Source organism: Pteropus medius, unplaced genomic scaffold (assembly GCF_902729225.1).
Source record: "Pteropus medius unplaced genomic scaffold, Ma_sr-lr_union100, whole genome shotgun sequence".
Classification (NCBI taxonomy): domain Eukaryota; kingdom Metazoa; phylum Chordata; class Mammalia; order Chiroptera; family Pteropodidae; genus Pteropus; species Pteropus medius.
The window spans coordinates 16,118,281-16,190,369 of NW_024349800.1; the positions used below are offsets into that span (position 1 = coordinate 16,118,281).

General features: G+C 38.8%; 1 protein-coding gene and 1 pseudogene across 1 annotated transcript; both read right to left on the reverse strand.

Moving 5' to 3' along the window:
- Positions 1-6,858: 6,858 nt before the first annotated feature.
- LOC120622368 (uncharacterized) lies at positions 6,859-6,976 on the reverse strand (annotated as a pseudogene).
- Positions 6,977-44,832: 37,856 nt separating this feature from the next.
- KCTD12 (potassium channel tetramerization domain containing 12) lies at positions 44,833-46,215 on the reverse strand. The gene has a single exon (XM_039886897.1). The coding sequence runs from the start codon at positions 46,063-46,065 to the stop codon at positions 45,088-45,090; it is 978 nt and encodes a 325-aa protein (XP_039742831.1). The 5' UTR covers positions 46,066-46,215; the 3' UTR covers positions 44,833-45,087.
- Positions 46,216-72,089: the final 25,874 nt, after the last annotated feature.

A 72,089-nucleotide genomic window follows, 5' to 3' on the forward strand; every position in this document is an offset into this window, starting at 1 on the left:
AACAGTGAAAATACTTGAGTTGGAAGGCTTTTAGGGTAGATATCCACTGATTTTTGTCCCCCCAGCCAGCATCCTTCCCCTTCCTTCAGTAACAGCACTAGTTTCCCTTCATAAAACCAGCTCTTTCCTATTTTCAGTTCATATATTTCAAGAAAAATTGACCATCTCCCCCCAGTTCCAGAGGCAGGCATGTCACCCAAGCCTGACCTACCAGAATACCTCATTCCCCTATCCACGATGAAGCGATCATAGATGACACAATGCTGATAAGAGCATTCTCTAGGACATAGTCTAGCGCTATCAGATAAGGAATAGAGGAAGAAAAGAAGGAAAGGAGGGAAGGAGGGAAGATGGAGGTAGGAAAATTTTTACATCATGGCTACTAAACTGGCAAATGAAATCCTGCAGTCTTGGTAGCCACCTTTATCTTTGAGAGGGAAAGGGATGCCTAATGACATTAGCTGAATCATCCCTGACGTCCACTTCATTCTCCAAAATATCCCATTTATGCGAGCCAATAAATATTCTCTTCTGTTTAAACTAAGTTGCAACTGAAAGAGTGCTGAATAATTCAGACATCAATCTGGGGATTCCCAGGGCTGCTGTGAGGCTCAATTAAGAAGCTCACAGTGTTAATGCTGACTCTACACTTGATAGAGAACTGTGGAGGGATGTTAATGGATGACTGTGCATTGGGAGGTACTGGCAGGACCTGACCACGGACCCACGTGATCTGTGCACAAAGAAGACCTCAGAGACCTCACATAATTTCTTCTACCTGCTACTTGCTTCCTGAAATGCCATTGTGGAGCATCTGTGACATTGGTGGGGAACAGGGAGGGGTGTGGAGAGTGTTGCAGAGCCTTTTGAAAATCTAATGAATCTAATCAATTCTCTGAAAAAATAAGAGATGTTTGCCTGCAGTTTCAAGGGTTTATACACTTCCTGAAGCTCTGAAGGTCTCAGGGATCCCCTGCCTCATTTTAAGCAGAGAGGAATTGCTGGATTTGTTACATGAAAGAACCCAGTCTCTCAAAGCACTGACTAGGGGATTAGGGTGAGGGGAGGAGGGCGGAGAGACATCTCCATTTGCACAAGAAGGGAAAGGAAAATGGCACCGTAATCCACAAAGACTCTGGCATTTACACAAAAAGCATAAATTTGTCTCACTACCTCCCACCCACCCTTAGAGTTTTCCAGCTCATAGGAGTGGGGAGCCAGCATAGCCAAAGCCCCCTTAGTCAGATCTTGAATTAACCTGTGGCCTGTTTGGATTCCTGTAAAAGTGTTCCCAGGAGAGAGAACACTTTGAACTCTTCAGTCATTCACACCTTATCCCGTGTAACATATTTTAATAAGGAGAGCCTAGTGCTTCCGACAAAAGTAGAAGGGGGAGTAGTGATAGCAGGTGTCCTCCGCAGTCTGGCTTTGTCTGGGCTTGCATGGCAGAAGCACTAGTTTCTAAAAAAAGCAGTTGACCCAAACCTTTGGAATATTTTGCTAAATAATTGTCTTAAATGGCTGTGTTCTTCCCAATTATGGGAGGATTTATAAAAATAAAAAAATAAAAACATAGCCAAAGCCTCATCACCCAGGAACTACCTAGTTTACAGTTGGCTGTAAATTTAATAGCAAAGTTAGAGGCTGATGGTTTGCCAAACCTTCACCCATTTTTCTTCTCATCCTTAAACTTTTTCATCAAAACTGGCCTCCGGCGCTGACGCCTAACAGTTCCGTTCCCAACCCCCGCCCCCTCCAGCAAGCCGTGCTGTGATCCTGCCCAGGCCCCAGAGGCCTCCTACACGCCTGAGGGCAAAGGCAGGGAATGAGGTGGCAGCTGCAGCTTAGCCCCAGCCACAGTCCTTCCACCAAATCAAAGTCTTGGATATTTTCTCCTGCCGTAAGAGACGTCAGATCTGGGGTCTCATGTTAGGAGGGCTCAGATGAATCTCTGCGAAAAACTCATTTGACAAGCCGGAGCCTTTTGCCAAGAATAAAAATGGTCTCTCCTGTGCCTATTTCTATCTCAAACTGAGAACAGATAATAATTTATGTTTGTCTTACTCTTTACTCCTCCACAGCAGGGAAAGTGCTTTTTATTATTTTTCTGCCTGTTTATTTGTTATATTTGGGACCCCAGAGGGGAAACAACATGTCAGATCTGACTCCACAGCAACTCTACCCCTCTTATTCCAATAGGGCCCCGGTCATCACCATCACCACACATGCAGATGCAGCTGTAAACTGAGTTGGATTCTCAAGTTTACTTCAAGGGTGTTGATGCTGATAGATGATAATATTTTTAAATGGTTTCCACCATTAGTCTTTGAAAAATAAGAACAACTTATTTCTTATATGAAATAAGATGTTTATGCTTAAAGAGCAAAGAATCGAACGAAGCCATCTAGTTTCACTCTGTTTTGAAAGACTTGTATTGGCACCAAAGTCACTCAGCTTGATGTATTTTAACAGGAAGCTCATTAAAACCTAAGCTACATCTTGGGTGAAGGCCTTACACAATCAGCTTATATTTGATATGAGCACAAGGCAAAAATCTGGACACCAAGATCTGTGTTTTATGAATGACCATATACTGGCACGGCGTTGAGCATTGAGTGTAGACTTTACACTCCTAAGGAGGATGAGAAAGTGTGCAAAGTTTGTATTGGGTGTCTCCGCCTGTTTTAGCATTCTTCTTTCACTTTGTAAAATCCCCTGGAAGCTTCTCTTTGTTCTGTGTCCTCAGACCTGAACTTCATGCTGCCTAGCCGCAGCAAAGGGCTCTGTGCTCTGAACTGCCTACCCAGGATGGCAGTTAGACGACTCTGTGTTGCAAGAACAAGCTCCACCTGTTAAAAACAGTTCCATGCCATGGAGATGCCAGGCACCATCTGCCGGGATACTTCTGCCTCTTCCTAGCAACTGCTCCCACATCCATGTCTCTGGTTACCTTGCCTGCCTCCCTAGTTACCAAAGCCACTGATCCCCAGCACACCTCTCATACCGCCCCTGTCTGTTTGCAGCTTTGCCAGTGACCCAGGACCACTGGGAAGGGGTCCCAGGCACTCTGCCTCTTGGCTCTCAGACTGATTCTGAGCACCAACTCTGGTTTCAACCCTGCCAAGCCCACAGCGTGTCAGTCAAAACCCCAGTTCCAGCACTTTAATTAGGTGTTAGGCAAGCTGACCGGTTAAACCAGTAGGTCTTAATCTTGGACACACATTTGAATCCTCTGGAAGACTTTAAAAATTACTAACCCCCAGGCGCCAGCCCAGAGATTTTGTTGGCGTGGGATTATTTAAGAGCAGTATTATTTAAGCACTACAGGTAGCTCAAAGGTGAGCCCAGGTTTATGATCAAACCCAAAAAAATGTACAGTTCTGAGCATGTAAAAAATAATGTAAAAAATAATTGCTTAATAATGACTGTTTGGATAGACAAATACTAAAAAAGCCATCCCAGTTTGATTTAAACAAGTAATTGCTTCAGGTTTTTAATTTTGCCTAATATTCAGTAAAATTATTTTATAATGATATTTTATAAAAACCAACCCAATTCTCTACCCTCCATGGAACTGCATCATTGCCCGCTGAACATTGATTTTGTCTGTGAGATTCCCTGGTTGGATATTATGTACCTTTGGAAACGATAACTCTTTCACGCCTCCGAAGTGCTATGTAAAACCCTGAAATAGTCGGTTATATAATAGGAATGTCATTAGACATTTTTCCAATTAAATCTTCACAGTTTTTCACCTAGTCCTCCAATCCCTTGTGATTCGAAGTGAGGCCCATGGGTTAGCAGCATGTTAGAAATGTAGAATCTACAGCCCCACCCCAGACCAACTGAATCAGAAACTACATTTTAACTAGATCCTCAGAAGAACTATAGCTACATTCAAGCTTGGGAAGCACTACCCGGTAAACTTGTTTTATCAGTCTTGGTGTTAGAGTAACTTCTTTCAAGGCTTTCCCCGCCTGGTCTTAGCTCTCCATGAATATTCTGCTCCCATCAAACCGGACCACCTCTGCTTTGCTCTTTCAACTCCCCTTTTCTCCACCACCTGCAAAGCTCTCTCCCCTCCATTCTGTCTAAAAGCAGCATCCCCATTTCTCGAAGTCCCAGCCTCTCCTCTCCTCTGCAAAACCTTTGCAGATCCCCCCGGCCGGGAAGTTCTCATCTGCCTCTAATTTTATAGCACTTATCTAGCTGCATATTCCTCCAAGTTGTGGCTACTCTTGTTTTATTATTTAACTGTTATTTCACCCTTAACTTTCTGAGTACTCCTGCCTTGTTTTCCAACACCTACGTGCCTTTGTATCTGCCATGGGGCTTTGCACATAATAAATTCAATAAATATTTGGTATTTGGCTTTGACTTAGATCTCTGATGGCAAACTATATAATAGACAAAACTTATGAATCTGAGTCTTGAAACTGGTAAAAGTTTTACAACATTTAAGCTTTGTCAGTATTAAAACTTCCAATATACTGATATAAACAAAGTTGCAAAATAACATGCTATATAAACAGAAAATGGACTGTATTAAATAACTAGAGAAAATAAATATCAAAAATGAAAGCAAGACAACATGATGCCAGGTATCAACTAAGAATGTAAGTTTCATATCATTGTTACTAAGGACAACTAATCAAATAAAATCCCTTTGCTACCAACAGCTGCCATTACCAAAATGCATTGGCGGCTAACCCCAGGTCTATGATGTACAAATAAAAGCAGATAAGGCTTCTGCATATAGGGTTTCTACCAGGGTATACGCAGTCCCAAAACTCATTACGTACCACTTTTGCATGGAACGACCCCATATATTGCAGTAGGAAAATTTAGGGGTGGTTTTTCTAACCTTCATAAAGTCCACGAATATTATTGAGAATTAACAATGTGCCCTGTAATAGGCCCCAGAAATACAGAGATAACTAAGACATGTCCTTCCAACAAATTGCTCGCAGTCTTAGTGGGAGGAGACATAAACAGATCATTTTAACACAATGTGGAGCATACAGCACTAGAGTCTACATATAGAGGGTATTATTAGAACATAAGGAAGAGCTGCCTAACCCAACCTGAAGCAATCAAGGAGGGCCTTTGGAGGTGGTGATGCCGGAGCTGAGCCTCAGCCTTAGCAAAGGAATTAGCCAAGTGAAAGATGAATATTAATATTCCAGTTAGAGGGAAGCATGTAAGAGAAGAAAATACGTGAAGGGGCTTAGATTGCTCTGCAGAATAAGAGGCAGGAAGGAATGACGTTTCCTCCACAGAGGTACTGGCCTCTCGCTAGTTGATAAGCTTGGGTAGAAAAGACCTTGGACTTTATCTCAAAGGCAAATGGAGAATGTCTAGGCTTGAAAGACTTCCTGCAGCTTCTCCCATCTGATATGCAAAGTAAGAACAGCTTAGATTCTACGCGAATCACAACTATATTAAATGCCATAGAATCCTTGTCAACATGGCTACTTGGATAGAATCAAACATTTCAAGGATCGTCTCCACAGATGGATATAGGAGAAAATGATCTCTGAGATAAATCCCTTCCAGCCAAAATTCTATGTTCTGATTCCAAATAGCCAAGAAAATTATGGACCTATGACATGGATCTGTCCTCCAGAAGGCACTAAATAAACTGTATCACATGACAAATACTACAGTGTTATCAAGACATAGTAATAACATGAAAGAGCATTAAAAGTGCCATAGAATTATAAGCCAACTGGGGACAGGAGCCTGCTTCTTCTCATTCCTCGTTAACTTTTCTTTCCAGAAAACTACAATTTTTCTCCAATTGTAGCTCACGACATTGGGCAAATGTATGTGTTTATTATTTCTGTATTCTTTGTGTTTTATTTTAAAATATTAGGGTTTTTTTTCCATTTGCAAACAACCAGTTTAGTTATTTGCTTTATACTTACACACACACACACACACACACACACACACACACACGCACACTAATTTTTATTCAATTTTGATAGGTGAGAAGCTGGTTGGTTTGAATGTTGCCATTTTGTGAAATTTTGCCTCAGCATAAAAAAATAAATTGTTTAGTCTAGATGTTCAAAACCATTAGCACGGAAGAAAAACACCAGCAGGAAGTAATTCTGTTTGGCTCAGGCAGGTTTTATACCCAAGGTTATATATAAGCTGGAATCATTCAGCTGCCTCCTTTTTAATATGTCATGTCTCCAGCCTGAACCTTGCATGCTGATTTCCCTAATGGTTTCTAATCTGGGCCAGATTTTTCAAAGTGGGTGAAACTAGATTCCCGTCGACTTCCCCTGCCAGCCTCCCTGTATTCAGACGCGCTCTCTCCTTTTTCCGTCTCACTTGCACAGACATTATTTTCCTGGCGGTGCTGTTACTAGTGGGAGATGGGTCATGTGTTCATATTTACATTATTTTTAGTCTTTTTAGGACCACAGAATTACAGATTCTTTAAAAAAAAATAATAACGCGATAAAACATAGAATAATGTCAAAGAGGTAACTGTGCTACTTTCAAAAAAATTTCTTTTAAGCAAATAAAACGGTGGTGAAGCGAATGGGTCCTGGGGCCAGACTGCAACTTGTGACTCTTGGTTTCCCCACCTACTAGCTAGATGACCTTGAACGGGTCACTTAATAGTTCAAAGGTTTCAGTTACCCAATGTGCAAAATGGGGATAATAATACTAGTTTCTATCTCCTAATGTTGTTGATAAGAATTTTTAAAGTAATTAATATACATTAGCATTTATTTATTTATTTTTACTTTTTTTAGGCAAAGGCAACCCTTGGTTCACCTCACGGATTGCAAGGACCTTGTCAGCTGACAATTGCTTTCTTTTTATTTTTTTTATTTTTTATGCCTACAGCACCTGGTCTTCCTAGGTGGTCTCCCATCTAAATACTAACCAGGCCCGACCCTGCTTAGCTTCCGAGATCAGATGGGACTGGCTTGTTCAGGGTAGCATGGCCGTAGACAATATACAGCATTTAAATCAGAGCTTGGCATATTGGAACCTGCGTGTGCTAGCTATTGTTGGCATTATCATAATTATAAGGTACCATAATTCAATAATCTCATTAATTCTCAGAAAGTAGTTTCATGGAATATCACAGGGTATTTCATATTCACACTCACCCCCTCCTTTTCTAGCACTTCTTGAAGTATTTGAAATACAAGAGAATAAAAAACTCTTCTCAAGAAATTGCATTACAAAAGTCAGCAGAAAAGTATGATGTGGTAGACACTGTTGGTTAAATGACCCAACCCCACTTCTAGCCTCTTTCCTAAGTCCTCTTCCAACTTGGAATGTCCACATGACACAGCACAGCAGGAAAAGGCTTCTTCCTTTCCCTTCCTGATGAAATGATGGCTGGGCTGCAAGAGACTTCCCAGGCCGGTGAAGGAAATTTTAGAAGAATCAGAGATGTCAGTACTGACATTGCTGAGCTCTTGAACCAGTGCCAGCAACAACCCATTCACAGATTTTTTTGATCATGTATGAAAATAAACCCCTTTACAATGAAGATATCATCTCAGGTTTTCTAATACACACAGACAAAAGCATTCCTGTCTCAGACATTTACAGACTCTCTCCCTTGCTCTGGAGACTATCCGAGAGATATCAGCCGGCAGCACTCATCTGCACCCAATGCCACTGAGTCTTATTTCTTTTCCTGGGGTAAAAATAGGTCCTCGATGCTTGTGCTTCTATATGTTCAGCCTTTCTTACCATAAGCTGAATCCTGGAAATATCCAGGAAGCCCTTCATGCCAGGTCTTCTCCAGTCCATCTTCTTGATCCCAGGTGCTGATCCCACTTCCAGCTGCTCATGCTGCAGCTTTTCATTTCTCGCCTTCCAGAAAGCCACATTCTGGGTGACCAGTGTACCTGTTACTGATGCCACTCGTTACTCTCAGCACAAACATCACCAGATTTCTCTTCAACTTGAGAATGGGGCCTACATCTTCCCATCACTTGTCTCTCTACCATATCAGTTTTATTATCTTGGCCAGTTTTTCCAGTCCCCAATTGTTTCAAAAGGCCTTTCTACCCAATCAATCCTCAGCCCCTTCCTGTTCTCTAGTGAAGTTTAGTTACAGCTGTATACACAATAAAGCTGATAAAAGCTATATAATGTATGAACAGTGTTACCAAGGAGCATATCCAATTGTCACTTTGTGTTATGAGACAATCTAATTGTTCACTGAAACAAATACATTATTAAACTATTTTTAAATTGACTATGTACTTAAGAGAGTGCTTCTTCAGATCTACAATTATTCAACCCCTTCCATAAAGAAAGAAAAACTGGAACTTTGACTAGGTGATTGATAAATTTTTCTTCATAAAACCAGTTCATATTCTGGAAACAAGGGTTTGTCTGTTTAATATCATATGAAAAATTATAGTCATCTTGGCTAAACAATGTCAGTAAATAGCATCTACATAAGCCTGGAAAAAAAAAAGAAACTATTCCTGTTGCCAGCAGAAAGATAAATTTTATTGGCCTTTGAAAGCCAGAGGATTAACTAGCATTTGTGGGGTTGGGGGGGAGAGATATTGTGAAAGATACAGAACCTGTCATATTTTCTGCTTCATGAACTAAACATAAACACTGGGAAGGCTGTTATGGGTGTATTACAGCTGTCTGCGAACAGATGAGGCTTTTGAGTTTGTGAGCTAAAGGAACAGCAGACACCATTCTGTGTTTAATAAGCCATATACTCTCTAGTACTGAGATTACTCCTGACAGGGAGTTAAAATTTAGAAGGAAAAAAAAAGTTCTTCCAAGTCACAGAGATATAACATAAGAGCCTGTGATTATAAAGAAATCACATAGCTTGTGAAGGAAACAATTGAGAGACATGCCACTTCCTTTAAAATTCCCTATTATTTATAAATGGGAGGGGGTGGAGCTGAAAAATTATTCAAAGTATATAAATTACTATGTGGTAATGATTTAGGCAACAGGGGACACAAAACAATATTTTTGCTTTCTAGCAAAACATGTATGTGTGAATTGAGGTGAATCAGAAACTCTTCCTAGATAAGAAAAACTTTAAATCATCATCATAATGAAGATAAAAGTCATTTTTGGACAATAGTTCCATAATATTCTAAGAATGGAGCCATTACATACATACTTCAAATATAATGTAATCCTCAAGACACACATTTCTAAATTAGAGGCAGACAGCCTGGGTGGGGATTTGGCTCTTGCTGTGCTACTCTGTGCAAGCAACTTAATGTTTCTGGGCCTCAGTATCCACATCTATAAAAAAAAATCTGTAAAACTTGTGGGGTTGTTAAAATAAGTTAATATTTGTACGATATTTAGAACAGCTCCAGATACATAAAAAGTGATTTATAAGAATAAATAACAATCACAGCTGAATAGCTTACCAGATGGAATAAATTTAAACTAATCAGTCAGTGCAAGGAACCATAAAAGCCTCCAATCTAACTTATCTCATACAGGAATCCTCTAAAAACAAGAAACAAAGCCCTCAATACACCATGAGGAAGAGAAAACTGCATCCCTATAATTCTCACTTTGAATTCTAAAGCTGAAACAATAATAGATCCAACTCAGCATCCATATGGCAACCCATCATACTTTTTAAGGAACCATCACTACTTTCTCTTCTTCAAGCTAAGCATCATCTATGTCTTCATCCTTAATGACTTTGATGGGCCCCAGCTCCTTCATCATTCCCACCACCTGCCTCTATAGGTACTGAGCTTGTCAGGTTCCCCAGCAAAGTGGGGCAGAAAGTACTAGGATGTGATGTGTCTAGCACTGTCATTCTGGACCTTGATTTCTATTAACTGAGGCTTTGTTTGTATTTCCATTTGGGGACATCTGTGTCACCCTGTCACCTTACATGTACATCTCAGTTAATAAAGAAAGCTAGCCTCTTGATCTGCTGAAAAGCCAGAGCACTCAGCTCCATCCTTACATTGACATCGTTAAGCCTAAATTCAAAACTGTATACTGATCCCTATTAATAAATCCCATTTGATTTTAATCAAGATAAGTATGTGTAAACGGAATCTCAGTACACCAAATTAGATTTTAAATGCCTTAAAGGAAATTGGGTTTTTTTTTTACAGAAATCTTACGATGAAAATTTTGTAAAGCAAATAATTATCCACCAATTGATTTTTTATGTAACTATCTATTATCGTATTATAGTTGTCTAAAGCAGGATACAAATATGTTAAGCTTTGAGTTATACCATATTATGTTATTGCAGCAGGCCTGCCTTCCTGTACTTTGATTAGGCTAATACTAAAATTAGTTTATTTTCCCTAAATATATTGAAACTAGAAGATAAGTGTGTAGAAGAGAGAGCCAGGAGACCACAGACCCAAAAAACTACACTCAGGTCTAACATGTCCTTAAAGTGCACAATCCTCACATGGCAAACCAAGAGTTTACTATTTGGTTTAAAACTTACCTCCCATTCCTTTTATATGAATGCAATACTATTATTGAAAAAAAAACCATTATAACTGATCTTTACTTATTTAAACAGTTTCCATTTAATTTGATTCCACAGTTGGGTCACTCTCTTCCAGGACTCTCTCTCAGGTAAGGCCCTGAGGCAAAGCTTTCTACAGGCTGACCTTAGTTTACCTCTCTTGCTTCATCTCTGCTGACACTCCACCACCACTGTCACCCCTAGAGTTTCATCAGCTTCATCTACCTATACACACCTCCACCCATTTCTTGAAACCATTCCTAACAAAGGAGCCAGTGGGTAAATTCACAAATCAATCCTGTGGCAAAAAAAAAACAATATCTAGTATGCTTGGACACTTAGGAATGGAATGACATCCCAAGGCAACTGGTTGGTGGTACCAGGGGGGCTACAAGTGATAATAGCAAAAGGTAAAGTTCTGTTGGTCCTGATTCCTTTGGTAAATAATTAAGTAATAATGAAATTGGAAGGCTAATTTCAGTGTAAAAATTCCAACTTGTTCATATGAAAGTCCACTGTCAAAAAACCGCAAAGTAAATGACATCGCTTTGAGGCCCCAGCACTTGATTCAAGAAAAAAAAAAGCCTTTCGCAGTTTTGGTTAAAGTAAAACCTTCTCAACAAATAATCTACAAGCATTTCTCTGATTATTACTTCTACACTAAGTTTGCAAAAACTTGGAAATAGACTATTTATTAGGTTGAGAAAAAAGAGATTGAACAAACTATGACTGACTCCTGAGCATTTAATTTCTTCTACAAAGTAAAATTCTACTCATCTTGCTTATTCATATTTCAGACCACCTAACATTCTAAAGTTCTACACCATGTAACATCCAGCTGAGAATATAGGAGAACAGTAACTGTGGTTATCCACTTCCTCTGCTAAGGACAGAACACCATCAGAATCAGCTAATTTACTTCACTGCATGGCTCAAGAATTAATTCAATGTTTTTAAATTTTTCCATGAAAGATTATCTTTTCACTTTAAAATGAGAAAGCTGAGCATAAGCAAAACTGTATTTATTCCACGTTTTATTCTCTGAAGTAAACATGAACCTACTTTCCAGCACGACACAGTAATAGTTCCGCCATCACCGACAAGGATTCCATAACCTCTCTGTCTTAATTAGGCAACTTAATCTCCAAGATTTGGTTTGCAACACTTGCTGACCAAAATTTTTTGACTATTTCTGGAATTGTTTTGTTTTTTTTTTTTAAATGAAACATTATCATATTGAGTAATTTTTATTTTGGAAAACCAGAGTAAAATCTCGCAAAGATATGACTGAACAGCACTGTCCCTCTGGAGATAAATTTAGCAAAGATGACTAGGCCAGGAAAATCTTTTTCTGGCAAGATATGCAAGAAGAAGTACAAAGCAATAGGTATTTATTTGTCCTTTTCTTCCCTACAGTGACCATGTAAGATGGTTTTATCTACCTTCATTCTTGATGGCAGCATAAATTTAAGATAAGCTATTCCCCTTGTAGACAATCTACTTGTAGATGCTTCGGTCCTGGCACCTCTGTTCCTTCAAGTTTTTGCTCTAAAAAGAAATTCTCCATACTCAGAGAAAATCTGTCACAAAATAATGCATGCATGGAAAGTGCAAATATGACTTGGCATTTAAAATTAGTCACTCCAATAATCATGGGGATGTGAAGTACAGCATAGGGAATATAGTCAAAAATAACATAATAACTATTTATAGTGGCAGGTGGGTACTGGACTAATCAGAGGGATCACTCTATAAATTATATAAATATCTAACTACTATGCTGTATACCTGGAACTAATATAAAATAATATTGAATGTCAACTGTAATTGAAAAATAAACATTTTTTTAAATATGTGAATGAAGTGAAAAAATTAGTCACTCCGGAAGAAGAAAGATTTTTAAAACTTACCCTAAATATCAAGGGTCTCATTTCAGCAAACTATTTTGAGATCGATGAGTGACTCAAAGTAGATAATATTAGAGTTTAAATTAAAAGGACTATAAAGCATTAGCCAAAATGCTGGAGACCACAGAAGAGAGTTGACTAGATAATACCAGCAAAACTACTACTCACAAACGAGTTTTTTACTTTTATGAAAGCTTCAGATATTGTGTCATACAAATTCATTTTTCAATTAAAATGATAGTTCCTCTACATGTCAGAGTAAAAATAATCAAATAGTTTTGGCTTTAAACGTCTTATATGCTGTCAAGAGAATATCAATTTATCCTTTTAGTCTTGGAACAAGATTAGATTTTTCAACCCAAAAGTGACTAGAATAATTACAAAAATTGAGGAGAAAGGGATATTTACCCTGAAAATATACTGCTCCATATTTGCCAGATTCCCTACCTTACCTTTGTTCTCGTATCACCAAAGCATTTTAATCTTGTCTGACTTCTTCCAACAAAACCAAGGAAACATACATGTATCGACCAGCAAGAATTATTCTTTAGAAACATGAGGCTTTGGTGCCCATCTTAGCCAGAAAGTATGTGCCTACGGACAGGCAGAAATCTATGGTCAGCTGGGTAGAATCTTTCTTCTGCAACAGCACTTGCCTTTTTTCCCACATACAGAGCAAAGATCTTTTTGAAAGAAGTCGCTGAATAAAGAGGTTCAGGATAAAGCACAAACACAAACTGTTTTTATAGAACTGACCTGTCTTTCTTTCTGCTAGAAATAAACTAATTTAGAATTTGAATGTAGGAATCAAAGAGCTTTCTTTTTTCTTTTCTTTTCTTTTCTTTCTTTCTTTCTTCCTTTCTTTTTCTTTCTTTTTCTTAACTTCTTTTTTTAATGTGCTTTTTACCTAAATTTTGAAGAAAATATTGCTGGAATAAGACCTGTGAACTTAACATATTGAATTAGGTAAAATCTGAAGAAAAAAAAAATCTTTAGTACAATTTGTTTATATTTTCCTTGTATTACTTTCTCTCATTTTTCCACCTCACTCTTAATTTTCTATTCTTGTCTCTTTTTTTCCATTTATCCCTATCCTTAGTTTGGAGATGTTTCCATGATTCCAACTTCATCCAATTTCTTTTCTCTCTTCACTTGATATTTTTTAGTAGGATCATGTTAGTAGAGCACTTCATACATTTTACAACAGTTATCACATTTGATTGTCGTAGTCATTTTATGGCATAATCCTGAAAGGTATTTTTACCTTTAAATCTACATCTACCTGAAATCACACACCTATTAAGTGGTAACATAGAAATACAAGAATTTCCCAATTGCCTTTATCTCTTCCAAAGAGACCACACAGACAGGAAAATCTCTCTTCTTCATCAATGTGGCTCCAGAAATTAGCATAGTCTGTAGCACATAATTATACATATTGAGCAGTGTGATAAGCTCAAAATATTGAATAAATAAATGAATAAAAGCTAGCTTTACTTCTTATATGTATGAGGTCTTCCACTTTTCAAAGTGCTTTTTTTTAAAAAAAATATGAACTCTTGTTCATAAAAGGAACACGACACTTTGTGAATTTGAAAGATCAACTGCTTTGGTCTCCTTTTTTACTGATGAAGAAATTATGGCTCAGAAAAACTAAAGAATTTATTCATAAATTGCCAATATAAGTTTCAAACTTAAAGCCTAAAAAATATCAACTTGAGAAGGATTTTGAATCCCATATGAACCTGTGGACTATACTATAAGGTTACAGTTAGAAGAAGTGAATTATAAGTATGAGTTATTTTCATCATTCTGCACAGTCAAATAGTATGTATGCATATGTGTGTGTTTATGTCACATGCTAGGTTATTGGGATATGGGGGAAATTCTTATATATTTTTACTGATTGCCTCTAAGCAGTATATTGAATTAAACCAAGTTATTCAGTTCCTTATAAATTTTAAAATAAATAATTAAAAGATCAAAACTGTCTAATGTTATTTAAACTAAGAGTCCCATGTCACTGTTCTGGATTGATGCCTCTAAATAAAAAAAAAAAAAAATTAAAAAAAGAAACATTTATGACTTGAAATATTCCTAATATGTATGTTCACACACGTGTGATGCACACACTGCTTCTTGAAATATTCATCACGATTCACCGTCTTGCCTTTTGGCCCTCCAGATGGCCCACTGGTTCTGTTCAAACTAAACTCCAAGATTCCTTTTTCCTAATTACTGAATGCCAGAAGGAGCTGTTTGTGGCAGCTGTTCTTTCATGGCCAATTGTAGCATTCCGTTGCTTGGGCCTAAGTTTTAATATAATTATCCAGCTCTTCCTTTGCCTACATAGTTAATATTCATACAGTTCTTAATTATCTAGGAAGGGGAAAAGGGCAACAATAATTTAAAATGTCACCATCAAAAGAAAATTATTTGAAAGAATAAGAATTATTGTACTGGATGAGATTTGTGATCTCAGTTTATTTTTGGTCTCTGTAGGTAGTAACTAGACTTTAGAAGAATTTAGTTATCAAGATAAAATGTATATTTATTAGTCATTCATTCACTCCTTGATTCAATAATTTTAATAAAGAATATAAGATATACAAGACCTCAATTAAGTGGCTGAGGGCTGGATGAAATTGGGGAGGAGGGAGAATGAAAGGAGGGAAGGAGGAAGAAAGAAATATGTAATTATTTCAAGGAACTTAAATCTAGACTTCTAGCTAACATTTCAGTGATGTGCTCTCTTCTCTCAGGCTGCGCGCTTTCTTATCTGCTGGTCCCTTTGCCTTCAGTATCCCTTCACCCCGTATCCTTCCTCATACCATTCTCTGCTCTCTCCTAACTAGTTAGTGCTGAGTCATCCTTCAGATCCGACATCCAGTGATGCTGGTGGGAACCTTCCCGAAACCCACCTTCCAGCCACAGTAGTTGCTCCTCCTCGTTGCACCTTCCACTCTCATCTATCGTTATATTAGATCTGATTTTATATTTTAATTATATTTAAAATATATTGAATATATGTGTTATGTGATATTGTATTTAATCATATTTGATTATTATATTTAATAAGTATATTATTATATATTTTAATTATTACTTTCTGTTGCCCCAGAACCTAATATCATGCCAATCATTTAGGAGGTCCCCAATAAATGTTCCTGAATAAAGAAATGAATTAATAAATGATAGATACATGACAAGATGATCTAAAGTCTTAGTAGTTAGAAATGCAAGTTTTGAGTCAGATTGTTGGCTCAAAACCTTCTTCAACACTTACTAGCCAAAAACATTTGAGAAAAGTACAGAGATTAAAGTTGCCTCATGCAACTGCCAGCTTGGACAGGCTGTGGCATACAACCGTTTGGTGGAACTCCAGTCTAGGTATTGCCATGAGGTATTTTTTCAGTAGTGATTAACATTTAAATCAACAGAAGAAGAGCTGGACAACTATATTAAAACTTAGGCCCAAGCAATGGAATCCTGCAATTGGCCATACCATAATGGGGTGTGTCTCATCCAATCAAGTGAAGGGCTTAAGAGAAAAGACTGAGCTTTCCCAAAGAGGTAGAAATTTTCCTCAAAACTGCAACATAGAAATCCTGTCTGGGTTTCTGAATTGCTGCCCTGCAGAATTCAGACACAAGACTGCAGCATTAATTCTTACCTGCAAATTTTAGACGTTCCAGTCCACACAATCATGTGAACCAATTCCTAATAATAAATCCTTCTCTCTCTCCTCTCCACAATCAATCTTTCTCTCTCTCTCTCCCTCTTTCTCTCTCTCTCTCCACTTACATATGACATATAACAGTATGTAATAATATATAAATATATAATTATAACATACTATATATATAATTGATTCTGTTTCTCTAGAAAATTCTGCCTAATACAGATCCATAGTAGGGAACCCAGGAGAAGGCATTGGCCCTGCCTCCATAGGATCAGACTCATGAAGGCCGCCAGGGCCCTTTAGATGCCCAGTCACTGAGGGCGTCAGCAGTAGGAATTGGTACTTCTTGTTCTCGGGCTTTGCCATCAATGTGGCTGTTCTACACCATTGGTACCCCTCATGTCTACACCATTTCCAGTAGCTAGAGTGATTCCTCGTTTGCTAACCTGTTTATCTCTTCCTACCTGTATCTTCTGCTTACTCATAAATTATGCCTTTATACCTACCGTCCTTATGCTTCCTCATGACTTTGATTTGTTGATCCTCGTGGCACAAACACTACTCCATGGCTTTTCTCTAAGCAATCTTTTAGTTTCAGCTCCCATGGCTGACTTCTCCCCTATCATTACAATTCACAAATCACGTTCCTGACAGAGAAAGTTGAGTTGGCACAGCTCATCTTGTTGGGCCAGATTATGGTATAGGCCTCTGAACAACCTATGGGTTGGCTGCCTTTAGAACAGGTACCCATCTCTGGGACAATGAACCACAGTTGGAGACAAGAGTCATGTGAGGCCTAGCAGGGCCATCTAAGACTATTTCATCATGGGGAACTATAAAACTGTTTCCTTTGGAAGGAGCTGTGAGTGCATGACGACATTTCTAGGAAAGAAGAAAAAGGCATTGGCAGGAAAAGGAGCAGCCACAGGATAATGACTAGAGTAGGAGCTCTCTCTGCCCACCCTTGCGGAAGGAGCAACTGGCACCATCAATAGCTATAGCATAGACCACTTCTGACCTGTACTCAGTCACTATCGGGGACAGAGAAGACTTGGAAGTTCTATTGGTTACAATAATGAGAGAGACTGAGTCAGAGATGATGACAGATTTCATGGTGTTGTTACGAATAGTATAAACATAGTATTCACAGTGTTAAGAGTCAGGAGCTCTATTTTACTCTTACCTTACACTGAGGAGCCTTCAGAAATGTTTACAATTTTTTCAGGAGAAGGGGTTTGACCAAGAGGAGTCCCAATTCCAGTGCAATGTTCATCTACACCATAGACTATCTGTCCCGCCCCTGAATTCAGCTTCTTGATGTTGTGGAAATTTTCAGCAAAACTTTTAAATCACCTTAGTGGATCTGATGTGGGCCCTTACAAGTCATTCCTAGCTGGGGAAATATTGCTGAACTGAACTGTGCAAGGGTATCACTGACAAGGCAGATTATACAGCCACTGGGTTGGTGCGGAGTTGACCCATCTAACATAGTTGCTGCTTGCTGTACATGGCTATTTGCGTTTAAGTAAACTTAAATTAAATTAAATTGAAAATTTACTTCTCAGTCATATTAGCCAAATTTCAAGCGCTCAATAGCCACGTGTGACAAATGCTATTATGCTGGACAGCACAGAGAGAGGACATTTCCATCATCACAAAAAGATCTATTGGACAGTGCCTGAATGGCATGCTCGCTGTGAAGTTCAGGATGAAGGAGATTCCCGCTACTAGAGCTTTCCTTCCAGAAGGATGACCTTAACATTTCTAGAATGATACTTATAGAGAGAGTTCCAGGAAAAAGAATTTTGAGTCCCTTTTCTCAAATACTAAATTTTTAAATAAGTTGAGCCATTTCCTACAAAATAAAATGAATATACCACAAAATATGGTCAAAGTACCACAGCATAAATTCACCCTTGCAGTCCCAAGCCCCATTATATCATGAGAGAGGTATGCCCAGATTTGGGGGCACACATGGGGTACATAATTCAGCAAGTCCCTTACAGAAGCTGCAAAATTTAAAAATTGGTGATTTTCCAGTATGAAATTCTGTATGCGTCTCTGATAAAGATTTTTGACAGCTGGCTAGAACATACATATAAGATGAAGAATGGAAAGTTTGCAGAAGGAAAACCATGGAATTCGATAGTTTGCCCTGCTCTCAAAGGCAGCCATGTTCTCACATGGTACTGAGGAGTCCTACCCAGGTGTTGAGAGATATGAGAAACTTAACCACTTAAGCAGGACGAAATAAAAAGAAGTATTACAGGAAACAGTTTTAAAAAGACTTCATAAGTAACTGAAGCTGGAGAGTTTCTGGGCCTATAATTTCCAGTGTTGACAGTTACAAGAACAGTTAGCCCAGGACCCCACCAAGGTCAGGAGGAATGAGAGGCAGAAGGGGCTCCAGGATCGTGCTATGATGACTTGAGACCAGGTCTTCACATATTTTTTGTTGTTTAGTCAACAATAGTATGAATCACTTCCTTTTATTTTTTTAAGCTTCTCATAATTGGAAAACATCTAATTACATATAATTATAAGCAAAAAAAAAATCTTTTTTTAATCTTGTCATTGTAATATTTGTCAGTCAAGTTCTTTTAACCTATTGGATTGGAAACTGGGTGGCCAACAGTATAGCCTATAATCACTGGGTACACATATTCTGGTTTGCCTCAGTGGTTCTGGTTTATGTCATTGTTCAGCGGTAATTATTAATAGAGCCCTCTTTCATTGACAAAAGTCCTAGTTGTACAATAAATATATCGTTACCTACCCAGAATGCAATTCTCTAAATGTATTCCAAAATGCCAGGACAAAATGTGTTGTTTTTCAGAGGCTGGTGGTTTTAGTGCCACTTTCCATCTCAGCAAATGTCACCTTGGAAAGACATTACTTCACCAAGTTGGCATTGTTGACCATCTTCAAAACTATTTCATTTTGGTGACTTTTTTAAAACTTCTCTGTACTTCTCAAGTTCAATTTTAGTGTCGAGTTTTGCTTAGCAGTCTTCTTCCTGTCCTTCATTCTTCAAGATTTTTTTCTTTTGGCTTTCTATTTTCTTATCTCTGTTATCTATTTTTTACATTTACTGTAATGTGTGCCTCCTATTTGGTTTCCTTTCTTCCCACATTCAATTTGTCTGTCATGTCCTAAATGACTATTTTTGAGTAAATAATAGCATTTCACAAAAAGACACTGGTACAATGTACAATACTCGATAACTAACCTTTTTATTCTACCTCAAATATGTATGCTGAATTTTAGTCTGATAGGTTAAACTTTCTAATGCCTTTAAAACTATCTGAAAATCAGTGGTCTCCAGGTAAATATTTACTAACCAGCCTGGAGGGGTGACGCACGGAGGAGGAAACTACCTCATGTACTGTTTGCTGATTTCTATGGCATAAATATTTATCTCTACCATGGGCAATTTCAAGCTACCAAGATGACCTTAACCAATTTATAAAAATAATAATTGGCTCTAATAAGCCGATGCGAGCCAGATCCAGCAGAATACTACAAAACCCTTTGCAGAGATACAGAAATTAAAGTTCTGAAAAACAAATGACATAATAAATAATTAGTCTAATTATTTTAATTTTATGATCTATCAAAAAAGGAAAATCAGCTTATATTAAAAAATATATTAAAATAAGCTTATACGTGAAGCTTATTAAATAATAAAATAAGCTTATATTGAAAATAAGCTTATATATGATAAAAATGTAACATCTAAGGTTCTATTTGGTAAATTAAAATTCAGAAGGGGCTCTTTCTGGTACATAAAAGTACCAGGTGAAAAAACTTGGTTCTGTTCCTCCAAAGATTATTCTCAAATTCCAAGAACACTATTATGTGAGGTTAGGACTTCATATTTTATGACTGACACACTAAAGCAAATACATGAGCCAGAAAACTTCCATGAGCTAGAACTGAGCCTCAGGGCAGAAAGTGAAAAAGTCAGACAATATCAGAGCTTTAGAGCACTTTATTAGCTAATGAAAATCCTTTGGCATTCAGCAAATTTATAAGATTGCCTTTTCTTTGTTCTGAGAGATTCCAGAAGACATAAAGTTTACATTTGAGATCAGTGATTTTTTTTCACAGATCTAAGCATTATTTTTATTCAAAGTCAATTGATAGCTTTGTTTAGTCCTAGTGGCTTAATATATTATAGAAACTAAAGTAGATTAGGAGTGAGGAAATCCCTTTGAGGAGTAGCTTAAGCGCTACTCACATCCATTCAAATGCTTTAATCAAACGGAAGAGATTCTACACAGAATGTGCCAGCTAGAGACACCCAGTGAATATTTTCTAGAGAGCGTTCTGCAGCCAACAAAATGTTACCTCTGAACTTGATATATTTGGCCTGAGGGAAAACACCTAAAGGCTAAAGATGTACTGACCCCCAAATTTATTTAGATAAGTATCTTTGAACACATCAGTCATATTTTATTGTAGATTTTTTAAAACCCATATGCTAAACTTTATAGATAGATTAATAATAAAATAGACTTTACTTACAGACTTATAAATTGATGCATCATTTCTAGAAATAGCTCATATTTGTTCGGCACTGTAATAAAAGCTCTTCATAAATTATTTTATTTAACTTATTAGGAACCTTATGAAGTAGGTATGACATCCACCCACATTTACAGATCAGGAAACTGAGACTCAAATCAGTTACTTATGCAAAGTCACACATCTAGAAAATGGCAGAATCTGAGTTGGAACCAAGCACAACCCAGAATGCCTGCATCAGCCAAATTGCTGCCCTGCCAAAAACCTTAAAATTGTTTTATATCCTTTGACCCACTCGTCCCACAGCTACAAACCTATCCTAAGATAATATGTCATAGAAAGACATAAATGTAGCAATAAAAAAATTAGAAACAATGTAAATGTTCAACAACTAAAGAATTTTAAATGATTTATTGATACAATAGAGTATTTTTCAGTCAAAAAATTGTGTTGATTAAGGATGTTTTATGAGATTAGAAACTTGTCATATAATATCAAGAAAAAAGCAGGTCATAAAAAACAATATACAGTATTTCACTATATAAAATAAATATATATGTGGATGAGGGAAAAAGCTAAAAGAGAAACAGCAATATCTTCTCTCTCATTTCTGTGGACTAGGATCATACATATTTTTTACTTTTCCTTTTGCATCTTTCTATTTTTTGTGTTTTTGCGATGAATAGATGTATCATTTTTATAATGAAAAAGTCATTTTAAATTCAACAAAAGCATATATATAGTTCTTATTCCCACATCTCATGAAGAAAATGTTGGAACAAAGAAGGCTCAGAGAAAATAACCAGAATGGTCAGAATAATGAGAAATAAGCTAACATTATCAGATCTGGGAATTATTCAAAAAGTTCTGAACTACACAGGCAGGCAATGTCACAGCTGACACCATCCAGGCTGAGGAACAAAGTGCATAGGATTTCCAACTGGGAACATGATAGAGGCCCAAGCCAGCTCCATCATCGCTCATCTCCCTCATAGCTAAGACCCTTGAACAAGCTGCCTTCCCTCCCTAGCTTCAACTCCCCTCCCCAGCCCCATTTACTCTTTAACTCACCAATTAGGATCTGTCCCTGCTAATTTCCTCCCCAACTCCACAAAAATTGCTTTTACTATGGCCACCCATGTTTTCTTTGTTGTCTAACCCAATAGTCACATGTACTCTCTGTCTTATATGAATCATCACTCAGCTACAATTGGCCCGACTGACTCCTTCCTTGAGCATCTCTTCCCTTGAGTTCTCTGACAGATACGCTGTTGGTTGTGTCTCCAGAAGGCATTGCGCCTCACTCACATGCATTCACAGCAACTTCCTTGCTAACACAGTGCCAGCTGTGTTCAGCTGTGGAACAGTAAGATGCTCAAGGGAAGGCGGCCTTTCCCCTAGCCCGAGGAGATGGACTGTGTTGCCCTAAACCCATCAAGGAAATCTCATTCCCCTTTGCTGTAGCTGCTTTGGGAGTTGATACTGGTCAATGGGACCTGAGGATAAGTTTTTCCCAAGCACAATTCCTGTCTTTGACCCAGTTTTTGATTTTTAGTGCTGTGACAGCCTTTTTGTGACAATGGGAGGCCAGCCAGGAGAATCACCAAAAACTAATATAAAGCCCCAACATGAAAGAAATACTGAACTAACTAACCCTGAGACTACCTACCCCCAAGCTGTTATGCGAAATAATAAAAGCCTATTGTTTAAATCACTCTTAGTTAGAAGTTCAGTTCCTTGTAGCCGAAGATAGATATCCTAGTTGATGGTGATAGACTCTCCTTTCTGGACTCCCATCTACATCCTGCCTACTCTTCAGGCCCTCTCCTGCACTCTAGAATGCCTTCATGTTAGTGTTCTGGAGAGTTTGACCTTTGGCCTCCTTCTCTTATTATTCCATTCATTTTCTCTTCGTGCTTTTTCTTTTCCATTTGAATGATTTCAACTATGCATATTTATTTATAGTTTACATAAATATTTACTGAAAATCAACTATTTTCCAGATCCTCTTTTATTTTTTATGCTCTGGGAATATGCCAAAGAATGAGACCACTGAGGTCTTTAGATAAAGGGGTGGCGGGGGAGGGGGGGAGACAAAGGAGAAGAGGAGAGGGGAGGAGAGGGTTTGGATCTTTTCGTGAGAGCTACTGTACAACTTAGTGCCTATAGTTAATGATTCGGTATTGTACATTTAAAAATCTGTGAAGAAAATAGATCTCATGCAGTGTTCTTACCACAAAAAAAAGGAGGAGATGGGGGAGCAGGACGAAACTTTTAGAGATGATGGATATTTTATAACCTTGATTGTGGTGATGATCTCACAGGTGTATGCATATTTCCAAACTCATCAAATTGTATTCATTAAATATGTTCAATTTTTTCTGTATATCAATGATACGTCAATAAAGTCTTTTTAAAAAATATAAAAATAAGAAAGAAAAGTTCGCTTTTGTGAAATGTTCAAGTCTTTTGCCTCTTTTTCCATGGGATTATCTTTTCCATATTGATTCTAAAGAGTTGTTTATTCTAGACACTATTCCTCTTTAAGTTTGCATAGTATTGGATAGTTTTCTAAAAAACATTTTAATAAAACTTCTGGCAAAATTATCTGGACTTGGAATGTTCTTTGGAGAAGGGCTTTCTATTCTTCTAAGTTAATTTTGGGGAGTATGTTTTTCTAGGAATTCATCTATATTGCCAAATGTATTAGCTTAAAGTTTTATGAAATATAAATTTAAGTCTAAAAATTCCTGTCTCTGTACAGCTCTAGTTGTACCCCACGAGTTTGTATATCATTATGTAATTATGATTCTAACTATCTTCTAATTTTTATTACGATTTCTTCTTTGACCCACGGGTTATTTAGAAACTTTTCTTAATTTTCATATGTATTGATTTCTTTTTCTAATTAACTTTTTTTGTTAGTGATTTCTAACTTAATTGCATTTGTGGTCAGAAAACATGCTCTGTATGATTTTAATATTTTAAATTTGTTTAGATTTTCATTATGACCCAGGATATATCAATTTTTATAAATTCTGTTCTTTAAAAAAATGCATTCTTCAGTTCTTGCATGTTCTATATGTGACAATTAGATCAAATTTGTTAATACGTTGCTCAAAATTTGTCTCTCTCCTTATTGGTTTTGTTGCTAACTAGCTCTGTTACTTACTGAGACAGATGTGTTAAAATCTCCCACTATGATGATAGAGTTCTTTATTTCTCTTCATAGTTCTATTAATTTTGCTTTATATATTTTGAAACTGTATTATTTGGAGCACCTAAATTTAAAACTGTTATATTATCCAAGAGATCCTTATCTCTAGTAAGGCTTTTTTTTTTTTTTGCCTTAAAATCTATTGTTTTTTATAAATTAATATAACTGCATCAGCTTTCTTTTTATGAGAATTTGCCTAATTTATCTTTTTCCATATTTTTAATTCTAATCTTTATCATCTCCACTGCTTTTTAAGTGACTCCATAATACTGCTACCACTGTAATGGTCTAATTACAGTTTTAGCTTCGAAAATAAGATTATTCACATCTCAAAAGAAACAAGAAACAGAAATGGAATTTCTGAAATTATGGTTTGTGGTTCTGAATATCATTGGTTTGCCATAGCAAACCCTATTCTTTCTCAAAAGACCAGTTCTTCGTTTTAACTGAGCTCATGGGCTCTGCTGGAAAAACATGTACGTGTGGGTGGATGCCAGCGCAGGAAGAGGCAAGATGTGGCCAGGAAAGGTGGAGGTGGGTAAACAATGCTCAGTGTAGAATGGATGTGGTTAATCCAAATGCTTACAAGTGCCAAACAAGTAATATCAGCAATTACACAAATGGGAGAGACCTGTCCAGACTGGGGACATTTGCCCTTATTTGTGATTGATTAACTCTTTCCCTGTTGGAATGTTGCCAAATATTTTTCAGGGGAAACCTAAATCTAGATTTAGGTGGGAAATCTACTGAGTTTGAAAATTGTCAGTTAAATTATTTTTTAAGTTCTATATTAGTCAAATAAATCCCATCTGTTACATACATTGCAAATCTTCAGCTCCACCTACAAATCCTGGAAGAGATTGCACTTAGGAGGAAGAGAGCAATCAGAGAAGGGTTTTTCCCATCCCTGCTAACCCTCCCAAAAGGGCTAACCCACTCCTCTTTACAAAGAGAAATTCCTCCTGAGAAACGTAAGTTGAATTCACATCCTAGTTCTTGAGAAATGGGTTTTTGAGATCCTTGACCTGGTCAACTGCCACAAGCAGCATGATATGCTGGTAGTCCCTTGGGACTGAAATGAAAAATGGTAGGAAGCAAGAGTGGGGCTCACATACGAAGGGATATCAAGAAGTTTCTACCAAAACAAGATTCAAATTTTTGTCTGGGAGCCTTGTTGGCAGCTCTACGCCAATGTCCAAACTTGAAATAATCTCATTAACCTCAAACCCAGTTAGTCCATTCTGAGAAAAAATATGAAAAGAAAAAGAGGGAAGGAAAAGACAAGATGCCCCCCCAAAAATTTATATGTATACATATATATGTATATATGCACATATAAAGTCCTTAATTATTCTGCTCATTTGTTAATATTTCAAAACAATGAAATATTTGTGAAATATCTCCAGGCAGTCTACACTTCTATCAAGAGGAGGTGCTTCAGTGACTGGCAGAAGTAGGAGTTCTTAAAAAAAAAAAAATGCTTGAGTCCCTACCGCTTACAAATCATTGTTAGCTGTTTTATATACGCTATCTTATGTAGTACTTAAAACTATGAAGTATTTTCATTTTATAGCGAGAAAACTGAAGCACAAAGGAGATAAATGACTTGTCAAGGTCACAGATTTAATTAATATTAGTTGCCAGATTCAAAACTAGCTTTCCTGTATGGAAATCTTGTGTTTTCCACTCTATCACACCTTCTTTACCTGACAATCAGATGAGAATCTCAGCTCCAGCAGCCTGATTCTTAGATAGCAAATATTTCTGACAAAGTGTGGGAGCTGGGAGGTGCCAGTGTCAAGAACTGAAAGCTGCGTGAAGCCAGAAATGAGCAGCAGGACCCACACTGTGCAGCAAAGACAGGCCCATGGAGATTGCAAGGAAGGGCTGAAGCCTGAGTTAAAAGACCTGTGACTCCTCACCTAGCCCACAGCCAAAGTCCCCTTCCCTTCCCTCCACACAGACCAGGTACCCACATTACATCTTCAAACATAAAAGCCATTTCACTCCAAATTCAAAGAAACTACTTTTCTATTTCCCTTTTTCTAATCTCCTTCTAGAACCTAAACACCTATTTAATTACTTTAGCTTAGCAGGTTTCAACTTTTGATGACATGATTTCATTCTCCACCTTCTTATAAGAAGTTTTGGTATATTAAGATAGGTAAGTCAATATGTATCACCTCAGATAAAGAAAACATTCTCCTTACAGAAATTGAGACATTCTGAATAACAAAAAAAAAAAAAAATTCTATCTGCTTTCATCATAGTTTCATTTAACAAAATTGTATTTATACCTGCTTTGAAACTGATCACATAAAGCAAATATCTATAGCATTCAATTATGACACATTTTTTAACTGGTCATATGGTAATTGCATTGACTTAGTTGTACAAAAAAAACTGTTTTCTTTTGGATAAAAATAAATAATCAAATTAATTCTCATTCTCTTCAATATGCACAATATAAAATTTCTCAGGGAATTGGAATAAGAGATTCCACTGGAAAAAGAAAATCCATAATTCATATGCCATCTCTCCAGTCAATTCTCAGACTGACCCTTTAGAGCAAAGCCTGTAATTGTTCTTCAGCATTTTCATTATCAATATTTTATAAATAAACAATTATACAGGCACAACCCATCTCCCAACATAGTAAAATTTAATTTATTCTTGGGCTTTGCTAGAGGTCTGTGGAATCCATTCCGAAGAAAACAGCTTCTCCCCTCTCAGGCCCACCTCGGTCACAACTGCTTTGTTACCTCTGAAAACTCCTAAGCTTTGTAATAAAACATTGAACTGTAAAAACATTGTCTTATTTACCTCTATCGGTATTTACCACAGTGCCTTGGAATGGAAGGAAAGGAGAGAGCATATGAAAACTATAAACTCCTAGGTACTTGCCCACAAAGAATTAAGCTTGAAGTATAAATTTCCTCTACCTAGGACTCCAACCCATCTTTGAAGAGTTCTCCCATTTCCATCAGGAAGGTATTTGAAAAATAGAATCATTTACATTTAACTGACACTTTGCTTAATTTTGTGATAAAACTATAAGTCTTCAATAAACACTTGCTTATCTTTTAGCCAACACATAGGCACAGAGACCACAGAAATTCTTTACAGAACAAAACCATTCAGTTTTTCCACTTGGTTATGTTCTGACTGTCCTCTTTAAGAAGCAATTGCTGTCATATAAGGGGGTCAATGATCATAAAAGAAATTATGTTTCTCTGATTTTTTTTAATAGAAAAACCTAGGAAATGCTTTTATGAAAAACATTTTTTAAATTTCTAACAGTTTGTTTCACCCATACTTCTAGGACCTTTGGCTAAAACCAAAATCCATTAACTTCTTGAAACTGCATTGCAACTTACATGGAAATAGGCTTTCCCAAGGGCCGCGTTATCTCTAGTGACACCTACATTACAGAGTCCCATAATTCATGAACTGGCCCCAGTAAACCATGGTCAAATAACAGCAGAAGTAAAGGTGAAGTTGACAGTTTCTGCTATTGGCTGAAAAGAATAAGGACATCTTGATTGTACTTCCCCCACTTCAGTCCAGAGTCATAATAATCTGTACCTCACACCAATAACCATTCCACAGAGTGTAATTCCAATTCAAAGGTACTTTACTACACTATTTATGTTGATGAAGTATAGTGGGTCTATCTAAATCATAGAAACTGGAAAGGGAAATAAAATGGTGATATAATAAACGTTCAATATAGAGCAGATAATATTCTCTCTCTTTCCTGGAATATTAGGTCTTCTAGGTCAGTGGTCTTCAGCCTTTTTGGCACCAGGGACTGGTGCTCCTATGAGAATCTAATGCCTGATGGTCTGAGATGGAGCTGGAGTGGTGGGTGACGCTAGAGCTGGGGAGCGGCTGCAAATACAGATGGAGTTTCACTCATTTTCTAGAGATTAAAGGAGGAGGGGTTGGGGATCCTGTTCTAGGTTACTTGTTCACAAATGTTTTGTCCCATGTCCTTGGGATCTCTTCAGCAGATCAAATGATCCTACAGCTCATCTTCCCTATTGGTCTCTACTTGTCCAAACAGACAGAATTCAGTGGAATAAATGGATCATAAATGAGATACCAAATGAAAAATATCAATTAAATTAACAATTCATTTTCAGAAAAAAATACTGACATTGATATATTAGAATAAATAAGCAACCTGTCTGAGAATCATAAAACAGACTTTTATAGACTATTTTAGTTTCCTATGACCGAGGAACAAATTACCACAAAAGCGATGGCTTAAAACAACAGAAATTTATTCTTTAATTATAGAGCCAAATACCTAAAATCAGTTTCACTGGTGAAATTAAAGTGTTGGCAGGGCGACATTATCGCAAGGTAATTCGGGAACTCTCTGGAAGTTTAAATCCAAAACTCTACGGGAAAATCTTTTCCTTGTTGCTTCCAGCTTTTGGTGGCTGTAACATTCCTTGACTTATGGCCACCTCACTCCAACCTCTGTCTGTGTGGTCACATGGCCTTATCCCCAACTGTCTGTATTCAAATCTCTCTCTGCCTTTCTCTCTCTCTCTCTTTTAGTTTTATTGGTTACAGGTCTACAGCACAATGCTTAGGTGTTTACATAATTTATGAAGTGATCTTCTCGATTACTCTAGCACCCAACTAACACAATACATAGCCATTACAATATTATTGATTATATTCCCTATGCTGTACTCTACATCCCTGTGACTGTTTTGTAACTATTAATTTGTACTTCTTCATCCCTTCACCTTTTTCACCTTGCCCCCCAAACCCCCTCCCCTCTGGCAGTCACCAGTGAAATAAGTTAGACAAAGACAAATACCATATGATTTCACTTATATGCGAAATCTAAGGAAACAAAGAAACAAACAGAGCAAAAACAAATTCACAGGTACAGAGGATAAACTGATGACTGCCTCTCTCTTATAAGGACATCAGTGATGGCATTTAGGGCCGTCCAGGATAAGCCAAATTAATCTCATTTCAAAATTCTTAACTCAATCAACCTTTGCAAAGATACTTTTTTCACAAGTACAGATTCCAGAAATTAGGGTGAGTATTTCTCAGCCTGACATATGAACCAAGACCACAGTTCAAGAATTTAAATGTAAGCAAAGAAAATAATAAAAAGAAACCCAAGCTTTCCGCAAGCCTCACACAGTGTCCTTCTCATGCCATGACTGGTAATGTCAGCTCTTTGGAGAATCACGCTCAGGGTCTCAGTCACGATGATGTTTGGTTGGTTAATGGGTTATTTGTCTTTAGACAGTCATCGACCAACCATTTATCTACTAATAAAGATATTTATAATGAGAGGGGACAATATTCTTACCTGACACTGATGTGGGACAGAACATGTTATCTGATTATCTTTCAAGGCTTTTTTATCAAAGCATTTTAACTTAAAAGTTGCCTGGAGACCAACAGTGTGCTTTTTTTTTTTTTTTTTTTTTTATTGTTCACAAGATACTGTCACTGATACAGTTACAAATAGGGAGGCAGAGTTTATTTCAAAAAAAATGTCAGGTGAAGCTCTGGGAAAATATCAGGCTATCTTCTGGGTCGCTGGTGCTTAGCTTTCGGCTGCTAATGTATGTAAATGAGCCCATCCGGGGGCCCAGCTGTTGTATGTTGTAATGTGCTGATGAAACTAAATTGGGATTCTAGAGAAAGCAAATCAAATTGTAAGCAAAATTACTGAAATACACCAGCTCTCCTTTGAAGCATTATAGGCCAACCCAAGAAAAATGACTAATGGGTATTAATACACAATCCTGACAGGAATCATAAGCTAGGAAGGAAGTTGCATGTAAAATAATCATAAAGAATATTAAATTGCCACCAGGCCCTGCCAGAGACAAATGAAAATGAAACAGATTCTCACCACCAGTCACTTACTCAAGCTCTTTGAAAGTGTCCCAAGAATCTGCAGACAAAAGAATGCTTTTGCTCACATTCACTTTCCACTAGAAAGGAGTGTTTTCTCAGGAATGTGTCCAAACTGAAAAAGGCAGATGAGGGATGCCCATCTGGAAAGAAGGCCATGAGTGGTACCCTCCTGGCCAGTTCACCATCCTTCTCACCAAGGTGAGAAAACAATATCAGCTACTTGTGGAGAAAACTATGCACTTTCTACAAGATATCCATAGTTTGGTGGCTTTTTCGTTTCTTCTCTTATTATGTCATTTTCATTCGTATATAGTCATGCACCACATAACAATGTTTTGGTTAATAACAGACTGCATATACCACGGTGGTTCCTTAAGTTTATAATAGAGCTGAAAAATTGCTATCACCTAATGACGTCATAGCCATCGTTAAGCAACGCAAGACTCACATGTTTGTGATGATGCTGGTGTAAACAAACCTGCCAATCAAATAAAAGTATAACACATATCATTATGTACACTACATAACAAAAAGGATAATAAATGACCATATAACTTGTTTATGTGTTTATTATACTATATTTTTATCATTAGAGTATACTCTTTCAACTCATAAAAAATTTTGCTATAAAACAGCATGCCATGTTATACTAACCCCAGCCTCATACATCTCGTTTATCATGTCTTAATTGCATCATTTTCTCTTATGCTTGTTTTAATCTCTTGTTTCATATGTTTAGCATAGCCTGAGTATGCAGTCTTTATAAAGTCTACTGCAGTGTATAGCAATGTCTTCGGCCTTCACATTCACTCACCATTTGCGCACTGACTTGCCCAGAGCAAGCTCTAGACCTGCAAGCTCCCTTCACAGTAAGTGCCCAATCAGGTGGACTATTCTCTGGAGGTTTAAATCCAAATCCAAGTCATTAGTCACTAGTAAGAAGTAGGGCTCTGTCTGCCTGCTCTGCCTCCTTATCATCAAACTGCAAGCAAAACCCAGCCTCAAGTGCCTGGCATGTGATCCTTTTAGCCACAGCCCACACACATCCCTACAAAGGGCAGGTAGCAAAACACTGGGACAGAGGACAAGCAATACTTAATCTCAGATGGTAGCTTATTTCAGAGTCTTTTTCTAGTTGTCCTGTTTAGTTCTCCTCGACATTCTTGACATATTAGGACAACAGTTCTCAATCCTAGCTGCACATTGGAAATACTGGGGAAATGTCTGTAAACATACTTGAACTCCAGAATCCACCCCCAAATGCTTGAACTGAATTGGTTTGAGGTGGACCCCAGGTATCAGTATTTTTTATTAATTCCCTCAGTAATTCTAATGTATAAACAGGTTTGAGGACCGCTGTCCTACCTGCTAGCTTCTGTTACTTTTTACCTTCATGGCCCCAGAATTTCTTCTATACTCATCTACCAGGCCCACCATATTTACCCACTTTTTTTCATCTTTCTAGGATCTCTTAACCATCATTTTGCTGCCTGAAGCTATAGTACTTGCTCTTCTGCAGACTTGGTACATTATCTGGCAAAACATTCAGTCTGTTCTTTTCCAGGTCCAGGCTTTCCCTGGCTTGACCACCCACCACGATGACAAAAGTACCTTAGCAAGCATCTACCTACCCCTCCCCCACCATTTCCCTCTTTCGCTTTCACCTGAGCCCATCTCAAATCTGACGAGTCACATAATCTTTGCCTTTTCGAACTCCAGAACATTCAACACCTTGCTCCGTGTTTGGACCAAACGCCTCACGACAGCTATTCCCTTGCCCGCCTAGGCATTCTCTTTCCCATCACAGAGCTTCTCGACTTCAAAATTACCACCATGTATGGCCAAATAACTTTTTGTTGTGGGAGGCTATACCAGTACATTAATAGGATGTATAGCATCATCCCTGGTCTCTGCTCACCAGATGCCAGTAGTACCCTTCCCTCACCTTGTACAACCAAAAACGTCTCCAGGCATTGCCAAGTGATCCCTGGGGAGTGGGGAGAATAGCCACACACCCCATTCCATTGAGAACCACTGTTCTATCTCTTTGCCTAATCTCCCAAACTATTCAGTGGAGTTGATTCTGCCATCTGGTATACATATTCTTCCCAGTATCAATTTTCATCTAAGTTTACAATTTTACTCTGAGGCAACCTCTTCTCCTGCATTGGCAGCCTTCGGCTTTGATTCAGCTCTCCAAATGACATCAGCCCCAAAAGAGCTAGGACAGGTTCTCATGTCTGCTGGTCATCCTTAACCCTCCCATTGCAGATAGACTGTGATTTCTCCATCACATACCTTTGTCCCATAAATACTGGCCTTATGCTATAAGCCCTGTAAACATTAATTTATAGGACAATGAGAGTGCTAATAGAGAGCACATAGATCAGGACCTTTCTTAATATCAGAAATGCTAAGCTGATTCCTGACTCTAAACACACTTACCCTCCTGAACAATTACTCATTTCCTCCTCTGACTTGTGGAAGGGGAATTATAATGTTCTTGCAAAGCCTTTTGAAATTCCAAATTGGGTGGAGTTTCATTTCAATTCAGTTGGAGTAACAACCTTAATTATCTGGGGTAATGAAGAGGGATGAAGCCCAAAAGTAGAAAATTCACATAATACAAATTTAAGCACATACTGACATAAACACATATTCTCAAATTTTCAGAAATTAAAAGGTCACCAAAAGTTATTAGACCGATTTTACTGCATGATTCATAACTCATCCAAATGAAGAATTGCTCACTTGCTTGAACATTACATTACTGGCATAACACAACCAGAGGGGTGACTTTTCATAGTTATTCATTATAATTGGAGGTGATTCCAATGTCAACATTTTTTTTTGGTAGGTTTATATAAGAATTTGTGTTCTCTTTATAATTTTCTATATTTTTCATGTTATCTTAAACTCGTATTAGTTTTTATTGTGATAAAATATGCATAGCATACAATTTACCATTTTAAACATTTTTAACTGTACAGTTCTGTGACATTAAGTGCATTCAGATCGTCGTGCAGCCATCACCACCATCCATCTCTAGAACTTTATCATCTCCTGCAACATCAAAACATTTTAATAGCTATTCCCTCCCTACTGTCTACTAATAATCTGCTATATATCATTTTAAGTTAATTTTCTGTAGCTCTTACTGAAATAAATGTAAACTCTACCAAAATGATTGAAGGTCAGCATTTACATAGGTTTATGAATTCAACTTTCAAATGTAAAAAGAGAGTTCTTGTCTTTTCGTAGTTATGCTTCATACATTCCCACTATTCAATGCCTAACTAACCCTGTCTTTCCTTCATTTCCCAAAAGCCCAGTCGACAGCTCAGGGGAACTTTACATGTGCAGTTCCTGGTTCCCTTGAATAGTACACAGAGTGCAGGGTTGTTGACTAGACAAGTACGTTTTTGTATCTAGAAAATTAAAAAGTTATTTTTAACAGATATATTTCATTTTGCTTTAAAAGATATAATGGACATTGGTTAAAGGATATGAAGACATGCTCATCCAGTTTTTTTTTTTAAAGCCTTTAGCTTTTTGACTAGACAATCTCTGGTTTAACAGATGCAAAATATTAACTACTCAGGAAGACAGAAGTTTCATAAAGCTTTATTAGTAAAGTCTTTTTAGCCTCCGATAGCTCTGGCTTTATTAGTAAAGTTTTATTTTAGCTTCTCTTAGTCTTATCTTTATTAATAAAGTTTATTTTACCTCTAGATATCTCATAAACACTATGGAAAGTTCTTTGAAACAAAATACTATCCAACTATCACAAAACTTTGCGATTAAGGAAAACATTTCTACTTTTTTTTTTTTTCCTATGAGAACCACAGGCATTCTCATTTTCTGGGAGACAAAGACTGAAGTGGATGGTGGTGAAATCACTAAACATATCTCCAAGATCAGTTTCCTTCACAGAACTGAGAACAATAGTCCCCATAGAATTCTAGCCCTAGTTTTAAAGCTTCCTTATAATGAAAAGGCATGTCTCAATCAAAGGCATGAGTTTCACAAGTTCCTCACTACAGTGAAGTTTTAACTTCAACCTCTTCTAAGAGATGGTGACTCCCTTCTCTCTGCTCTTTCTCGACTAATGATCATTTATGGTCAATTTCCTATAACTAACTGTAAGTGAATATTGTCCTTTTAACCGGGAAGTCAGTTATGTCTCGGTTTATAAGGTAGAGTGGGTTAGAGACAAATGTCAAAAATTTCAGCCCCAACGGCTCTTTTCACCTGTTAGATACAGAAAATAAAGCAAAAGTATTGATTTGCCTTATTTATCCTCAAATCGACTCAAACCTAAAATTAAACTATATGATGACAATAACAAAACTTTTCTGAGAATTCGTCTAAGACACTGGGAAAAGGAGACTATACATTACAGAGGAGAAATATAACAACAACATAATAAAGTTTCGCTGTTGTGAAACTTTGTCATAGTTGGTTTGGGCTGCTCTAACAAAAATTCCAATAGATTGAGTGTCTTAAACAACAAACATTTATTCCTCACAGTTCTGTAGGTTGGAAAGTCCAAGATCAAGGAGTTGGCAGATTCGGAGTCTAATGAGGCCACTCTGATTCATGGATGGCTGTCCTCTCTTCTTCCTTCCACATAGCAGAAGAGACAAGAGCTCTCTCTGGGGTCTCTTTCATAAGGGTACTAATTCCATCATGATGGTCCTACCCTTATGACCTAATCACCTCCCAAAGGCCCCACCTCTAAATGCCATTACCTTGAGGAGTAGAATTTAAACATATGAATGTTGGAGGGGGGACAAACATTCAGTCTATAGCATTGTTGTTGTTTCTTGCTCACATTTTAAAAGTAACATTCTCAGACCTAGTGGGCAAAGCTTTGACTTAACAGCTGTGTTTCTGACAAACTCAGGGAGAGAACTTATACTTTGAAAACACATGATTCTGAGCAGAGAAAGAAAACAACATAACTGCTATTGTAAGGTCATAGCATCATTGCACAGATCATTTACTTTTTAAAAGTCCTTCCAACTGTCACCTTAAAAACCCACAAGTCTCACCAGCAGAACATTTGGAACAGTATACTCCAGTATTTCAGAGAGGTCAAATTTCTTTTCTACAACTCTTAAGAGGTACCTCTTGAAATTTTCCAGTTAATATTTCTGTAACAAATAACAGCCCCAGAGAAAAACCTATAATATGGCTGTCAGTGAACTTGACTTCCATCATAAAATGGAAACATTGTCAAGTGTTTTGGGCATTGAAGCAACTGTCACCTAATAACTATTCAGAAAAAAATATCCAAATCAGTTTAGGTCTCATCATAATCTCTATGACTTTCAAGTTAAAAGAAAAAAAAAAAGGATAGTCATTTTTATGTTTTTATGTATTTATTTATGAAACTATAGTTATATTCTCAAAAACATGTATATGTATAAAGAAGGATTGTAGATTCTTGATAGTATTATAAAAAGTAAAGGACAAATTTTAAGTTCTTTTTATCCCTAATACATAAAAAATGAATTAACATAAGCATCATTCATTTATTCGATAAGCTTCTATTGATGATTATTATTTGCTAGGCACTGTATTAAGCTCTGAGGCAAATATAAAGAAATAAGCACTTCTTTCTCCACCTATGAATGGGCAAATAGATGTCAAGGATGAGTGAAAATTAAGACCACCTTGTAAAGTAGAAGCAAACAGCTCAAGTCACCAAGGAGTGTAAATTACTCGTTTTATTTCCTTCATGTTCCTCTCATTCTAGTTGGTAATTTTTATTCAATACTTTCCAAGGAAGAAAGATAAAGGCTGAACAAGAAGATACTTCTGCTGCCCTTTTCTTCTGTATACAAAAATTAGGACTTACTCTTACCTTGGATCCTTACCATCACTCACCCAGAAAAAAATTAGAATGGAGAAAGATAATGAATTAATTTGTAAAAAACTTGGGAAATGTCAGTTACTATTATACCCAAAAGAAGTTCAAAAACTAATTGTAGAATCTGTCATTGCTGGTTTCATCTTTTTCAGTTTGAAAACAAAGGGAAATCATTCTTAGTAGTTATTAGATGTACTTTTTAAATGAGGGTGGAGGGGGAGGTAGTGGTCATAAAACTCTAAACATGCCAACTGTATAAGGCCCAACAATGCTGTTTTCTGTGCTATCTGGTTGTACCAGAAGTAAAAGCCCTTTAACTGGCCAGTTCACCATTTTGCTCTCTATTATTGCTCAGGTAAAGGAAACGTACCTGAAAGGATGTCTCAAATGTATTAAGGGCTCAAACAATGACTGTCGGAAGCTGAAGTATAAGTTGGTATTTCAGGATTTTTAATGCATTATAACAGATGTTCCATAAAGAACCTACTAAATAAATAATTGATTAGGTCTCTCTAAAGACCATAATTCATCTCTTGAGGATAATATGAATCTAGGGATTAACAGAAAGAAGGAGTTCCTCACTCAAGCATGGTGCTCCCAATATTACTGCAAACAAGTTTTATGTGAAACTGCATGGCCTGAGAGATTTGAAAGAAGAAGGGGGAACGAAACCTCACCCGACCATGCAGCCAGGTATTCTGCATGTGGCTTAAGGTGCATAAATCTTACCCCACACACAGCTGCCCAGCTGGCTTCTAACTCCTTCTGCCTGTCAAATGCATCCCTCTCAGAGCCCCAAGTTGTCTTTGCAAACTGGAACTCTGATTATTTCACATCTTGTTTAAAATTCCTCAGTTAACGCTAAACATTAATGTCCAAATCTTTTAACATGGTATATGAGGCTCACCCTGATCTGACTCTCACTGCTTCTTTGGCTTTTTGTTTGTTTGGTTTGGGGGGTGCTGTTTTCCAATGAGGTTCTGGTTCTTGCTGTCTCTGGTCTTTCCTCACTAAGTCGGTCTGTGCTTAGAAGGGCCCGCCCCTTCCTCTTCTTCACCTTTATGTCTCAGTTCTGCCGTCTCCTCCCCTAGCAAGCCTAGACATGACTTACTCCTACAATTACTCAGATTATCTTAACATGGCACTACCAAGTTATTTTCTCATTTCTCCCTTAATGCAGCACTTAATTCTTGTCTGGGTCCCTATCTAATTGCCACAGTTTGGCACCCAGTAGGTACTCAAGAGATTTTGAATGAATGCATAAATACTGAATGGCTATACATGGGGGAAAGTTGCAGCAGCCAGGTTAAGAGTCAATGGCCTAAATTGGCCTCAACACTTCCTTTCTACTTAGCCCCGTAGGTCACTATTAGGAAATCTGTGAGTGGAAAACAGGTACATTCCAGCTCCAAAAAGGCATCAACCTTGAAACTTATGTGAGCATAGTAAAGCAGAGAACTTAGGAGACTCACATTTCCCCTAAACTATCCATCAAAAAGCAAGCCCAGCATATTACAGAAGTGCTCAACCTATCACCACCACCAAGTTCTTAAAGGCAGACGTCCAACTCACCCCTGGGATTCTATAAATTCAAAATATCTTTAATGTTTAAAGTTTTGTCTTTTAAATTTATGTAAATTTATCATTCTTTCCATAAAATGAAACTGATCTTTGTAAATCACTTACCAGTTAAATGCCTTACAAAGTCACGTGCCACATGAGGACACTTCTGTCAATGATGAGTGGACCGCATGCATGTGACCGGTGGTCCCATAAGATCGTAATGGAGCTGAAACATTCCCATTGCCCAGTGATGCCGGAGCTGCAGTAATGTCGTAAAGTCGTAAAGCAATGCGTTGCTCACGTGTGTTGTGCTAATGCTGGTATAAACAAACCTCCCGCGCTGCCCATCATTTAAAGTATGGCACGTACGATTATGTACGGTACCTAATACTTGATAATAACAATAAACAACTGTTACTGGTTTATGCATTTACTACACTAAATTTTTATTCTTAGAGTGTACTCTTCCTACTTTACAAAAATAAGTTTGCTGTAAAACAGCAAGCCGTGTTACGCCGCCGGCAGCAGCCTCATACACCTCTCAATTTCAACCACATCTCTTGATTGCATCATTTCTCTTGTGCTTGATTTAATCTGTTGTTTTATAAATTTAGCATAGCCTAAGTGTACAGTGTTGATAAAGTCTACAGTAGTGTCCTCAGCCTTCACACTCACTCGCCCACAGCAACTGACAGTCCTGCAAGCTCAGTTCATGGTACCATTTGTTATCTTTTATACTGCATGTTTACTGTAACTTTTCTGTTTTGATATGTTTAGAAACACAAATACCATTGTTACAATTGCCTACAGTATTCAGTGCAGTAATATGCTATACAGGTTTGTAGCCTAAGAGCAATATGCAATACCATACAGCCAAGGTGTGTCGTAGGCTGTATCATCTAGGTTTGTGTACTCTGTGATGCTCGCACAATGATAAAATCACCTAAGGATACATTCTGCAGAACGTATCATACAGGGGTGCATGACCGTAATTCCCCATCTCATATTTACACATCTCAATTAGTCTGATATTTCATAAAAGTGTCTCATATTTATTCTATAGCTTCTTGTCTCTTTCTAACTCTCCAAGAGGTACCTCATTAGGAAGTATGAGATATATTATTGCCCCTCTTTATATACTGTATTCCTAAAAACCAAATGTTAGCCATAATTAATGTAAAAAAAAAAAGAGAGAGAGAATAAAAATGGAAGGAGGACCTTTAGACAAAGGGAAAAAAAGATTGTCCTCAATATTAAACTACATAAAACTTCGCACTTGCATACCTAAAATGATTCCAGAGTTATTTCATACCACCATCATCCCCATTCCCTTGAGAGCTGCACATGAATCCTATTATTTCCATAAACCCTGAGGAAGAAAAAAGTACCTCCAGGTGATTTCTCTCTTAGCATCACTTCATGCAAAAAAGACTGACATATTTGCATATATGTAAAAAGATATTAATATACAACAGTCTTTAGAATAGAAACAAAAAAAAAACCCCGGAAATTTAAATGCTCATCAAGAAAGAACTGGTAAGATAAATGAAGCATATCTAGACAATGGCATATCATGCAGAACATCATATAGCCATCAAAGAAAATGAAGACCATTGCTTCATGTTCATGAATGTGTAAGGGAGGAAAAACTATTGCCTTCTTCTCTTCTAAGTTTTTTGGTTGGTCTAATATAAATTGACATAAGGCAGATTTAACAAGAGGAAAAAAGTTATCCCTGCTAATAGCTTTCTTCCTGGTACAGACCCTCCTATCTAAATTCCTTTAGGCAGTTAAAGGAGAGGTAAAAAGCTCTTCTTAAGTCTGCTGGGCCTTGATTGTCTTCAGCTCAAAATAATCCACATTCCAAAACGCATGTTCTGAAAGTCTGCCTGAGCCCCATCGCATGCTTTCCAAGAGCTCCAGGATGTGGTTAAAAGAAGCAAGCAAGGCACAGAATGGGAATAATTCCTTCTGAATAGAAAAAAGGTGAGGAATACACACACACACACACGCCTTGTGGCCTTTACACACACACACACACACACACACACATATACATATATATATATATTATAAAAAGTTCTGTAAAGATACACCGATGATTAATTACCCCTGGAAAAAACAAGGGGTTTCTGGAGGAGGAAGTTTACCTTTTATTACATACACTCTTGTATTGCTTAAAATTTTCACCATAAACTTTTCAAAAATTTGTGTATGTGTCTATATTTATACTCGTACACACACAGTTTTAAAACAAAAGCTAGCTAGAGGAAGTACAGGCAAAAGCAAAGAGGAAGGGCGAAACCTGGCTCACTCGCTCTCCCGACTCACGGCTTCCTGCGCCATAACCCAGCAGACCCAAGCTGGTGATGCCCGGCTCCAGCTTCCGCGGTTTGTGTGTGGGCCGCACTATGCTTTCTTTCAAGAGGAGCGACATCAAAGACTGGAGATGATTCACGAAAAAGCCCCTATGAGCACAATGCAGATCCTCCCTCAACATTCTTCAGAATTTTACCTTCACGAATTGTACTTTTAATTAAGGCCTATCTACGGCTTCTTTTTCCTTTTCCCAACAAACTTTAAGAGGTCATCTCTACCTACATGCCCCATGTTCCAAATAACTTGCATATGCTGCAAAGACTGACGTCAGAGAAAAGGTGGAAAACTTTTTCTCCACACTGAGTACCAAACCACCTTGACGACAGGCACTCTTGACAATAAACTGAGGAAACAGCCTGTTCGCTGCTGGCCCAGCTGGCCAATTACACAGTGAGATCTTCTGATGGCATAATGTTCATCATTAGCCCTACAATTTGGGAAGCATTCTCAGTATTCAGAGAACTCTTTAAATGAAATCAGACCAGGGTTCAAGCCAATCCATACCCAGGAACCAAGAGGAATAATGAAAGGAGTGAATGTTTTATTCTTTAGTGTTTAATAGAATACATAACAAGTCACATAATCAATGTTTCATTACTTCACACACTGGGAGGAAAACAGTATAGAGTATTTCTGTTATACAACTGGTCGTGAACAGGAGAACAAAAATCTCTATAAGAGTATTTAGGTGGTTGAAGAAATTGTCATTTAGAGTTTGGGTATGCTTGAAAAGACTTTATCAGCGCCTTTTTTGAAGGATTTATTTTTCTTGCCTTTCTGTTTCATTAGAAAAGCCTGATAATCATATAATTAATTTTCTCCTTTCCTTTCTATTTTGAGAAAATGGCCCAATGATATGTAAGACATTTTCAGTAATTTCATAATTCCAGATAGCTGTGGGAATCTTACATTGTTTAGCAAATAAGAGTTTTTCAGATGTCTGGCAATTTTTAAATAACGTAATTTACATCTTTAAAATTAATATCCATGTTGGATGTTTTAATTTTTTATCATTAAATATCACTAATGCTGTTTGCATGGTCATAGATGAATTGTCATCTGTATTTAATAGTTAATAGCAAAATTTACCTGCCTATAAAGTCACAAAAACAGTCGTATAATAGTTTACATTACAATTAATGTTTGCATACCTCAAAACACATTGAAATTTTTTTTTAATATTTGACTTGGGAAAAAAAATCACACAATGTATAAGGTGACAAGAATTCTTGGTCAACTAGTCCATCTTCCTACCACACAAGATTATACTCTTAATGTAGATATTCTGGTTTAATTTCTTCAAAGTTTTAATTTCTTCAAAGTTTCAAGGGCCCCAGTAGAAAATCTAAATCTTCAAACATTAACACTTAGATTTTTATTACCAAACTTGTGACAAAGAAAAGTTAACTTCAACGTAACTTGTTTCTGGCTCTAGGAATCTGTTATCAGGTACTATAGCCACTGGAAACACAAGAGTATTTTATTTATTTCTCAAAAAACATATTAGGTCATCTAAGAAAACTAATTCAGTTTTTAAATCAGTTATAGTAAGAAAAAAAAAAACAAAAAACAAAAAATCCAAAGGATTTACTGATAGGTTTAGAATAAAAATATTCAGTTTACTACTTTAGAAATTTAAGTCAACTGAGAAAAGTACTTATTGTTAGACTAAAACAGAAATTCTTAAGGAATTCAACCCCTCCAGTCAATATTTTCTAAATGCCTGCACCGTGATTTAGCATTTTTCATGCGGAGTACAAAAATGTTTGAATATTAGATTAGAATGTACCATAATTTAAAAAGTAAGAAGTTATCAAAGCTTCATCTTATATGGCTTCAATGTAATAATAACATTCCATAGAAAATGCCAATAAAAACTGAAAGTTATGAGCATTGCCAGTTGCCCATTTTGTCTGAGAATTCACAGATTACACATTTCCTCAAAGAAGCAACAGGTCCCAGATATATATATCTGGTTTAAAAGAGGACATAATTTGGGCTAGTATTACAAATTATCCGTTTGCTATCGATGCAAAACGCCAAATAAAAATACAAGATAAAAACAGTATTAAAGGAGAAAAAAACTTTTAAGTCACACGCCTTTAAGGAATATTTTCCACAACATATAATTTGAAAAATTAGAATGAATATGATTCATATTCTACATGTATTTAAAAAATAGACAACTTGTCAAACACTTGGTGCAAAAGCACGGAACATGGTACCTGTTTTTTTAACCAATTAACAAGTATACTTTAAGTTAAATTTGCTATTAAAATCTAATGTCACTCAGTTGTATTTATGAATTAAATGGTAATCAAAGCCATTACATATGTAAATATGTGCTACACTGAGTCAGGTTAATGCACTCATAATGATCTGAATAATTTATGACATTCTCCCAGGTAATTTGAACAGTATCCCTACAGGGTTTATTCAAATGGACCCTCAATATCCCAACCAAGCGCACAGCTGACGACCAACAAACACTCCAGCCCACTTCGTAGACAAGTATGTAAGTATCAGCAACTTCTAAGTTTAGGACTGCTGTGGCCCAAAGCACATGAAACGGAAGGGACCCAAAAGTGCCCATGCCAAGTCATCTTACTTCAGTTATACTCTCCCCTCAATGCAGAATGTTTCCCACACAGTCTTTACTTTGGGCAAAAGGTAGAATGTTTTCAGGTACTCGCTTCCAACTTTATAGGGACAGAGTCATCCCTAGAAGAAGAAGTTGGCTTACTGTCTCTAACCAGTAAGTTCCCAGTCTTTCAGATAACGAAAGGGGTAAGGGGGACGCTGCAAGGTGGCAAGGATATGCAGGGGAATAAAATGTGTATGCACAAGGCAGTGGAATAGTTCAACTCAAAGTTTTATAAGATAAAATTTATGACTTAAGAGGCAGAGATTAAACTTCAGCAGTTTCCCATGACTCCTGGAGTTGTGTAGATTTAACAAGGAAAATCAGAACCTCGGAGTCCTGCCATATGTCAGTGGTTTTGATCTGTTCCTCTAAGATGTTCTCAATTATGTGATTTTTGTTGAGCAATCTAACAGAATACCATATGGGTGGAAAAGTTTCTGTGACACTCTCTTTTGGCCAGTGAGTGACATTCCTAAATCATTTCAGGTTTGAAACAGAAGTAAACTCTGATGCATTACCTCGTCTGAGAACACACTCAACATTAAAGCAAACACCACTTCCTGGATTTCTGTTTCCACTTCCCTTACAATTAGTATTTATATATAAAGCTAGCTTAGCTTTTCTAAAAATGCAACAATAAAAGATCTCAAATCTTTCTCTTTCCCAACTTAAAAAAGAGTTAGTGGATTAAAAATACAGGTACCTTCATTTAGGTAGACAGTTAATAAACATTATTCGTATACAACTAATATCCAAGCAAAAAAGTATGGCGCAAACTCAGTTTTGTAATTATGTATTTTTTCCTAACCCAATTTCCCCATAGACAAGGATATAAGAAACTCATCAAAACATGTTGCTTTAGTATATACAACATCCGATGCAAGTTACTGGGGGCAAATATAGGAAATTTTATAGCATTAGTAAATGAATTAAAAAACTAAATGATTCATGTAAAATGTTTATATATGGTATATACAGATTGGATCACATGAGTCTAAGAAGAAAACTGTTCCGATTCTTAACATCTGTTATGGACACAATAAGATACAGTACAAGATTCATTTTTAAAAAGGAAAAATAGCGCTAATTTAAACACTGAAAACTGACTCTTACAAAATCTTTAAAAACATACTCCAGAGAAAGATGCTGAAATAAAAGAAAGGCTTCTCCGTCATCATAGAATATTCAGAGGAGCCTCACAGCATGAAAGAATTCATTTCCCTTCATTTATGATGTAGATAGGATATGCAATGGGAATTTTTTCCATGTTAGAGAAAAGGTATAAGGCAACCAGGTCTCCTGTTTCTGTTGCATTTACCTAAAACACCGTTTTATTGCTCAGCTCACTTTTAAGCACTTGTCTTCATTTTTAAAATATTCCATTTTACAGCTATCTACAGATGGGCAGCCCTTGGTGCTTCTATTTCTCTGCAGCCCTATCAATCAAAACGATTCCACCTTAACTTTAAATAATCTGCATGAAAGAAGTGGCATTTTCTGGTTTTCAGGTTTGCCCAGAAGTCGACATTGACTGGGCTTGGAGAAAATAAGGATTTTTAATAAAAGAATTTAAGTCTAAGTAACCAAAATCAAACATATTTTGCTCAAGTAAATAGATTTTTAACTCAGGATTTATAATCAACAAGAAAATAAAGTTCAAAAACTAAAAAAAAACCCTACTGGGTAACTCTTTGGTTAGGTTATATAAGTATCAGCAACTTCTAAGTTTAGGACTCAAAACAGTTCAATAAACTGCCAGTTAAGAATAAATGTTATAATCTTTATAAAATCCTTTGCATGTTCTTATGTACTATTTTTCTTTTATGTGCATGTACTCAAGTGGATGGTACAAACTTCCCAACTTTCAAATCATAAATGATTAGGTCTGTTCCTCCCTTCCCACCCCTCCTGCCTTCCTTCCTCCCTCCCCACCCCCCTACCCCAAGTCTTAAGAGCTAAGGTCCTACTGCCATTCAGTGCCATTCATACTTGGGCTTTGCTAATGCCCACGACAACGTGCATTACTACCCAGCTCCATTCAGACACTGTCGGGTGACTTCCCCGCAGTGCTTGGTGATCTGGGCTGTCTTGCCCTTGTCAGAGGCAGTGCTCTTTCTCCCTCGTGCCAATAATGGCTGTGATGTCAACCAGTCCAACCCAAGGGCTTCTGACAGTGAGCTGAGGAAAAAGGGTGCCTCCTCAGGCTAGAGGGTAACTTTCTACAAGTTTCAGCCACAGGTGAAGACCTTTATTTCGACGTGGAGAAGATACAATTCTTCGTTGTGCCAGCACTAGATTCTTCTCCTACTTCTACCTGTAACTTCTTGAAACTTTATTGAAGTCACTGAACTGCCTCCATGGGATCCTAATTCCAGGTCCAGAGTCTTCCAACCAGCCTTTTAAAACTCTACCTTTAAAGAAAGCTAAAAGACTGTAATGACCTTTTAAAACACTATTCTCAGGCAGTGTTATCAATTCTGATTTCTTAAACTCGAGTGAGTCATAAGGGCTTGAGAAGATTTCAAGGAATCTTCTACACACTGGACAAGGTCCGATCAGGTTCTCAACAATTCGATCCTTCCCAGGTACTTGGTGACTTTGTGGCCACACTGCCCCTCTAGATCAGACTGAAGCAAGCAATTGGGGGCAGGCAAGGAACAGGGGAAACATGGGTGGAGGGTACATCTGGGCTCTCTCGGTTATAGTGAGGACCAAATACGACAAAGAAGCCAAGAGGATTTGTGGCTCCAGGTTCTGAAGTGGGGGACAAAGGGATCTAGCCCAACTACTGGAGGAAGGGAAAAGAGGAACGGGAGAACAAGGGTGGGGAGGGAAGATCTATTATCCTCCTCCGGGGAAGAGAGGAGGGGGAATGGGTGAGCTCGCGAGGGAGCCTGGGGGCCTCACTCCCTGCAGAAGACGTACTCGGTGTAGCTGGTCCAGATCTTGTCCTCGCTCTGGTCGGTGCTGCTGGCGAAAGCGCAGGTGCCCGTGGAACTGCACGCTACCATGTGGAAGCCCGATTCCGACAGCTTGTCAAAGGCCTGCTCCAGGAAGTTGAACTTGAGGTAATAGCGCGAGGTGTAGCGCTCCGGAGGCCGGTCGGGGTCCCGACTCTCGTTCAGGGTATCCCCGAAAACCTCCTTGGCCAGCGACGTCTTGCCGCACACGGTGATGCGCGCCACTCGCCGGAACTTGGCGTCCGCCTGCGCGTCCCGCCCAATAGTGTAGGACCCGCGGTAGCCGATGGTGATGTAGCCCGAGCGCCGGCTGCCGTCCAGCGACTGGGACGGCGTGAGCAGCGGGCCCGCCGCGCCCCCGGACGGGCTGCGGCTCGCCAGCTCCAGCGTGGGCGACGGCGCCCCGGCCGAGGCGCCCTCCTGCTGCTCGGGATCCGTGTAGCCGAGCGACAGCAGCTCGTCGCCTAGCGAGCCCTCCTTTTGCACACCGCGCCGCGCGTGCGGCGGCGGCCCGGGGCCAGGCTGCTGGGGCGCCCCGAGGCGGCGCACGAGCTCTGGCAGCTCGAAGTACTCGGCCTCGCGCTGCAGCCGGCTGCGCTCAGGGAAGTAGTCGGGCAGCACGAGCTGCAAGTCCCGCAGGTAATCCAGGATGTAGCGGAAGAGGAAGCCGTCTCGGTCCAGAAAGAAGCGGCCTTTGCTGTCCCGGGCCAGCTCCTGCGGCTGCTGCTGCGTGAACATGCGCCAGAGAAGCGAGTCGGGCACCGACACCACAGTGCAGCGCCGGGTCACATACACCTGGCCCCCCACGTTCAGCTCCACGATATCTGGGAAGAGCGGCGGCTCCACCGAGGACGACGAAGAACCGCTGCCGCCTCCGCCGCCCCCGTTGGGTAACCCGCGGGTGCTGTCCGCCAGAGCCATGGCCGAGAAGTGGCCGGGCTGGGGTAGTGGCAGAGAGTGGAGCCGCGCGCAGGGGCTGCAGCCGCCTTTTCCGGACGCTCGCTCAGCCCTGCTCCGCGACCGCCGCAGCCAAGAGCCGAGCGGTGCGAGCGCGCAGCCGTGCGCCCTCCGGAGTCCCGAAGCGCTCCTCCCGCCTCGCCCGCGCGCTCCAGGCGAGTGCTGGGTCGCGGCCAGCGCGCGTCTTAAGTAGAGCCGCCCGCTCTGCGCGGTGCGCAGGAGGCGTGGGCGGCAGCGGAGCGGCGGAGCCTCGCTCCCGGGGCGGGAGGGGGATGGTGGAGCGGAGAATCGATTTGCATCTTAAACGCTGACGCCGCGCCCCGCTGCTGGCTCCACCCAGGCTCGCGCGCGCCCGGGACGACCCGACTACTCGGCCTCGTTCCTCCTCGTCCCGCCCTCCAGCCCCTTCCCACCGCTGCCCAACTTTCCTCCTCTTCTAAAGCGGACAGAGCGTGGCACAGGCGGCTTCGGAAGATGAGCCTTCTCCGTAGGCGTAGTCAGTGCACCCCCTTCCCCGTCTAACCCCACCCAGCGCCTGGGTACTCTTGACGGAGAACCGTAAACTTTTCGGCTCCCCGCGCCCAGATTTGGAAGTGGGTGGCCGCCTCCGGCACCGGCGGTTTCCGGAACTGGCCGCTTTAAACACGAGACGAAGCACTGCCCTAGTCGGTCTTAATGTTGCTGAACGTTCTCGAGTGACACAAAACATCTGGAGAGACGATGGGCCGCCCCAGCCCTGAATCAGGCACTTTGTTCGCATTGATGAAAAACCATAGAAACAAAAAGCTAACCTCGGTATCCTGCCGTAGGACGCTTTCTGATAGTTTAACTTTCTGGGTAACGAGGGAAACGTATTGGTTGAGAGACCTCAAAATTGGAGAAAATAAGTTGAAATGGCAGTGAGAGGACTTGGGCGAGGTAAAGGGTGACTTCGTGGCGCGTTCCCCCCAGCGGGGCCTGTGCGGCCTCCTCCCGCTGCGCCTTCGAGGCCAGGCCGCAGCAGTATAGTGAGGTCGAGGGGAAAGCTCCGTCTCCGGGTCCCTCTCAGCCCTCGGTGAATCGCGCCATGAAACGCGAGGGTTTGCAGATCTAACGTAATTCACAAACACCACCTCTCAGCCCCTGCATGTTTACTCTCCCGAAGGTCCAGGCGCCCCTGCTGTGCCGTGCACCACTCATTTCGTTCAGTGCTTTCCAGGTTCTTTCTAGTCCCAGCGCCTCTGTACATTTGAAGGCCCTCTTCTAGGTCGCATCTAGTCCCGCTTCCTCCGCAGTCGCATTCCCCTCTCACATATCAGTCCAGAGAACTCCTCCTGCCCCCAGGAAGCCTTCTTTGGCTTTCCCGGTGAATAGAGCGTCCGGATTGCTCCCTCCGCATGCCCTGCCTAATGCACGCAACACATTCTAAAATGTCATATTTCTGATTATCTGATCTCTGAGTTTGCAGAAAGAAGACAGAGGGACGGTAATGAAGGATGCTCAGAAATCCTCAGGTCAATGAATTTTTGGTGTGCACCTGCTATTTGCCCTTGCCAGGTAGTGAAGAATGCAAACAGGTAGGCAAAGAGTTAGAAGTCTGAGCGGTTATCAGATCAGTTGGAAGTACAGATGTCAATAAGGATAAATCAGACCAGATCTTTGTTCCTGATAATGTTTACCCTTTTTTTGTAACTAACCAAAGAGCTTTACAGTCTCCTCACAGATAAGTGACATTTTTACTTTGAAATGTTTATGTCTGCTGAACAATTATCTCATTCATGTCAGTGTGCTGAAAGGAGATCAAGCCCTAAACCAGCTCACTTAATTGCAGGTCCAGACTTTGATACTGAATATATTTGACCGCTCTTTTTGTTGTTGTTGTTGTTGCTGTTGTTCGTTCTTTGGGATAAATAATAGGTGACACAAAAGTTTCGAGTTCCGGTGCTGAATTTCTAGGAGGCTGTGCTACTGCTTGTTATCTCAGTGTCACAGGTTTAACAAAGCCAGTTTCCTTTCTATAAATCCAAAAAAAGCCTTCTTCATAACATTTCGGTACATATTTTTGTATCATTACTTTGTTCGTTGTATCAGCAGTTCCTGTCAGCTCTGCCTTCAGAAAACTTCCAGACTATTAACATGTTTCACCACCTCCCTGCTACCACCCTGGACCAAGCCACCCATCATCTCCTGCCTGGATTATTGCCCTGGTCTCCTAACTGCTTCCACCTTTGCTCTCTACTGTCTTTTATCAACAGAATGAAAAGATGGATTATATTATAACCTAAGTCAGATCATGTCACTTTGCTCAGTGCTCCTCAGTGGCTTCCGATCTGACGAAAGAGTGAAAACCAAAGTCCTTTCGTGGTCTGCAAAACACTGCATGATTGGAACTGCCCCACAGTACCACTCTCCCAGGGGCTGCCTGGTTTTAGCCTCATTATCCCCCTCTACTGTTTTTTCAGGGCCTTTGCACTTCCTGTCCCCTTTGTTAAAAGACTAATCTCCCCTTCTCCCTCTGACCTTTCTTACCCTGTTCAGTCGCCTCCCTTATTACCTTCTTTGGGTCTCTGCAATAAGACCCTCTCTTGGTCACCCTATTTAGTAAAGCACAGCCCAACCCAAGCAGCTTCTCTTTCTCTGTTTTATTTGTTTACTGTTTCCCTGCATTAAAATATAAACTCCAAGTGTTCAGAGATTTTGGTCTGTTTGATTTATTACTATAGTAGTCCTCCTTATCAGCCGTTTCACTTTCCATGGTTTCAGATTGAAAATATTAAACAGAAAATTCCAGAAATAAACAATTTATGTTTTAAATTGCCTGCAAGTCTGAGTAGCGTGGTGAAATCTTGAACCTTCCCACTCCATCCCACCCCAACATGAATCATCCCTTTGTCTAGAGTATTCACTCTGATTTGCTACCCACCTGTTAATCACTTAGTAGCCATCTATCTCGGTTATCAGGTGGACTGGCAAGCATCACAGTGCTTCTGTTCAAGTAACCGTTATTTTACTTAATAATGGCCTCAAACAGCAAAAGCACTGGTGCTAGCAAATCGGATATGCCAAAGAGAAGCCATAAAGTGTTTCTTTTAACTGAAAAGGTAAAAGTTCTTGAGTTAATAAGACATTTTATCATCTCATTATAAGAAGGGCGAGTGCAGTGCAGTAAGAAATTTAGAGAGAGATCACATTCACATAACTTATCACAGTATATTATTATTCTTTTTATTATTTATTATTAGAAATCTCTTGCTATGCCTAATTTATAAATTAAATTTTATCATAGAGATAAATGTATAGGAAAAAACAGTATATGTAGGGTTTGTTAATATCTATGGTTTCGGGCATGCACTGGGGGTCTTGGAACATATGCCCCACGGATAAGACAGGACTACTGTGCATCCCCAGTGCCTAGAATAGAACTGGCATTTCATAGGCATTCAATAAATATCTGTTGCTCACTTGTTTATTCTAATATTTATTAAGAGTCTGCTACCATGTTCCAGGAAGCATGTTAAAAAAATAATCTCTGCCCTCTTGGAGCTTAGGGTCTTGTGAGGGAGACAGAATAAATATATAGGTAAGTCCACTTTAGGTAGAGATAAATGCCATGAAATAAATAAAGTTGTGAAATGAGGTAGAGTGACTGGTGTGGGGATACTACCTTATATTGACTGGGTAGGAAGGCCTATCCATGAAAGTGACATTGAGCTGAATAATAAGAGACAACCACGAGAAATTCTGAAGAGCGTTCCAGGCAGAGGGCAAAGCAAGTTCAAAGGGTCTGGATTAGAAATGAGCTTGGTACATCTCACGGTAGCAGTTTATTGTATCAGCTTCTATCCTGTGAATCTCCAAAGTACCCTTGAAGAGATCAGTGCAAGCTCAAATGTTCCAGACACTGCATGCCTAGACACAAGAAGCGTACCACCTTCCTTCTCAACCACTTGACATAGCATATTCTTCCACCATTAGCTCGTCTACTGCAGGAAGCCATTGTTTTTTCCTTATAGAACTCTAGGCGGTGCTGGCGAGCCATAACAATGAATGAAACAGGTGATAGGAGGCTGAAAGAGGAGTTTTCTGGTTAATTTTGTAGGTTCTATTTCTTGCCTACTGGTTGGTGTCATGAAATTCAAGAACTATAATTAGGGGATTTTAATGCTAAAACTGAAGAGGGTGAGTGTTTATGGGGAAGGGAAGATCATAACGCCTTAACTTCTTCCGTATGTTAAATATGTTAATTGCCGGAGGGTTGGGCAGAATTTCTAGCCCCGTGACTAGTCTCCATACAGCTTCTAGTGGTAAATACATTGATAGTCATTGTTTGCTTTCGAGTCGCTCCTTGCACTTTCCTAAGTAAGAGACAGTGCTTTGTCTTTTTATCCTAAACGGTGAGGGATTGGAAACATTTCCAAACCTACATTCTCATCCCACTGATATCTCCTCCCTGACCTACTTACTACCATCTCTTCCAATCAGCTTCCCACCTCACCCCACCCCCAATGTACTTAGTAATATTCTGCACACCGAACGTTTGACAAAGGAATGAGGAAGATTAAGAGAAATATAAAATTAAAAGGGGAGGAGGAACTGGGGTGAAATGAACTGTGCGCCTCTGAGGAGTAAATGAATTTAATATATGTGAAAATGATCTGTAAGCTGTAAAACACCGTTCAAGTGTCAGAATCATGATTTTCCACCACATATCATGGTGACTGACAGTCTGCTCAATAAATACTGAATGAATAAGTCAATGGCAAAAACATTAAAATGAATGCCGTAAGGAAAGGGGAGAAGAGACAGGATCAGACATCCCAAATAAGTGTTTAGTTCATTTATCATCCTCTTAATATGTGTGACTCTTTTCTGTATGCAGGCTTTAAAAATAATCGTTGACTCTTTTTGCATTCAGAAGGAGAAAGGAATTGGATACAGAGTGATTAAATAACATTAAGTATAAGTAAATCAGGGGATAAGATGATCTTAATAAAGATTTGATAAAAGGTATGCCAATATTTAATCTTTAAATGAGAGAGAAAATTTTATATGAGGGACGTTGCCAAAATATTATGTCTAGAACATAAAGAAAATAGCAATATCATTATTATATGATTTTTATACTTAATAGAACTAGAAGAACAAAGTTAGTAATGTTGGAAATTTTTAAATTTTTATTTCCATATTGTTATAAGTAGTATTTAAATCTTTTCTAAGAAACGTATAACGATATAACAGCAAGCATTTGTATAATACATATAGTTATATACATAGTAGCACATTTAACCCTCACAATAACTCTAAGAGGTGGGAATTATTATTACCCAATTTTTAGAAGATCCAATAAGCAAATAAGTGGTGGAGCTGGGATTTGAACCCAAGCAGTCTAACTTTAGAATCTGTGCTTTTAAACACTGTGTTTTGTAGCCTGTCACTTCTCTAAGTGATTTAATGTATTAAGAAATGCGTTCTATTATTCTCCCCAATTTGCAGATGAGGAACCCAAGGCAAAGACAGATTAGGTAACTTGACCAAGATAACACAGCTATTTGTCCCTGCTAAGGGGCAGAAATGGAATTCTAACATCCATGTGGTTATGCTCTACAGTATTAGCAACCAAAGTAGTTACTGTGAAAGAACGAGGATCAGGAAGGAGTTAAGTCTTCAGCTTTCTGTCGATGGCACAATCCTGCCTCAAGTCAGACTCTCCAAGGACATCTGTGAGCCCACAGACAGCACTATTGTCCTACTCTTCGCCCAACTCAGTCCTACACATGGTAAATATGATTTTGTTTCTGGCTCTCTAAAATACCATTATGGTTTGCAAAGCACCAGGTTTTGATTATGTTTATTCAGTTTTATTCTGATCTCATTAACTTTAGACAAAGATAAAGTAAGGCTGTGGAAACTGCTGAGATCTAGGTTCCAGTATTCAAAAGCCAGCAGTATCCACTGGTCTTCTGGGGCTTTGTCAGATTGAACAAATGTATTCTGCTTGTGGCTTTCCATATCAGACTGAGCACAAAAATAAATGGACCTCACACACACGGTGAGTCTGGAATTTCTGACCAAGGCTAATTATTAACATCGCTGATGTTTCATAAGAATTTAAAGGCCTGGGTTTCAAATTGCGATAGTAAACTTAGAGCTTAACTAGGAATGAGTTCTCACATTCTATTCTAGTGCTTCACTTTTTTGAGGACTTTCATATTGTCAAATTCAGTTGATTATCACAACAATTTCAGGAGGTGTTATTAATGGTGTCACAAGTGAAGAAAGAAGCTTAGAAAGGTTACAGGACTGATGGTGTCTCTCAGGTAGCATCAGAATGCAAATGGTGCCTCTCAGGTAGCTGGGATGCAGTGCTGAGATGCAAATAGATGCTCTTCAGCAGTCCTATCAGATCTACTCAGTTTGATGCCCCAAATGAAGGTTGTCACTCAAAATAATCACCTTGGAGACTATATGCTTATTTGAAGATGTCGGAATCACTCACCATTTTCGGCATATCTGTTTAGGAATTTTCCTCAGAGCTAGTTTACATAAGAACCTAATTCCATTACTTTATACTTACGCCAAATTTTAGATTGATCTCTTTTTACAAGGCTGTAAAACAGGGCACCTCACTGCAGGACAGCCCCACATGCCTGAGAATAAATTAGGACAAAGCCAGTTTTCATGACTATGAAACCAAGGTGCTGATTATCAGGTCTTCACCTTTTGACACTGGGTTTTAAAGATCTCATCCCCGGAGTTCTCTAATATGCTAAATGATATTGAGTTTAAGTTCGGCAGAAAAAAGAAGGGCTGATTCAACTGTAGAGATTTTAATATGTGGTTCCAGGAAGTCTGCATATTTCACTGTGAGGTTTGGACAAGCAGCCAAGCCACTGGCTAGATTATAATGGGCAACTTCTTATGTAACTGTAAGATCATTTGTTTGATATAATTAAGGGGGGGGACTTTTGTCTCCCCAATTTGCTTTCCAATTACTACGGAAATATGCATGATATCTCACAGTTGAGAACTGGCCTCAAATGATGCTAAATTTTAAAATTATATTACTTAATATGATTTATTTTTAGAAAATAAGTTTCTTTTCCTACAATGAAGTATAGATGAGAAAATTATATACTTTGGATTTGGATGAACCTATATGCTTCTCTTGGATTTGTTACTTAAAATCTAAGGTATTGGGCAAGGTTATTTAAATATTCTGAACTTTAGCTCTTTATCTTAACATGGAGCAAGAACACCTACCTCCTGAGACCCTTATAAGATTAAATGAGATGATATAAAGCATTTCTTTTCAAAGTATATTTCACTTAATGGACACATCATAAACATAAGTTTCTACCTCCATCTTACCATTGCTGTCTCCATTGCACATTTTTTTATTTATGTTTAGTTGGTATACAATATTATATTAGTTATATTAATTTCAGGTATACAATATAGTGATTTGACATTTCTATGCCTTATAATGTGATCACCCCACAAATTCTAGTAATCATCTGTCACTGTGCAAACTTACCACATATTATTGAAAGTTTCCCCCTTCGCGTTTTTCACCCATCCCCCATGCTCTTCCCTCCTGGCAACCATCCCCTTGGTCTCTGTTTCTATAATCTGTTTTTTTTGTTTGTTTCTTTGTTCATTTGTTTCATGTTTTTAGATTTCACATATAAGTGAAATCATACAGTATTTGTCTTTCTCTGACTCACTTCACTTAACATAATACCTTCTAGGTCCATCCATGTTGTTGCAAATGGCAAGGTTTCATTCTTTTGTATTATTGCATGCACACACACACACACACACACACACACATACACACACACACACATACATGCACACACACCCTATCTTTATTCATTCATCTGTTGATGGACACCTAAGTTGCTTCCATATCTTGGCTTTTGTAAATAATGCTGCAATGAACATAGGGGTGCATACATCTTTTCAAATTAGTGTTTTCCTTTTCTTCAGATAAATACCCAGAATTGAAATTGCTGAGTTGTATGGTAGAGCTATTTTTTTTCTTTTGCATAATCTCCATACTGTTTTCCATAGTAGGTGCACTTCCATAATCCAAACAGTTTCTTCTTAAATGTGCTTGCCTTGGTCTCCTACTAGTTTTCTTATTCACTCTCTTAGATGACACTTTTTCCATAGTATCTAAAATGGACAAGATAAATGACATTTCATTTGCAGTTCCCTGTTCATCCTAGTAATCAGTCATTTCTAATACAAATTTGTTCTCTGGTTGGAAGATTTAGTCAGAATCTAGACAGCTTGAAACTCAATTTCAAAGCTTATTTCTCATCCTAGACTTTGCAATTTGAGTGACAATTACTAAAATAGTTTAGTTTTATCTCTAACTAAAAAGTTAACCATTGGCAACATCTAGAAGGTAAAGTCTGGGGGTTTGGGGGCAGGGGTGTTGTAAGGGGGCCTGAAAAACTCCAGGTGTCCTTAGACTCCAAAGAGAGTGACTTCCTCTCTGTGCCCAACCCAGGAGCCTAGACCAGGTAACGACAAAGAACCTGAGCTAGGGCAGAGCAGCAACAGCACCAACCTAAAAAGCAACAGTGGTGTTTCGCCATAGCTGCCAGGCTGCAGTGGGTCCCCAAGAGGAAGAGCACACATGCCCACTGCAAAGGAAACATTGTGGCAGCTGTTACCAGAAAAGATATTAACAGCACAAGAGAAGTTTAGCTCCTCTTTGCATTGTATTCGACATTCCTTCAAATATTCGTGAAGCACCTGCTATGTGTCTGATCCTCCTAGAGGTCGTGGGTGGCTCCATGAGAATCTGCACAATATCAGAGGGAGTGGCCAGCAGCAGCAGGAGCCACAGTGAGTTCCTCATGTCCCGTGTGACTATCCTAAGAAGGGAAGTTACCTTCGTGTGTCAGTCGGAGTTCTCCAAAGAAACTGAACCAATAGGATGGATAGCTGTATCTATCAACCAAAATATATACAGAGAGAAAGAGGCTGGTTTATTTTAAAGAATTGGTTCGCTTGATTTTGAAGGCAGGTAAGTCTGAAATCTGCAGGACAGGCCAGCTGACTGGAAATTGAGGCAAGAGTTGAAGTCGAAGTCATGAGTCTGAAATTAGTAGGGCGGGCAGGCAGGCTGACACTCAGGCAGGATTTCTATGTTACAGTCTTGAGATAGAATTCCTTCTTTTCTAGGAAACCTTAGGTTTTTTTGTTCTTACAGCCTTCAAATGATTAGATGTGACCCACCCACATTATCGAGTATAATCTCCTTTACTTAAAGCCAACTGATTGTAAATATTAATCACATCTTCAAAATACCTTCACAGCAACATCCAGACTAGTGTTTGACTAAATACCTAAGCACCATAGGCTAGCCAAGTTGACACATAAAATTAACCATCAAACTTTCCCTAAAGTGTTTTATTAGAGGTGAAACTGAGCTCCTTTTGAGGAAAGATGCCTTGTCCATCAGCAAGAAGTCACGTTTCATAAACTATAAAAAAGTTGCACTATTCTCATGTTCAGTATAAGAGCATCTGTGAATACAAGTTTAGCCCCCTTAGTCACTCTGTACTCTGTACTTATGGTCAAGTGGATTTTCAGACAGACTTGTGGAATTCGAGTCATTAATAGAATTGCTACATGAGTGGTATTACTCACAGCTTGGTTAGTATTGGGGTGGAGAAGACCCTATACAGTATTTATAGTACCACGAACAAAGATAACTAGGTGTCTTGATGCATTGCATTTGGTACATAAATGTTTACTTCTTGATGAGATATTTTTTCTTATTAATCTATCATGCATCATTTATTAATGACTCTATTAAAGAGGCATGAAGAGATCACAGAGGAAGGAATTACTTCATCACTAAACTGACAATGCTCAGTCCCCTCCAAAAGTCACTTTCTCCATCCACTACATACCTTTCTATGTCTTTGGTCTCTATGCCCTGTATGAACAAGGTGTTTAAGGATTGACCTTTTCTACCCATGAATGAGAAACAAACAAATATTGTTCTACTTCCCAAGGACAGAGAAAAGATGGCTCTCAGAAAAATAGAGACTAGAAAACATCACTCTTCCAAAAAATTCCAGAATAGATTATTAAATAGATTGCTTATGAGAGAGAGAGAGGGAGGGGGGCGGGGCACTGACCTTTAGGAGACAATGTGAGTCAATATGAGTTCACCTCAAGTAAGTCACATCAAGCAATTCTTGGACGGCATTGCTAAGCTCATGAGTGTGGTAATACTGCAGACACAGTATATTATATTTTTGCAAGGTATTTGATAGTTCACTTTGGACAATTTAAAGAAATGTAGGCTGGATACTAATATCAGTAGATGAACACATTGGTGGTAAGACAGGTCTATTCAAAGATTGTTGATGAATGGAACAATGTTGAACTGAAGAGAAAGGACTAGGGACAAGATTCTGTGTCAGCCCTTTTCTACTGAACTATTATTCTATCAACAAATTGAATGAATATGTGGGAATCATGCTAAAAATCTATAGATAGTACAGATCTTGGTGGGCTAACTAACCCAACAAATATGGAATTAACATTTAAAATGATCCACATAGCCTTTAGCAACAAAGAGAAACAAACAAGAGAGGATATGATAAGCATAAATGTTGCTTAAGATGCAGCTTAGCAGAATTTCATGTGAAAAATTATCTGGGACTCTGTATCAACTGCAAGTTCAAGAAGACAATAAGATGGCATGTCTGTAACATGCGTATACACACACCCTGAATATAATAGCTTTTAAAGATTGGAAAGAACCTTAGAAATTATTCAAATCAAATCCCTCATTTTACAGGTAAAAGTTGAGCATGTAATAATAGAAATAGAATAACTGATAGCAAAACTACATCTGGTATTTATGTATGTTTAATTGTAGAACTCACTATCTTAAGAGTCATTTTATAGTGATTTTGGTTTGCCTTTATCTGATGATTAGTGATGTGAGCACCTTTTTACATACCTGTTGGACATTTGTATATTTTCTTTGGAGAAGTGTCTGTCTATTCAATTCCTTTGCCCATTTTTTAGTAATTTTTTTGTTTTGTTTTGTTTTGTTTTGTTTTGTTTCGTTTTGTTTTGTTTTGCCTTTGAGGTATAGAAGTTCCTTTATACTTTGGATGTTTACCCCTTCTTAGATAGATGGTTTGAAAATATTTTCTCCCATTCCATAGGTTGTCTTTTCACTTTGTTGATTGTTTCCTCTGCTGTGCAGAAGCTTTTAATTTGATGTAGTCCCACTTGTCTATTTTTGTTTTGATTGTCTAAATATCCATCAATTGATGAATAAAAAAAAAATGTGGGTGGTATTTACATACAGTGGAATATTATTCAGCCTTTAAAAAAGAAGGAAATAAGACATTTGGGAAATGGATGAGCCTGAAGGACATTATGCTAAGTGAAATAAGCCAGACACAGAAGGACAAATACTACATGATATCACTTATATGAGGAATCTAAAATAGTCAAACTCTTAGAAGCAGAAAGCAGAATAGTGGTTTTCAGGGGCACTTTAGGAAGGGTCACATCTAATAGTGGAGGGAAGGGGAAACAGTATGTAATAGTCAAAGGACATAACTGTTCAATTATGCAATATGAGAAAGTCTTAGAGAGCCACAGTGCAGCATAGTGCCTACCCAATTTAATATAAGACCAGTTGTCCTTAATGTATTCCAAGGACAGTGGGAAGGTTGTTTCCTGGATAAGAATCTTAGACATATTTGGATTACTTGATCCCTTTTCCTGAAATAGTCTCCATCATTTTTCTGACTCTTCCAGCCATTTAACCAGAAGTTATACTGACCCATCCTAAACTTATTATATTAGGTTCTGGTGATATAGCAGTGTCTAAAGCAGACAGAATTCTCATCCTCAATAGAGAATGCAGACATTAAACAAATTTTATAATAAACAATCCTATGTTTATCATATTCATAATATCCACTCAACAAATATTGGTTAAATGAACGAATGAACTCAGCTGATTAACAAAATAACCTGGGCTCAATTAAAGTTTTCCTTTATACCACCTAGAAAGAGTTTACTATAAAAAAAATAATGCCATGGACAGAATAATGTAGGCATATTCAACCTGCTTAAACTGAATATCTTTAAAATATAATCACTTATCTGATGTTTTAAGTTTCAAATAAGCTCTATTTTTTTTAATTTAAAGGTAATATTTTTTCCTAGCCTCTATTGACCAAGTGATTATCTGTGAATGCTTCATCAGAGCACTTTAGGAAGGCTCAGTGTTAGGTGTTTAAATTTGCTGGTCGAACCTTCAGATATCAAATCAAGAGGAGCAGTGACTGAACCGTCTGTCTGTCCCATCGGCAATAACGGGTAGGGCAATAACGACGCACCCTGCACAGGAACATCAAAATCCAATGGATTTTTTCCTCCAGCTATTTTCAGCTACTGAAGTCGAGCTAAGAGTTGGATCTACCCAGAGAGGGAGCTGAAGGTGTAAGCAAGGGAGTGAGTAAAGCGATGAACTAAATCCAAGCCGTGAAGGAGGGAAGTGAGGACGCCAGTGGGGCCTTCTCAAAAATAGCCCTTAAAGACAGGGCTAATACTCTTTGGTATTCTTTTCTCCTCAGAGGAGGCTGTCAAGGAGTCAATAGAGCATATAATGGGATTTCTAACAAAGAGTGGGTAATGGGAGGATCATTTCTCACCTCTCTCCTTTACTGTCTCTGCCTCTCGCTTCCTTTATTAACATTACATGTCTGAACCCTGCAGCTTAGAGTCTGCCGTGAGAGCACAGCCTTTTCAGCTTCTCCTGGATTAATCAATATTTCTTTCGCTTAAATTCTTTTTTGACCTTCAAAAGTAACCTTTGTGGGTGACGTGTGCTCTTGCTTGTGAAAGAGGTTGAAATGCTAGATTTGATCATGATGTTATTTCTCTCTATTTCTGTCCGGCTAAAACTAATATCCAATCTCCAAAGTTAGAACGAAAAAGCAGGTTCTCAATTCTATAATCAAATAGGCCCTTACTGGAGAAACTAGACTCAACCGGTACGAGTGAAATAAAATCCAGTGCTGATTTTATTCCTGGCTTACCTTTGATCCAATTGGAATAAAGGCAGTAGCTCTCACTGCTCCTGACTGTGGCATGTACTGGTGGCCCAGAGAAAGGAAGGCAGCACCTGGCAAGTCGCCTGTCCCACAAGTCTTGCCCAACACTTTCACATCCGTCTCTGTGGCCAACATGTGGTCATGTAGCCATATCCAGTGCAGGGGCGTCACAAGGGCAGGCAGGTAGGAGCAATCTACATGGAAGACTAACAGGCAATGGACAGCAAAGCCACCAGCAGGTTCAGTGACACATCTATCCAGACAGTGAAGCATTTCCGTCCACTTAGCTTCAAGGCGTGTTAAAGTCACCAGAAGATCTTTATACTCATATGTCATTATACCCAAATGAAAGGTGACCCCATGAGCTATCACCACGCCATTTTTCTGTTTACAAATCTGATTCTCCTCCTTAGCAGCTACACTTTACCCTAAACTTGAAGCCTCCACAAAATAGAGACCATTTCATTTCACTTTTTTTATCTGAAACACATGAGCTTGCCCACTACAAGTTTGTTCAACAAATAAATGATTGATGGAGTCAGTGAATGAGCAGTTAAACTGGATGGGTGACTCTAAGGGAAGAAATGAATAAATATGTTTCAAGCATCTAATTTGCCCAGTTGGCTTGTATTAATTTTTAAATCACAACTTGTTCAGCTTTTAATAATTTCCTTTATCCACTGGGGAGAGAAATTTTTAAAGTTTCAGTATTTAGAATTGCTGAATTTAAAATCAAGTGCCTAAGTAAAACATATAACTCTCTTCTCAACAGGGCCCTGTGGACGTAAATGTGAAGGCGGTTTATTTCCTCTTCATTTTCAAAAATGTTTAATGTGTGTTCACAATCAGTGCTTCTAGGAAGATTAACAAACAGGAATCTCCATCTCTCAGCTGTATAGCATCTATATCAAACATTTAGTAAGAGACAGTAAACAGAGTCCATACATTTGCCTCCTTCTTAGATATACAGTACACCAATAACAATGCCTTCAGGTGATTAGTAATACATTACTTAGTAACTTAGAATTTGGTATTTTTTTAATTATCTCAGATATAAAATTGTTTAGATACCACAATATTTATTCTTTGGGGGAGAAATCATTTGCCTATCAACTGTCTTTTTCATGAGATTACAATCCTGTAGCTTCTTTTGATTAATAGGAATTAATCAGCAAGTAGAGGTTTTTATAGTCTAGTTTTCTGAAATGCTGGGTGCTTAACCAACCACTTTGAAAATGCTGTATGGTTACAATGAAGAGTAAAGTGAGGTAAAGTTGTAGCTTCTGTATAAATAGTAGCCAGAAGATTAAAAAACAAAAACAAAAACAAAAACAAAACCTAGGTTGGTTTTGCAGCCTCAAGATTGCTTGTTACACTGTCGATTCACATATGATGGAGGAAGAGTACCACCTAGTGGTAAAAAGTATAAGCTGTTCCCATTAGGGAGATGACTGGATATCTCCCAGAAAGCATTTCAGCCACATTTTAAAAAATGTATTTTGCGTATTTTAAATGCAGGTATCTTCAATTCCTGAAACGGGTGTTTATCATGCCAGTTACAGACTTGAGTCAACTTTATGTGTTTGAATAATTTCAAAATGTAGAGATAATCAATGTATCCAAGAATTTAGAAAAAGTCTCTAAACTTTTCAGACATTTCATAGATACCTAAAGTATGTATGGTAAACATGCAGGTTAAAATAGTATATTTCTTAGATGACCTGAGACTTTATTTAACAATTATCTAAGTCTACTAATATCTTTGAGCAAGAGTAGTGCTTTCCTAAACAAGAAGTTAGTATTTCACTGAGATTATTTCAAGAACTTGGAAATATCTGTAAACGGCTACTCTGAAATTCTTTTTTCTTCCAGTGCGGGACACCATAAGCTTAACAGAGCATTTTACATACTTTGGGCATGCAATACATTAATACTTGAGCACTTAAAGCTTTTATAGTGGAAACTAATTTTTAAATATTTAGCTTATAGTTTGGTTGACATTGATAATGGTAAGACGAAATAATTGGGAAAATTATGAATTTGTACATGCTTCAATTCCTAAATTAAAGGTAAATTCAACTAAAATTTATTCCCTAGTGGGAGTACAATCATATGTGTGTGTCATCTGTCACTGACATCCTGATATGAAAAAAACAGAATTATTAAATTCACATCACACCTCTAACCATTTTGTTTTTATTCCCTGGGCTCCTTTTCACTAGTTGCAGACATTGCGTGCACGCACACACACACACACATGCACACCCACACGCACACACAGAGCCAGGCCAGACTAATCACCATATCCTGCCCCTTGACCTTTGGGATTATTTCAAGGTCGTCCAATCAAAGTACAGCTTCCAGAAGCGATATATGAATCAGAGCTGGCAGGGAAGTTCCCCTGTGGTGGGTAGCTGTAATGGGCAGGTGAAGCTCCAGCTACGAGAAACTTGCCACAGCAGAGAGCAGGAGAGAGGAGAGATGAAAGAGCCCTAAGGCATGAGCCTCTCGTTCTGCTTTCTGAGGTCCCTGGCTCCTGTTTTCTGTTCCTGTTTCTCTTCCCCAGTTTCTCTTCCCATTAATCTCTTTAGACGAAATCTACTCAGAGACACATTTCTGCAACCTAAAGAGAACTGACTCATATTGCATTCTGAAAATAAGTTGTAGCCCTGGTCAGAAAACTTCCATCCTCTCCATTGCTTGAGAAATAATCCCCACGTTCTTTCAGATTTGTAATTTGGCTCTAATCTACCTTTCCAGCCTCTTTTCAGTCAGTCTAGTGAAATTAAATTAGTCTCTATTTCTTCAAAACACCTACTTTCTCTTATTCAATCTGCCCCATGAAAATTTTCTATCTCCAGTCACCCAGTTTCCACATTCTGAAACCGTATCCACTTTTCGAGTCCAACCACAAATGACTGATCTTCCATAGATCCTTCCTCATAACTCCATGAATAAGTTACGCTTAGGTTCAGCTGCCTGTAAACATAAAATCACAATAGTTTAAAGAAGTGAGAAATTGAGAAATTTAATTCTTGCTCATGTAAAAGAAACTTGGAGGTAGGCATTACCCAGTTGTGACAGCACCAACATGGACATCAATGTATTAGCACTCTGTGCTGAGTAACAAATTTGCACAGACTTAACAGCTCTAAACAACTCACATTTATTATCTCACAGTTTCCTTGGGTCAGGAGTCTGGCTATAGCTTAGCTGGGTAGTTTCACAAGGCTGAAATCAAGGTGTTGGCCAGGCTGCATTCTCATCTGGAGAGTAGGGAAGAATCCACGTCCAAGTTCCCTGAGGATTGAATTATTGGCAGAATTCATTTCCTTGTGGCTGTAAAATTGATGGAGTATAATTTCTTCAAAGCCAGCAGCAGAGAAAAAGAGTCTCTGCTGCTTGAAGCCTCTGAATCTAGGGAAGTCATAGGCCCCCTTTTGAAGGGCTCACCTGACGAGGTCACACCTACCCAGAAGAATCTCCCTTTTGATAAAATCAAAGTCAATGGATTAAGGACCTTAATTACATCTGCAAAATTCCTTCATCCTTGCCATATAATGTAACATAATCATGAGAGTGATACCCCATCTCCTTTGTTATATTCTATCAGTTAGAAGAAGGAAGTCAGAGGTTTCATCGCAACTCAGCGAGAGGAGATTCTACAAGGGCCTGGCTCACTGAAAGTCACCTTAGTGCAGTCCACACAATCAGGGACCTGGGTCCTCTATTTTTTCTGTTCTACCTTATCACTAGCTTGCATCCTCAGGTTGTCCTCATGGTCCAAAAAAGCTGCTAGAGCTCTAACTATCATGTCCCCCTAACACAACGCAAAGAGGAGGGAAGAAATATGGCAAGAAAGAGTATTTCTCAGTTGCTTGTATGCAGATTTTCAGGAGTCTCACAGGACATTTTCACTTAAATCTTTTTAGCCTGGGGTGTAGGCCATAAGGGATGCATTATCTGTAGAGAAGTTATTCAGAAACAATAAAACAAACTTAAAGTCAGTCTGTTTTTTTATTGTCACCATCCACCAACAATTCTAAATAATCCATTGATAGAATACTCCTTCCTGAAAAACATTTCAAATTAACATATTCTTATTACTTATTCTCTAATTATATGAGACTCAACTTGGAAGTTAATTCAAATTTAACTCCCAACACATAGAACTTACTCATTTCAAGAGTAAGTTCATAATGGTTTGAAATCTTCCAAGCTCCCTTCGAGCACAATTTGTGTCTCCAGCTTTAGTGGAAATACATATTCCTGCATTTAAACAGCATATTCCAACAATAGTACATGAAAGAAACAGAAATGAATTACTTCAGTTCTTTCATTCCGTGTAACTGCTTAGAGTTGTTATTTTATGTTTAAATTTAGAACAGCCAACCAGAGTGCAAACTGTAGAATGTACTGTTTTTGTTTGGTGACTGCAAATTTTAATTTATACATGAAATATTTCGCTTAATACGGATAATTTTAAAATTAAAATATTTTCTTAACTGTTAGTTGTCTTAAAACTAAAGAAAATCATAAAATAAAACATTACATCAGTAGTCAATTTAATAGTTGCCAAATTTGTACCTTTTTTCAGATGTTTTAATTTTATTAAATTTTATTAAACTTTAACTTTTATTAGCTTTATTAGTTACTGTAATGTTATCTATTACTATGAAAATTATGTGGATAGAATTGTTTTTTCTTTCTATTTAGTTAGTTCTGATATATTAATAAAGCTCAATGACCTTGAAATGCCTCTCTATAAAATAAATAAGTATAATAAATGAATGCAGAACTCAATTGGCAAGCTTTGTTGAACTTTGCTTTGAAATGGACAGACCCTAACTTCCTGCACTTCTGAGATGAAAGGGAAGAAGAGCCTTACCCTGTCCCTCTGTTCTCAGGCACCCCACCAGGTAGTAATATCAGGCTGTGGTTCCAGTCTGACTGATCTAGCCACCAGAGGACCATCTGTGCAAATTAAAACAAGGCCATTTATCACTCACTGATAAATTGGGTGACTTAGGAAGAGAAATTGGAAAAAAAATGTCTAGAATGTGGGAAATAAACTTTCAGTTATTTTTAATGTACAGAAACATTGCTGGCGTTTAAAGAACATGCATTGCTTTTTTGTTTTTTCTTTGCTCAATGGTGGCTTGGAGGCTTTCACACTCAACCTGTTATCAGAGATCAAGTGCTCCATCCATGACACTGAGATATTTTAAAAAACAAACTAATGTAGTCTCAACTTCTTTAAGGAAGCGGGCTACATTAACCAGGAGTGGAAAGAGTGAGGGGAACAAAAATTTCCATCCTAGAAATTATTTTCTGAGTTACACAAGTTGGGACTGCATTCTGGAACCTCTATGTCAACTGATAGTTGCCAGTATAGCGAAACCACATTCTCTCCCAAATCCAATAATAAACTGTTTATTTAATGCATTATCATGACTCCCTATAAAACAAAGGGCATTCTGTTACCATAGATCTCTGTGACCAGGCGATGCACATTCCCTCTCTTTCTGGGTCTGTATAATTCTACCCATTTCAAAGTCAGCGCCGCTGAGAAACTTCCAGGGGAGAGCACAGTGTGGCTGTCGTAGTATTAGTTTGTGATTCGATGTCGTTCTGACATTTGGTTTCCCCAAATTTCTCCTTAAGCCGGAAAGGGAGCAGAAACTGGAAATTGCTTGTGCCCACTATACCGTGGTTGGACCTTCTCTGCATCACTTCTTCCCTGCAGAGGAGGCACAGGCTTCTGAACCAGTCACAATGAAAAAGACCCAGGGACCTGCTGTGACAAGGATGGGATTGACGTGTGGACACTCTCATGCGCAATATTTGGTTATTTCATTGTGCAAGAAAACATGTATCGTGTATTTCAAAATTAAGTCATTTCTACATTTTGAACCCACGTTAATAGAAATGGAATGCTATTTATTAATTAACTTTTATACATGTTATTTTATTACTAAATAGTAATATTAAAGTTATTCACTAAATAATATTTAATGAATGCCATTTACTAAATACTTATTTAGTAATATAAATAGTATTTACTGAATTAATGTTATTAAAAATAATAATACATTCGATTTTAAAATTCAGTATCAAACCTCCAAAGTGTTAATATAAATAGTTAAGTCAAATACAAATGAAAAAAGGATAAAAGGAGGGAGCATTCCGGGATTTACATTTACAGCAGTGAGGATAAGATACGTATGTTAACTCTTTGTCAGTCCTCAGCTTCCTCCAAATTCTCTGTGACATGTGACTGTTGATCAGTCCGTGTCTTGAAACTTTTCCCCCCTTTGAGCTGTGAGAAAACACTTAATTCTTCTGCTGCATCACTTAAATTCCTGCTCAGATTGTTGTGCTGGTTAAATGTCTGCATGTTTAAAACAGTGAGGATAAGATATGCACGTTAATTCCACAAGGTAGGGGTTGGGAGGGGGGAAGTCGCCCGGAAAGTCTCCTGGGCTTTATGCCCCACCTCTCTGCCAATGACCTGCCTCACCACCCACGTCCATCATTCACCAGCTCATTCTGCAAACCGCGTAGGAGCCTACACCGCCTTCTATTTGCTGGGTTCTGACCTGCCTCCAAGTTCTCTGGGCCAAGAGATACAGTCCGGCTACCCCAGCAGAGAAACACAACCCAGGCAAAAGTTGTGGAGAAGGACGCTGGGGGCTCTGCCTCACAGCTTCTTGTTCCTTTCAGAACTTCTCTCAGTGGATCTCTTTATGGCTTCTGTAAGAGATTCACTCTATGTCACTATCTAAAAACTGTCTGTTAGTGACTCCGGGGCAGATACTCCTAAGACTACAACTTGAGAAATTCTGAACTTTTCAACCACCTGAGCATTCTAGTATAATAGCATGAAACAGTGCTTTAATGGTGTGGTTCAGGTTATTGAATATAAGTCCATTTTTTAACTTTAACACAGAAATAAGTGGGGAAGGCAAGGACGAACAGCATCAGAGGTGATCCGGTGAGGCTGGGCGGCAGCATTCATGGATGAAGCACAGCCAGTGAAGTGCTGTCCTGGAAGGAAATGCATGAGGTACAAACGAAATCAGAAGCTGCAGCCCCAAAATGAGAATTAAAACAGCTTACTCTGCTGGAAAAAGGAAAGCCCTTAGAAAGAAAATCTAATTTTGAAAAATAGTGAAAATGGCCCCATGAAACGAAATGAAAGAGGGACTCAAAGAATAAATTACAGCAAAAAACATGTTTAAACACATACACAGAATTTTTTAATATACTACTCAACATCCCTACACACACACACAATACACATCATCACACACACACACACACACACACTTTTCTACTTTGCAACGATGAACATCCATGTCAGCAGAGATTTCTTTAAGCAGATGTTCTTTCTCCTGTAGGGGCCAAATTCTAAAATTGACATCTGACTCTTTGTCCCAGGCGGGGACGCTGACTCTGCACCCAGGCCGGCTACTCCCCTCCCAACTTTACTCCCAGGTTCCATCTTCTTCCTGCTTCCCCGGCTGGTAATCCCTCCGCCTTGTGTCCCATTTGCTATTCTCTGTCTTCTGTAGTCTCGTGTGTTCCTTCTCTACTGACTCTTTCTCTGGCCATAAATAAAGTCGATGTCTCCATTAATTAAAAAAATATATATACCTTCAAGTACCGTTGCATTCCTCTCTATGTGGCTTTACAAAGAAGCCCTCAAATAATCATACGCAAACTGCCATCTCCACCACGACACTCCTACTGTCTTCACCACTGCAAACTGGCTCTTGCCCCCATTACTGTGCTGAAAATGCTTTGTTCAGTAGCCCCACTGGCCCCCTCACTGCCAAATCTATTTTTTTCAGATCCGTCTTCAGCTACCTTCAAACTCTATCTGACATGTGACTGCTGACCACTCTGTGTCTTGACACTTTGTTCTCCTTTGAGTTCTGAGGAAGCATTTAATTCTGCTGTCTCGCTTACATTCCTGCTCAGGTTGTTTTGCTGGTTAAATGCTGGCACTTCCCAGGACTCTGCGCTCATGCTAGTCTGTACCTGAGGCTCCAACTGTGGTCTCCAAACCACCGGTATCTCCATCACCAGAGCCCTCGTTAGAAACACAAACTGGCTGCCAGATAGAATCTAGGAAACCCAGGTAATTGGAATTTCATATAAGCAGTGAATAAATTTTATGGTAAAACATTTAGGATAAGTATATCCCCATGCAATATTTGGGACATACTTATACTTTTTAAAATTAAGTTTATTGGGGTAACATTGGTTAATCAATTATATAATTTTCAGGTGTACATTATAATTTGACATCTGTATATTCTATTGTGTTTACCACCCAAAGTCCAGTTTCCTTCAACTACCATATATTTGATCCCTTTTATCCACTTCACTCTCCCCCTGTCCCCCTATATTTGATCCTCTACTGACCCCCTCCTCCCCCACCGCCTACCTTCTGGTAACCTCTAGTCCATTGTCCATGTCCATGAGTCTCTATCCGTTCATTTGTTGCTTTTAGGTTCAACTTTATAAACCTAAAGTTGAAAACCACATGATATCACTTATACGTGATATCACTTATATCACGTATAAGTGATATCATGTGGTTTTCAACTTCTTCTGTTTGGCTTATTTCTCTTAACATGATGGTCTTGAAGTCCATCCATGTTGTTACAAATGGCAATGTTTCATCTCTTCCATACTTATACTTTTTAAAAAATTATTGTTTATCTGAAATTCAAATTTATTGGGCATCTAGTATTTTTATTTGCTAAATCTTGTAGTCCTAAATGCAAATTATAGGTTCCTGTAACAGTCCTACTAAAATTCTGGGGATGGGTCTCATAGTCTGTGGTTCAACAAGCCCCCCAGGTAATTCTGATGCTCTCTGGAGTTTGAGGAGCACCGTTCTACCTCACACTCTCAAGTGACCTCATCTGCTCCCCTGACAACACTTATCAAAATGTGGGATGTTCTCCAACTCTTAACTGATGTGGGTTCTCTTGAATTTGAATTAACCATGCGACCCACCCCTATGTAGAAAACCAAAAAGAATACAAAAATAGTTCTTGGCTTTAGAGCAATGTTGAGTTGTCTAGGCGTGAGACAGAAAGATTTGGGAGGACACAGTGAAAGAGAATCTGTTTTTGCATAAAGTTATGAAAAAAATTAATTAGTCACTGGAATCAGGTGTTTTTGTACCTACCGCCACCTCCTCAGTCTCTGTAAGGGAAGGTGACAGATGTCCCCATATAAGCCTTAAAAAAAAAAAAAGAAATGTTGAAAGAGCTGGATTCCAATTAATCTTACCAATAATTGTGGTTTGATTCTTGGTGTGTCACTATCTGAGAGGAGCCAGTGCCTCCATCTGGAGTTTCTCTAAGTCACTTTAGCTTTTGACTCTGTGGAAAGACTTGGGCAGTGGATTGAGCTGCACGGTTGCCTGTTCTTCACTTCAGATTAGTCTTAAGGACTTAACTCTGACATTTTGGAGGAAGACGTAGCCTTAAATAAACATAGCACCATTCGAGCATTTATAAATCACAAGGTCAAAATGATTGGAAGTATCGCTTCCCTCCTACACATTACAGTTTAGTGAGCACCTATTACGTGCTCAGAACTGTGTCAGACATGATACAGATCATAACAGCTTAAACTATGGGAATTACTGATTAAAAAAAAAAGGAAAGAAAGAAATGTTGGAAGAGCTGGATTCCAATTGATCTTACCAATAGTTGTGGTTTAACTCTTGGTGTGGCACTATTGTATGGAATTTAAAAGTCTCAACAGTGAATGAAGTTATTAAAAGTAGCAGCAACGAGTAAGCCTCAGATGCTTATATAACTTTAAGAATGAAAATGTCAAGAAGGTTAAAGAGACAATCATACAAGCAAGACACATTCCATAAAGTAACAAAGGACAGGACCTTTTTAAAATGCCTGATGGCAAGAAAATGTCACAAGTTTGAATAATGCTCATTATTTGTTGAATGTGTTCCATATGTCACATGCATGGATTTTCTAATTCTATGAGAGGTTTTAACTTAAAACTGTAATTGTGTTGACTAGATAAGAAGTGACTTACTGGCTCCTTCTCCCCCAAGGGGCTGGAAAACCAAGCTGGCACAGTAGGTGGCACCGCCTTCCCTGGGTTTCTCAGCCAGCGTCATCTGGCCACTACAGAGCACTTCTTAGGGAGCATTGTTGACTTGTCCAGTCCTACTGCAAACTGCCTCCCAGCTTGTCCACTGCTGGCCCCCGGGGTTACCCTGTGCCCAGCCATGCCCACCTCTCCCTGAAACTCCCCTCTGCCAGCAATGCCTTCTTCCTCCTTTATGCTACCTAGCACATTTCTACTCATCCTTTCTCTTAAAGCCTTAATGAAATGTCACGTTCCCTGTGACAACTAGTTGGTCTTCCACGTGGAATTTATAATCCCTACTTCAGTGGTTCCTCAGCACTCTATCAATTCCCTCTGTTATGCTGCACTAACACTTTATATGCATTCATTTATCTCTTTAATAAATATTTATTGAGCATCTGCCATGGATCAGACATTGTATCTGGCCTGGCAAACAGAAAGATGAAAGGTCCATGGGGTCCACTGTCATGAAGCTGGCAACCTAGAGACGGAGTCTGGGACATGATTACAGGACACTACACTAAGGGTGACAAAGATGTGCAAAGGGTAGCCTTAGGGAGGAGCACAGGAGGTGCAAATTACTGAGCCCAGGAAGGAGAGGAGGTCAAGATGCCTAACTGGAGGAAGGAATGGCTGAGATGGGCAGCAACAAGAAGGAAAAGGCATTCTGGGTAGAGGCGACAGTGGAAAGGCCCATAAGTGAGGTATGTGCACATGGAGTTGGGTGGGAAATAAAAACAGCTGGGTGTTTGCAGGAACTTGGAGAGCCTGATAAGAGATAAGGTTGGAGAGAAGAATAGAGATCAGGACATTCATGTCCTTTTAGGGTGATTTGATTTTACCCATGCAGCGGATTCTGAATCACCCTGGTAGCATCATAACAGTCTACATCCCGAGGCTGCACCCCCAGAGGTGCTGATTTAGTAGGTCTGGGCGAGGGCCAGAAAGCTTCCATTTTAACAAATGCTCAAGCGGCTCTGAGGAATTCTGCCCAAGAACCACGTTTTTAAGTAATGATGGGGAGCTTTTGAGGGATTTGCATAAACAAATAACAAAGACTTGAGTTTTAGAAAGAACACTCTCATAGTTAAAGGAGGATGCATTTAAAAGGACAAGACTGGAAGCAGAGAGACCACATAGGAGTCCTTTTCAGTGGTCAAGTAAGAAATGATAAGGGCCCCAACCAGAAAAACAGTCAAGAGGAAATGAAATTCCTCAAACTTGGTGATTAGGTGGACTGGAGAATGAGAGAAAGCCAAAGATAGCCCTTAGTTTTCCAGCATGGATGGGACCCCGAGTGAGATATGGAGTACAGAGGAGAAGTTAATTTAAGGGGAAATATGATACATTTAGTCTTTTTCATATAGAACATTAGGTGCCTATGGACATCTGGGTAGAGACATTTAAGAGGGAGCTGATTGTCTGAGCCTGAAGCTTTGGGAAGCAGAATGAGCCAATGAACAGATCTGGGATTGTCTGCCTCTGAGAGGTAGTTGGGGACCCTGATACCTAGAAAGAGCCCCTGGCGATAGGGTTAGCATGAGAAGAAGAAAGCCTACGCAGAGCAAGCACCAGGTGACATGGATGGGCTAAAGAGAAACCACGATGAAGATGGAGAGAGTATGGAAGAGAACCAGAAGAGCATGCTAGGATGGGATCCAAAGGAAATCCCTTCCTTTCAGGAAGGAGCACAGGCTGGGACCAGGGGCGCAGGTTCTAAGTCAGACTGCCTCCAGGCCGGTCCCACCTCCAGGGGTAACTCGTTGGGCGAAATAGAGTAAATTATTTTTTATTCTCTGTGTCTCATTTTCCTCATCTGTAAAATGGGCATATTGATGGGTACCCAATGCATAAGGTTATTGTGATAGTGTAATAAGTTAATATAAAAATCATTTAGACTACTAGTTGCCACATATGATGTTTTTTAAACAGCTTTTTAAAACAGCTTTATTGAGACAGTTGATATACAAAAACCTGCACATATGTTATGTATATAATTTGATGAGTTTCGACATATGCATATACCTATGACACCATCATCACAATCTAGGTAAAAGAAATAGCTATCACCTCCAAAAGTTTCCCTGTAGCCGTGTGTGTGTGTGTGTGCGTGTGTGTGTGTGTGTGTAAGAACACTTGACATGAGATCTACTCTCTTAACCAATTTTTAAGTGCACGATACAGTTTTGGTAACTACATACCATGTTGTACAGCAGACCTCTAGGTTTAGGTGGACCAGAGACCAGAGGTCAGAAGAAGCGAGGATGTCTCTGCCGAAGCCAGCTTAGACAGATGATGACAACCTAGTCCTGACCCAAGACCTCATGCCAATGTCTTGAGACAATATGAATGCCCTCCCCTCCACACAATGTACAGCAAAATGAGGGAAGGGGAGATCCTGGGGCCAACTGAGATTTAGCTTCTGCCATTAAGCAGAATGGAGATGCAATGAGAAAACACATTCTATTATAGAGAATTTACAAAAGGATTCTTAAATATCTGATTTTATGGATGGAGAAGTATGCCTGCCACAAAAATCGCTAGAAACTGACAACGTCTTACTAAAATCACACAGCACTGTGCTCAAGTCCATGGCATCACCCTGGTCCACAGAGCCTAATCAGCTTTCCAAGAAGGAAATGAGATGACTTTGACTGTGGTGGTGCATTTTCTCTTATAAGCAGCACTGATCTAGACCAAGTGTTCACTATCCCTCCACTTAATGAGCCAGTTATGGCCTGTTGGGTTCTGGTC

What these genes read in the sequence shown, in the direction of transcription:
- KCTD12 (XM_039886897.1), bottom strand. Translation starts at nt 46,065, where the DNA reads ATGGCTCTGGCGGACAGCACCCGCGGGTTACCCAACGGGGGCGGCGGA.